This window comes from Poromitra crassiceps (genome assembly GCF_964638095.1).
Source record: "Poromitra crassiceps genome assembly, chromosome: 23".
NCBI lineage: Eukaryota > Metazoa > Chordata > Actinopteri > Beryciformes > Melamphaidae > Poromitra > Poromitra crassiceps.
This window is the reverse complement of record NC_139639.1, coordinates 8,403,747-8,463,746: the sequence shown is the minus strand read 5'-3', so window position 1 is coordinate 8,463,746 and position 60,000 is coordinate 8,403,747. Positions and strand designations below refer to the sequence as shown.

Here is a 60,000-nt window from a genome sequence, read left to right as displayed (position 1 = left end):
CCAGGAAGTGTATCAAAGCTGCTGGAGAAAATGTAAAAATAAATGACATTATAAAACTGAGACAGGTGTGTAGTGGTAAATACAGAGGTGGGTAAACTAGCCAAGGTGGGTAGGCTAGTTTATCCACCTTGTTTCCCCTCATTGAGTTATAAAGTTGATCTGAAAATAGAGTAAACTCTGCCTCATTTGAAAGAGGTGGGTAAACAGTGTGTTTAACTGTGTTTAGCCTCCACTACGCCCCTGAACTGAGACAATTTCCCTCCTAAAACACAACAAAGTGTCTTCATGTTTAGAGCAGATGTGGAATCAAAAAGTCAAATGAAGCAGCAGTTTTTTACCAAAGAAGAAACATTAGTGAAGATGGAAAGACTGAAGGACAATCCTGTTGTTAATGTAACTGTTAAATGTATGTGTAAAGAGGGCAGCGCGGGATGTTTTATTTTATTTGTGTGACTTTTACTTTGGTATCCATTACGTGCGCGCGCTCTCTCCTCCACTTCCGTTCTGCCGGTGAGCTGCGGGCAATTGCCACAGCTGTGGCAAATGAGACAATCAGTGAGCAGTCAGCGTCTTAGGCCGTGTTCACATTACAGGCAAATCTGATTTGCTGATAAAGTCATTAATCATCATTATCTTGATTGGTTTCCCAAATCTGATTTGGGAGTGTGTCCGCACTGCCACAAATCTGATTCTCAAGTCGGATCTGTGTGTCCAGACCTAAACAGCCTATCTGCATGGGTTTTTATGGTAACGACGTACATTGGTGACGTGGTTTTCCTGCGCAGAAGCATTTGATGATGAGTTGCAAGTGACGTTCAAATCAGATTTGGTGGATCTGCGCGTCCAGTCAGTCGAAAGCAGATTGGAAACTACCTCCATATGTGGTTTGGGACAAGTGACACAAATCAGACTTGGAGCATCCAGACTCACAAAACCATTCTGGATAAAGTCATTAATAGCTCACTAAAGTTCACAAATCAGATTTGGCCTCCTAGTCTGAACATGGCCTTAAAGGATGTCAGCATTTACAGTCTTCAGTGTTCCAGAGTGAGTAAGGTGGAGGCTGTGCGTCTGGTCCTGGTGGTATTGTAACTTTGAGAACAAACGTCTTTTATTGTGAGCTTATTGTCCTGGTCAGTGTTGGGCAAGTTACTTTCAAAATGTAATATACTACATATCACTAGTTACTTTCATTTGAAAGTAATAAGTTACTTTACAATATTACTTTATGTGTAGAGTAACTCATTACTTATTACACTACTTTTGCATTACTTTCAACAAAACAACAGCAGCAGCAGAATGACATTGCCGCCCCGGAACCATCCCAAAAGATAATTTCAACGGCCTCGAAATCAGTGTAAACAAATTCTAAATGTTATTCTTTTCCTTTGTTATTGTCATCTATAGTGGTTATTTGCATAAAAACACAGTTTGATTAGGAAATGATATCTTTTTGAAATATGTGGTTTGATTTAATCAAATGTAACTCAATTTGTAACTTGAGTTACTTGACAAAGTAACTGGTATAATATTATTGAAATCCTATAAGTAATAAGTTATATTACTGAGTTACTGCTAAAAGTAATATATTACATGTAATATGTTACTTTTGTAATGAGTTACCCCCAACACTAATCCTGGTGCATCAAGTTAACTCTTACATAGAAGCAGAGAGATATTCCTCCTGCTTATTTGTCCTCCTGCCTGTAGCCCCATAACATGATGCTGCTACATATTGCTATAGCTATATTGAGTTATTGTACCTGTTACTACTGCCAGTCTGCACTTAGTACAGAACGCTGCTGCCAGACTCTTGATCGGAACCCGCAAAAGAGACCACATAACTCCTGTCCTTGCCTCCCTTCACTGGCTTCCAGTACGCTACAGAATAGATTTCAAGGTTCTCCTGTTTGTATTCAAAGCACTCAACAACCAGCCCCCCTCCTACATCTCAGACCTCCTATCCCCCTACTCCAACACTAGAGCCCTCAGGTCAGCCGATCAGAGGCTCCTGTGTATCTATGTATCTACCCTATGTACAGCACTTTGGTTGACATGTGTCATGTTTAAATGTGCTCTATAAATACATCTGATTGATTGATTGACTGCTAAAAATGGCCAAGTTATCGCCAAGGTCTTAAGAATAGCAAAATGACCATGACCTTTCAAAGTCAAAATCACCCAGAATGATCATAACAATATCAGAAATGAATTCTGCACACCATAATCAGTGGGAATGGAGGTATTAGATGTGTATATACTCTCAGAAACAAAGAAGCTAGATTTTCATCATAGCCGATGGCAGCCATATTTGATTTGGCCATAGCGTCATTCGTGACGCTGTGGCGGACGAGCACCTCTGTGATTTTTCATGTCGAGGGACCCATTGACTCAGTTCAAGTGAGAAATTCTCCTAACACCAAATTGTATACGGGGTCACAGGTCAGGTACAGGATTAATGCCTACCTATAACAATACATCTTCATAAGAAAGTCAGAATCATTATTAAGGGAAATAAAAGTACAGACATCTTGAAGGCAAGAGGAGTGGGGACCAAGATGATAGAAGTCTTCTGGCACATTGCCAGGTGTTTGTCTGTCCTTCTGTCAACATCAGATCATCACCAGTCACCACTGTGTCAGATGCAGTCACACAATGAGATCACAATGAAGGCAGAGGGTTAAAAAAAAGGAGGTGTGGTCTGAGGAAGGGGGGTTGACTGCAAAGTATGCATTACATCTAAATAGTCTAAAGATACCTGTCATGTGACTAAACTAAAAAAATGTATTCGTCTATATTTAACAGGGACAGGACAGGGCCTGGTTTTTTGACCAAATAAATACCTTAATGTTGATATTGCGACAATATTGTCAGGAAATAAATAATAATCAGTAATGTGGATATTCAATTCAATTAAATTAAAAATTTTATTTCAGACCCAGGGAGATCCATATCACAGTAAAAAAAAAACAGCAGAGTACAAAATAAGAAATTAACAACAAAGGGGAAACATGTAAGGCCTTCCACAATGTTCAATGCCTAATATACAGACATGTTCACCAGTGGTTCCACAGCCTGGAAAAGAATCTGACAGAACTTGGTACAGGTTAGTCAGGACAGAGATGAGGTCATCTTCTGACACAGATGCACAGATGATAGAAGGACTAAGTGGGTAAATAACAGAACAGCTTAGAACAGTCTGATAAGTTCAGAAAATGACATGACTTTTCTGTCATGCATACAATGTCTATTGTCTAGTACACATCTGACTGGGATGGATTTCTCAGCTGGAAAGAGAGGAGACCATTTGGAAACCAGGTCAACTTTTATTTCAGGACAGAGGACAGACAAGTTCACAGCTGAAAGTGCCTGAGGTGGATCAGAGTTCACTTGGGTCAGAAAGATGTCCCACAGATACAAATAACATGGATGAAGTGTGTGAGGACAGAGGGAGCATGGGAGACACAGTGATTAATGCTGGTATGCCCGCTGTTAGGATCACATTCCTACTATTCAATTACACATCCAATGTCTCAAGACTAAAAAAAAAAAGCCTTCTCCAACATTTCTTCCTCAACTTATTATCGACATCTCAACCTCTTCTAACTGGATTTAAAGCAACAATCCATCGTATTTTCATAAGAAATATGTTGGTCGCTTAGACAAGAAGAAGAAAAGTGACAGGCAGGACATAGATAAGGGGTTGTGTGTGTGTGTGTGTGTGTGTGTGTGTGTGTGTGTGTGTGTGTGTGTGTGTGTGTGTGTGTGTGTGTGTGTGTGTGTGTGTGTGTGTGTGTGGGGGTGTGTGTGTGTGTGTGTGTGTGTGGTGGGGGTGAGCAGGGCAGTTCATAGATTGACAGAGACAGACTTTCTCAGCAGCTGAGTCTCAGCACAGATACAGTCCAGAGGTTACTGCTATTAATACACCCCCCACACCACACACACACCCCACAGACACACACCATGCTCACACAGAGACACACACACACACACACACACACACACACACACACACAGACACACACACACCACACACACACCCCACAGACACACACCACACGCACACAGACACACACACACACCCACACGCAGACACACACACCACGTGCACACACACACCACGCGCACACAGACACACACACAGACACACACACACACACACACACACACAGACACACAGACACACACCACGCGCGCACACACACACCACACCCCCCCCCCCACACACCCCCCCCCCCCACACACACACCACACACACACCACACACACCATACACACAGACACACCACGCGCACACACACACCACACACATACACACACACACCACACGCACACACACACCACACACACACACACACAGACACACACCACACACACACACACAGACACACACACACACCACGCGCGCACACACACACCACACACACACACACACCACACACACACACCACACGCACACAGACACACACACACACACACACACACACACACACATGCGTACAAGACTTCAGTGTCTCTAGTTCAGCCTTTCTGTGACCTGTGATCTTCTCAGTAGGAGCAATGTGACACCTCCCAGGCCCAAGAGATGCAGGGAAGGTGACAACATAATTTGGGGAGGGTGGATGTGAATGAGAGAGAGAAGAGGAGACAAGCTAGAGTTACTGTGGAAGGAAGGAGGTGTGAGGGAGGGGAGGGGGTGTGAGGGAGGGGAGGGGGTGTGAGGGAGGGGAGGGGGGGTGTGAGGGAGGGGAGGGGGTGTGAGGGAGGGGAGGGGGTGTGAGGGAGGGGAGGCATCATAGCTTTAGCGCTGCTGGACAGAAGTCTCTCAAGGTAATATACCAGATCTGCTAACGGCAGCCAATGCTGACTGCAATACAGAGGCGGCCATTGTGCTCCTACACAAGAAATACAGGGCTGGCCAGTGACAATCGGCCCTTGACAGGACAAGAACAGGAAGACACCACACAAGGTCAGAGAAGACTGCAGGTACGAGCTCAACTCCACATTTTTGCAGCAAAGCAACAAGTTCACGGAGTTCTGGGGGATTGCTGGCATTCTTCACTGCGTGTCAAATCCAAACGGGCTGAGCCACAGCCAAGCAACAAGAACATATTGGATCAGGACCGGTTACATTGGGAGATTAGCATTGAAGCAGACGAGACTGAGGCAACAACCTTATCTCGATATTTGACAAATGCATGGAAAAGCTAAAACTGGATCCTTAACCCAGCAACGAGCAGAAGGGATTGGATGTTTGATGAATCTTGGATATCGAGCTTGAACTAAACATACACCAAGCAGATACTAGATCTACTGGAGCTGTGCTGCACTGACACAAGCAGATACTAGATCTACTGGAGCTTGGCTCCACCGACACATTGGAAGAGGAATCTGGCTGTGGGGATTTTACAGTGTGCACATTTGTGACTCCTGAAGTCTGTGGAATGCGTGAAGCCAGCTGTCACTTCCTTCATGCCATGCACACTCTACTCTAGCAGCTAACAGCTAGCAGCTAACTGAATGACCGCAGTGGACTTCACCCATTTTCTCCACGCAGTCAGCAGATCTGGATTTCGGTCAAATAATTTCAGGACCCCATTTTTCCCCCTTACATTCCAGCAACGCAGCCCAGTCTTCAAAAGGACTGGAGTGTGTCTAGAGCGGTTGTCTTTTGCTCGGTACTGACGCCGTGTCTCTAGGATTCTAAGTGTATGCTGAATTGTCTCATGCAGGAAACATCATCCACAGCTAGAACGGCCATTTCAAGTACCTTCTACAGTGGATTACAGCTTCTTCACATGAAACACGGCACACTGCTGCATTCAGAGCCAACAGCAGTCTATTTTCATTGACTCTGTCTCAGAGAAGTTGAGTCCAGATCGCATCAGTGGTGGTTCTGGGTCCAGATGTTCCTCAACACAATGCTGGTGGTGGTGACGGACCTGGCGGCCCGGCTCCTGGGTCACACCGCGTTCCGGCGCCACTTCCACCTGTTGCTGTCGGCGTTGGTGGTGTTTGGGCCGGCACTAAGCCTCTGGGTGTCCCAGTACAGCATCTTTGCCAAGAGGACCCACTTCCTCTACAGGTGAGGCTACTTCCTGTTTACTTCCTGAGACAAAGGTTGTGTCTGTAATGCAAGGAAGCTTAATATCATCTAGTTACCTAACTAGATGATTGTTTAATTAGGTATCTCATTTTAATATAGGTGATTAAAAAATAACTTGTTTCAGACGTCCTCATTCTTGAAGGTAGCATCGCACCGACAGGTCGCACTGGTGCTGTTTCCATTGAATAGACCTTTTCTGACCAAGCTTGATGAAGTGGTTTCCCAAAGCATTTGGCAATAAATTAGTATAAAACTGCATGGCTGTTTTCTCTAACGTTATTATAATCCAAACAGGTCGAGGCTTCACAGGCAAACGTGTCATTGTTACACTTTTAATTTGAAGGTGAAGAAGGGAAATGGTACGTGTGAAATGATAGAATTGGCAGACCAGTGTGCAATGTTTTTTTTTGGATGATGGTGAAGGCTATACGAAGGCATAACCCGCCCCTCTCTGCCTCTGATTGGCCTCGCGTCAAACTTCCATCCAAACACATTCGCTTGGCTATCCTGCATTACATCTCTTACTACAGTCTGTGGTCATGTGTTTGGATGGAAGTTTGACGCTAGGCCAATCAGAGGCAGAGAGGGGCGGGTTATGCCTTCGCATAGCCTTCGCCATCATCCCAAAAAAATTATCGCGACCAGTGTCAATTCAATCTACTCAAACCATTTCCCGTTTCGGCCTTCAAATTAAAAGCGTGAAACCAAGCTAACTTGGAACGTTGCGTTTCACCAACAAATGTGTAACGTTACTTAAGATGCAGTACCCCCTCCCCTCCAGTCAAGTCACTATACTTCAGAAGTTCAAACCATGTACAAGCTGTTACACTGCCAGTGAGAGCTGCGTCTCGCACACACTCTGTTGTATTCGAGATATACACACACACTTTCTCTGTCAGCGTTTTGCACTGTAAAAAAACACGAGCAAGCCGAGGAATACGCAGTAGTACGCAGTGTTTTCTTCACACTAACCGTTGTGCCTTCATCATGTATCTGGTCATCACAGCGCTCAGAGCACAGTATTATGTTGAAGCTTGGGGGTCAATATGCCATTTTGTTTACGCCATATTGTTGTCTTGTCCAGTCCGCGCAGCATGTTCAGATGCTGCCATCGTCAGTTTGTTAGTGATATTTCAATGTGTCAGCAGTCGGCCATCTTGCCGGCAGAGGCTCTCTGGCTCACAGAGTGTCACAGCACCTCAGCTAAATCAGATGTCATAATTATGATATCGTTGTCGGAATTGTCTTCAATGTCCTCTGCAGTTTTTTATTACTTGAAGGAGCTGTGATGATGAGGTTTGTGTTTTTCTTCTGCAGTTTTTTGAAGCTCTACATTGGGTGACGTTCATAGTGTCGTTCAGCCCAGTGTGTTTTCAAAGGGAATGATCCAATCCAATGCAAAGGGAGGGTTTTTTCTTTTCTTTTCTTTTCTTTTCTTTTGTTTGTTTGTTTTTGTTTTGTTTTGTTTTGTTTCTCTTTTTGTTTCCTTGCTGCTGCTTTATGATGCAATTATTGACAAGGTCGTTTGTGCATCGATGACATCACACAGCTTCACTTTTAGTGCTTCAGCTTGCCTCCTTTCACTTTTTCATGTCTCACTCTTCTTGTCAGTATGCAGCTCATATAATCCACCTTACATTCTCTGTTGTTCCTGTCTTTCTCTTTCCTTTTGCCTCAGTATTGGTCACATCACTGCCAGGTTAAAATGCAGGGAAAACCTTCCAGATCTTTCCTTTGTTTGTTTTCTATTACTTTTGTTTGTTTGTTTACTTTTGTGTTTGTTTGTTTACTTTTGTGTTTGTGTTTTTTGTTTTTCCTTAAGTGGCAGCTTTTGGTTTCTTTTGTAAATGAGACATGAGAGAAATGTTAAGCAGTGTTGAAGAATACAACAAAACAAGAGCAAAGCAGCATTTACAGGACAGGACAGTGGCACGGAGGGGCAGAGAGGGGGCGCCTGCATCGGTTTTGTAGTTTATTTCAAACAAATTGTTAATGTCATGCCATATAAATTATTTATATTACATTTTTATTTTTGTAGTTTGTACAGATGTTAGTCACTAGACTGAAGTTCTATTTTTAAAGAGTAAATATATATTATATATAAATATATCTATTTGTTGCAGAGTTTGTTCTTTTGTTTTGTTCTGTTTGCATTTTGGAGAGGGGGGTTGTGGGACGGGCAGGGAGGGGTTTAGTTTTTGGAGTGAATGGTGCACTTGGAGGAGCATGAAGGAGAAGGTGTGTTTTGACCTTTCCTCTTGGCCCAAACTCCTTCATTGTCTTTTTGTCAAAATGTCTAAAACACTGTGACTTCTGAAAACTATGCTCAAGATGACCGTTGTGTTCCCTCACCTGCTATAGAAATTTAACTAACAAAATAAATTCAATGAAAAAAAAAAAAAACACGATTCTGTGGTCTTTGCCAATGGATTCTTTTGATTTTGGTCAGTAATGATGTCGCTGATGATGATGTCACAATGTCTATGACATCATCAGTGATGTCACTCGAGCACTCGATGATGTCATGGTCACTCGAGCAATTGTGATGTCACTGATGATGTCATGATGTCATCAGTGATGTTCCAGCGAAACCAAGCTAGGTTTGAGACTGTAATGTATTTTTTTTAAAACAAATCACATAGGCTCAGAATGGATTACAAAAATGTTTGGGGAAAATCTCAACTTCCAAATGTAAACTTCACACAGTCAGGATGTCACTTTGATTTTCCTCCACTGCTACACATACTACACTACTACACTACTACACTGCTACACATACTACACTACTACACTACTACACTGCTACACTACTACACTACTACACTGCTACACTGCTACACATACTACACTACTACACTACTACACTACTACACTACTACACTGCTACACATACTACACTACTACACTACTACACTACTACACTACTACACTACTACACTACTACACTACTACACTGCTACACTGCTACACTACTACACTACTACACATACTACACTACTACACTACTACACTACTACACTACTACACTACTACACTACTACACTACTACACATACTACACTACTACACTACTACACTACTACACTACTACACTACTACACTACGCAGATTGTGTCAAATGTGTTTTCTTAGCCAGCAGAATTTGTTGCCATTAAAAGTCATCACATGAACAATGAGTAAAAAGGGGAGCAGCATTGAACTGTCTGGAGACGCACGCACAGATACACACACACACACACACACACACACAGACACACACACGCACACACGCACACACACACACGCGCACACACACACACACACACACACACACACACACAGAGACACAGTCTCTGAACTGTGCAGTTTATCAGAACCAGTTCAGAAAGTCCCTGAAAACCTTTAATGGTAGAAAAAAATATTGAATTTCTAACATGCATAAGGCTATTCCAGCTCCAAGGACAGTGCAGATAATAATTTTTTTTATTTTTATAATAACACTAAATAATAAATTAAGTTAAATTATATTTACACTAAAGTCAGGTGCTTTCATCACATTCTTTATGTTATTTTCCTTTAACTGGTGCTTTTTTGTCTTCCATCCATAATTTATTTGTATTTGAATAAAAGTGGAAATAGGCATAACAATCTTCTTTTAGTTTTTATTACACTTCTAGTTCATTTGAGCATATTAAAGTGGGCCGCTAGGCGTAAACAGCTGGTGACGTAAAATATACGGGCGGTGCTGTAATATGTCTCCTCCATCGGGAATCAAACCAATAATCCACCTGTCAGGTAGCAACACAGACACAGGGACTCAACCTGCTGAGCTATGAGCTGTTTGGAGTTCATCTTCTGAATTCTACACACTGTGTTCAGACTGACAACAACACAGAGCATAAAGAGGGAAGTAGGTAACGGTTGAATTGAACGAGTGAGAAGCTGTTTATCTGACTGAGCTAGAGTCAGAGACTGACTAGACTCCTACATCAGCTAACAGTTTGTTTGAGGATTTGTTTACTGATTGGCTGTTGAATGAAGTAATACATTTAAAATGACACCTAACAGGGGTTCCTTGGTGGCTCAGTGAGTTGAATGTGTACCATGTCAGGCTCAGTCTTTTCTGCAGTGACCCCGGTTCAAATCCGGCCTGTGATCATTTGCTGCGTGTTCTACTCTCTCTCTTTCTCTCCCTCACCCTTCTGTGTCTCTCTCACACTTTACATCTGTCAATAAAGCATAATATACCCCAAAAAGATCTTTAAGATAAAACTAGTGTAAAATAAAGAAAGATTGCATGTCATGAAACCACCTGACTTTAGTATGATTTTAACTTAGTTTATCAATTGATGTTATTTATTATACATAAAAGATTATCTGCATGTTATTTTTTTTCTACCATTACAAGTTTTCAGGGACTTTCTGAGCTGGTTCTGAACTGTTCAACTGCACAATTCAGAGATCCCCCCCCCCCCACACACACGCACACAAACATCAGATTCATGATGTTTTACAGCAGCGATTTAACTTTTTTACCCTGGGTTTCCTGTGGGCGAGAGACCTAGGCAGAGTGATAGAGAGAGAGAGAAAAAACTGAATTTGGTTAAAAAAAAGTTGAACACGAGATCCCGCTGTAAAAAGTTCAACCTGTGTGTGACACAGGCAGAGGCAGGTTGAACTTTTTTTAACCAAATTCTGTTTTTTCTCGCTCTCTCTATCACTCTGCCTATGTCTCTCGCCCACAGGAAACCCAGGGTAAAAAAGTTAAATCTCTGCTGTAAAACATAAATCTGATGTGTGTGTGTGTGTGTGTGTGTGTGTGTGGGGGGGGGGGGGATCTGAACTGTGTAGTTTATCAGAATCAGTTCAGAAAGTCCCTGAAAACCTGTAATGGTAGAAAAAAAGTATTGAATTTTTAACATGCATACGGCTATTCCAGCTCCAAGGACAGTGCAGATAATCATATATATATTTTATAATAACACTAAATAATAAATTAAGTGAAATTATATTTACACTAAAGTCAGGTGCTTTCATCACATTCTTTGTTATTTTCCTTTAACTTGTGCTTTTTTGTCTTCCATCCATAATTTATTTGTATTTGAATAAAAGTGGAAATAGGCATAACAATCTTCTTTTAGTTTTTATTAAACTTCTAATTAATTTGAGCATATTAAAGTGGGCCGTTAGGCGTAAACAGCTGGTGACGTAAAATATACAGGCGGTGCTGTAATATGTCACCTCCATCAGGAATCAACCCAACAATCCACCTGTCAGGTAGCAACACAGACACAGGGACTCAACCTGCTGAGGTATGAGCTGTTTGGAGATCATTTTCTGAATTCTACACACTGTGTTCAGACTGACAACAACACAGAGCATAAAGAGGGAAGTAGGTTGGAATTGAACGAGTGAGAAGCTGTTTATCTGACTGAGCTAGAGTCAGAGACTGACTAGACTCCTACATCAGCTAGCAGTTTGTTTGAGGATTTGTTTACTGATTGGCTGTTGAATGAAGTAATACATTTAAAATGACACCTAGCAGGGGTTCCTCGGTGGCTCAGTGAGTTGAGTGTGTACCATGTAAGGCTCAGTCTTTTCTGCAGTGACCCGGTTCAAATCCGGCCTGTGCATTTGCTGCGTGTTCTACTCTCTCTCTTTCTCTCCCTCACCCTTCTGTCTCTCTCTCACACTTTACATCTGTCAATAAAGCATAATATACCCCAAAAAGATGTTTAAGATTAAAGTAGTGCAAAATAAACAAAGTTTGCATGTCAACCACCTGACCTTAGTATGATTTTAACTTAGTTTATCAATTGATGTTATTTATTATACATAAAAGATTAGCTGCATGTTCTTTTTTTTCTACCATTACACGTTTTCAGGGACTTTCTGAGCTGGTTCTGAACTGTTCAACTGCACAGTTCAGAGATCCTCCCCCCACACGCACACACACATCAGATTCATGATGTTTTACAGCAGCGATTTAACTTTTTTACCCTGGGTTTCCTGTGGGCGAGAGACCTAGGCAGAGTGATAGAGAGAGAGAGAAAAAACAGAATTTGGTTAAAAAAAAGTTGAACACGAGATCCCGCTAATTTGAGTTAGTGTGGACCAGTGACATCACTGGTCCACACTAACTCAAATGAATAACTCATTAACTCAAATCAACTCTCAATAACTGTCAAACTAGATGAATGACAGAATGTTTGACAGTTATTGAGAGTTGATTTGAGTTACTGAGTTATTAATTTGAGTTAGTGTGGACCAGTGATGTCACTGGTCCACAATTTAACACTCAATAACTGTCAAATTAAATGACAGACTTCAAAACTGTTTACAGTTTTCTGACTACTAATGATACAAAGCTGGTTGAAAATGGTCGGAGTGTTCCTTTAATGACTTCAGCAGCAAATCGGATTTGCCTGTAATGTGAACATGGCCTAACTGTTCTGTCATCTTTTCTCCTCTACCCTCCTCTCCTACACCTGCGCTCGGGCTGGGGCTGGACGTGCCTCTTCGTGGGCTCCTTCGTCTTCCTCCTCTCCTTCTCTATCCGTCGCTCCATCTCCCTCTCCCTGCGTCACCTCTCCCGGCTCGGGGCGGCCGGCGGGCTGTGGCTGGCTTTCCGCCGGCTCCTGGACCTGATGGAGAACGCCACGGGATGCTGCTACGAACCGTTAGCCGCCCCCCTGGAGGACGCCGGCGGCCAGTCTCTCCTGCTGCTGCGGGAAGGCGACAGCAAGTCCGAGTGCCTGAGGGCCGGGATGCTGTGGAGGGGCTACGAGGTCTCACAAGACGTCTTCCTCCTCTGTCTCTGCTGCCTGCTGCTGGCCGAGGAGACGGCCGTGTTCGGCCCGTACCTGAGTCTGGGCGGGACGGCGGACGCCCCTCTCCGCATCCTCTTCCTGTTCTGCGTCCTCTTGCTGGGCCTCTGGGTGTTTCTGCTGCTCTGTCTCTTGGCTTACTTCCCTCAGTTCCCCACACAGCTGCTAGGGGGCGCTCTGGGGTGCCTCAGCTGGAGGGGCCTGTACCAGGGCTTTTACCGGCTGGGTGCCAGCTGGTACTGCCCCGGTCGTCCCGGACTGGGGCTGCTCAACACCAAGAGCGGCACCGGAACCGAGGGGGATGGGGAGGCGAGCCGAGATCAGTGACATGAACTGAACGGATCACAGAAATCAATGGAGATGCAATATAGGAGCGTTTTACTCAGATACAATGATGGATCTAATAAAACTATTACAAAGATGAACTGAGGACATATTTTCCTTCATTGGTTAAGATGCCATCAAGAAGTCTAAGATGCCATCAAGATGTGTGAAGTTTTGCAGTTTTCAATTTGTCTTCAACTAGGCACACAGTGTGTAAGAATTGATTAAATGCTTATGTTCACAGCAGTCACCTTTTGTTGAACAAATGGACAGAGACGGGTGGACTTTCACAAATTCATCTGTGCATCATAACATTGTTTACCCATGCTCTTAGTCCTCCAAGGTTTTACTCAGTGGCAGGTGTTTCTGCTGGTTGTCCACATGACGAGACAGGTTTGAAAGATGTAGTAGACCTAGAGACTAAATATCTCAAGAAGAACCCAGGCTGGAGAATTCCAGAAACACTGTTAATCGAGGAATACTGGCATCCGACAGATTTAAAAGATACAAAGATGGACAGTTATTTAACAGATAAGGTCAATGTTTGAAAGACTGATGAAAAATGATCGCAGTCCAATACTTTGATGGGAAACATGAAGGAGAAGTAAAAGAATAAGATGGACAAACAGTATGGCTGATGCATGAACACATCCATGTCTCTCTGTCAGTGTCTTCTATGAGCCTGATCAGAGTTTGAGCGACACCACCTGGAGACATTTCAAAAGATGCTGCCCCTTTGAGAAGAACATGTGGCTAATCAACATTCTTCATAACTTGGTGGTGCCTGAAATTCTCAACACCAGTCAACACGTTATTTAAACACTAGTCAACACATTATTTAAACACTAGTCAACACGTTATTTAAACACTAGTCAACACGTTATTTAAACACTAGTCAGCACGTTATTTAAACACTAGTCAGCACGTTATTTAAACACTAGCCAACACGTTATTTAAACACTAGTCAACACGTTATTTAAACACTAGTCAGCACGTTATTTAAACACCAATCAACACGTTATTTAAACACTAGTCAACACGTTATTTAAACTGCCTGCCACTTTCCAGTAATAAGAAATGCAGACTGAAGGCCATTTTCCTCCTAAATCAGTTTTATTGAGAAAACGTCTCCAGGGCAGGATATATAATATATAGACTGGCAGCCACTTGTAGGGGTTGATCGTCACACAGAACAGCCCAGAGTAGGTCTGAGAAGCACAGAAAGCAAACCATGCAAAGTACAGCAGGGGCAATAAGATACAGGGGCAATAAGATACAGGGGCAGGTACATTTCTCATTATTTCAGTAGCAGCAATCGATAGTGTCGATGAATAGTTTAAAACGATCATTATTGTTATTTGATGGCTTGTAGAAGATAAATAATGGATCCGCACACCACTGGAGCTCCTGGTGTAGTTTATTTTCTTTTCTTTTTAAATATTGCATATTTTACTACATTGTACTCACATAGATCATCCATGCTGCGTAACGCTCTTTGAGGTTGAACAGCACAGCGGGCTCATGAAGGAAGGTCAGCATCGCCATGTCCTCAATCTTGTCAAATTTGGGAGGATTCTGTTGCAGAATCAGGGCCTCTTTGACCGTCACCGTCTAGGGACAAATTTGTTCATCACAACAACCAATAGTGTTTCCTGTTTCAACTTTCAAACAAACTGTTTGTTTTTCATACTCAACAGAGTTTACTGCGTAATGGTCCCATGTATGATTATAACGTAATTTGATTTTTACCTGCATGCGTTACCTTATTAACGCTGTCAACATTGCTTCTCCAATGTTACAAAGTGTGCCAGATATTTTTTTTTATAGCTAGATGGCGCCAATGCCTCATTTCATCACTCATCTGTTGAATGTACTGACTGGAGACTCTTTAATTGCACCCATACTCTGGTGCCCACTTAGACTCACAGTCAGACTCGCTCAAGGATACACGGTTGAAATCACACACAGAGATTTACACCTAGATTAACACTTCCATCCAGACAAGGACTCAAACACAGACACCCAAAGCCACATGCTGTGTGCTGCCACTACAACACAGACTGACCCTCCCACTACAACACAGACTGACCCTCCCACTACAACACAGACTGACCCTCCCACTACAACACAGACTGACCCTCCCACTACAACACAGACTGACCCTCCTACAACACAGACTGACCCTCCCACTACAACACAGACTGACCCTCCCACTACAACACAGACTGACCCTCCCACTACAACACAGACTGACCCTCCCACTACAACACAGACTGACCCTCCCACTACAACACAGACTGACCCTCCCACTACAACACAGACTGACCCTCCCACTACAACACAGACTGACCCTCCTACTACAACACAGACTGACCCTCCCACTACAACACAGACTGACCCTCCCACTACAACACAGACTGACCCTCCCACTACAACACAGACTGACCCTCCCACTACAACACAGACTGACCCTCCCACTACAACACAGACTGACCCTGGTAATCAAAGTCACATGCTGTGTGCTCCCACTACAAGACAGACTGACCCTGGTAATCAAAGTCACATGCTGTGTGCTGCCACTACAACACAGACTGACCCTGGTAACCCAGTTACCACAAATGACTGAATGGGTATAACATCAAACCATTGATGTTACTGTGTTGTAACTTCCGCCCTATCTCCAACCTCCCCTTTCTATCAAAAATCCTTGAACGAGTCATCGCATCACAGATCAAATCCCACCTTGACACCAACAACCTGTATGAAATATTCCAGTCCGGCTTCCGCACACAGCACAGCACCGAAACCGCCCTCCTCAAAATCACCAACGACATTCTCCTCTCCGCAGACTCCGGCTCCCTCACCATCCTCATCCTCCTTGACCTCACCGCTGCCTTCGACACCATCAATCACTCCATCCTCCTCTCCCGCCTCCAGCACTCCATTGGCATCACCGGCACCGTCCTCTCCTGGCTCACCTCATACCTCTCTGACCGTCACCAATTCATCTCCACCAACAACTGCAAATCCTCCACTGCCCCAGTCACTGACGGTGTCCCCCAAGGTTCAGTACTCGGTCCCCTACTCTTCATCCTCTACATCCTCCCCCTCGGTCAGATCCTCCGCCATCACGGCCTCCGTTTCCACTGCTATGCCGATGATACTCAACTCTACCTGTCCTCCAAAACCATCACCCCAGCCACCCACTCCACCCTCTCTGCCTGCCTCAGCGACATAAAAACCTGGATGCAAAAGAACTTTCTCAAACTAAACTGCAATAAATCCGAAATACTTATCATTGGCCCAAAGTCCCTCACCCGCTCTGCTCAGAACTTCTCTCTCACCATCGACGGCTCCATCATCACCCCCTCCGCCCATGTCCGCAATCTCGGTCTCATCCTCGATCCCACCCTCTCCCTCCTCCCCCATGCAAATCATATCACCAAAACTGCTTTCTTTCACCTCCGGAACATTGCCCGCCTCCGCCCCTCCCTATCCCTCCCCGCTGCTGAAACTCTCATCCATGCCCTCATCACATCCAGACTCGATTACTGCAATAGCATCCTCTACGGTTCCCCCCACAAAATCATCAACAAACTCCAATACGTCCAGAACTCCGCTGCCCGCCTCCTCACCTCCACCCGCCGCCGAGACCACATCACTCCCGTCCTCCATAACCTCCACTGGCTCCCAGTCAAATACAGGATTAACTACAAAATTATACTCATCACGTACAAAGCCCTCAACAACCTGGCCCCCCCCTACCTCTCTGATCTCCTCCCCCGCCACGTCCCTACCCGTAGCCTCAGGTCCGGAGACACCAACTGCTTGACGATCCCCAGGACCAAGCTCCGGACCTGGGGCGACAGGGCCTTCTCAGTTGCCGCACCCACCCTCTGGAACACTCTCCCCATCCACATCCGTCAATCTAACTCCATAACATCCTTCAAACAGGCCCTCAAGACCCACCTCTTCAACCTCGCCTTCTCCTCCTAACCTCACTCCACTCTACCTACTGTCTCCACCTTTCATGAATGTTTCTAAATTAAAGTATTTATTTCTGTGTTTTCTGTAAAGCGACTTTGAGTATTTAGAAAAGCGCTATATAAGATAAATGTATTATTATTTATTATTATTGAGCGACCTCTGCTCTCACTCACAATGTCAAACTGTAAGTGATGTGATTTTATAGCTTTTGATATATTCATCTTGTATTTGTTTGACAGTAATGTTTCACTCTAGCTCCAATTGTGCAGGGCATCTTGTTGTTTCAAATTGGTCCTCAAGATGGTGCCATAACAGTTATGTGATGTCAACACTGAAATCTATATGTCTGAATTGTAAATGGTAAATCCTGACCTTCCCATTCTGTGTCTCCACAGTGACCGTGTCTCCCTCTCGGCTGGTGACCGATGCCTTCACAAACTCTTCCACTGCGTCGGGGACGAAGCATTCCTTCTTCATGTCGAAGAAACGAGTTGAGGCCTCCATCCGCTCTTTATCGGACTTCCTCAGGTACGGGGTAGCTAGCCCGAACACAGACATCTCTGCATCGCCCATGGCTGCACTGAGGTGACATAGACACAGTACGGAGGTTTAGGGCTTCACTCTGTCTCTACGATATCGCAACTTCTCCACCCATTTTGGGTCTTGCAAACTAAAGGTCTGAGGGAAAACATCGTTTTACGACCTCTTATCATTGTTATTAACTAAATAGGAAAACATCGTTTTATGTTGTTATTTTGTGTGATTTTTATCAATCCAGCTACATCTAAAATCTATTCTAAAGCTTCTTTTGCAAGGATCCATATGACCTTAAAGAAGAATTCAGTTTTTTTTACCACCTGGATTCGGTTTGATTACCATCAGCAGAAACCATAATCAGCTTTGATTGCCAGCTAAAAACGAGGAATACGGGGCATGTGAAATGCTTATATTTACATCCTATGAATAGCTTATTTTCCAATGCAGCGGCTCATATCCTTATTCTATCATACAGACAACGAGAAAATTAACGATCTATTACCTTGGCGCAGTGTGTTCATCCTGGCTCAGCTGTCCTCTGTTTTCCCCCGCTCCTCAGATTCTAATGACGTTTATTCTAGACCGGCTCAAATAAATCGGTGCAACCATCAAATTCAAATTAATCGTCCATAATCTTGAAATCAGATAAATATCTGCTAGGCTAGGCTAGGCTAGGCTAGGCTACACAACAAACTGGCTGCAAGTCAACTATGACCTGCCCTGGATGCTGCTTCTTCTTCTTCTTCTGTTTGGTAATACAGCAGAACAGAAGAAGAAGAAGCACATCCAGGTGACTTGCTCTGTAGCCGTTATGTAGGCTAACATAGTAAAACACTGCTGATATTTATCTGTTTGACGATTCACTTGAATTCAATGGCCGCCCTTATGGAATAACGTCATAATGGATTAGAAAATGAGCAACGGTAGAACGGGAGCTGCTATCTACCAATGTGACGGACAGCAAACAGAGCAGGAGGAGCCAGCTGCACCAAGGTAATACATGGTTCATTTCCTCGTCTGTATGATATACAGTAATAAGGATATGAGCCGCTGCGTCGGAAAACAAGCAATTTATAGGACGTAAATATAAAGATTTCACATGCCCCGCCCCCGTATTCCTCATTTTTAGCTGGCAATCAAAGCTGATGATCGTTTCTGCTGATGCTGATCAAACCAAACTTCTCAGGGTGATTTAAAATCACATTTAAAACTGGAAATAAGTCCAAAAAACAAACAAACAAAATCCTCCTTTAATATGTCTTCATGTGCTAGATAAGAACACATCAGCAATATTCCCTCCAAATAATTACAGCTGAATAATATGATACTGTAAAATCTTGTTGGAACTTACCGATGGCTTCAACTCAGACTTCAGTGTGTTCAGTACAGCTGCAGTGGGCAGGGAGGGAGCACTGTAAGTAAGAGATGAAGGTTATAGTAAAACGTCTGATTTAACTCACTCATCCGTTAGAATCACTGAGTGACTGATGGAGATAGCAGGTCTCTTGTTTTACTTCCTAGTATTTCAGATTTAAGCATTCTCCTTGTCAGCTAGGTTTTAAATGAACCGTAAGTGGAAACAACTCTGTACCTCCTGTCACATTGATTTGTTACATTTTAGACAATGCAAAGATACACTGTGCAAAAAGATAAGTCAGTGAGTGCAAAACACAAGCAGACAGGTGATGGAGCCGGAGGCTAGTTTAGCAGACTTACACCAGGTGAAGAAGGAGCTCAGCTGCTAGAGCTGCTGGGCAGGCTGGCATCAAATATATAAGCATCTTCTGTCCTGCCCTACAAGGCCAGGGGGGCATACATACAGACACACCAACAGGTACATGGCATCCAGACATCCCCTCACACACACACACGCACATGCACACACACACACACACACACACACACACACACACACACACACACACACACACACACACACTGTGTGGTCATCACTGTCACTCGCGCCACTTGAGACTCAGAGGTGGCAGGGCTCTCATGGTGTCTGGCTGAACCTCTCCACTTGACTGTCTCTACCTCTCAGGTCGTTATCATGTGATTATTTTGGAACCTCCTGTCAGATAACTCCTCTGTGACTCACAGCACACAGCCTCTCTATCTCTGTTCTCCCACACGTTTGCTGTCATGTCCTGTGCTGATATCTTCTCTCTCTCAAGATAGGATGGAGACAAGAGACAGATGGGATTCCATTCACTGGAGTACAGAAGCAAGATGAATAAAAGGGTCAGAAATTAACCTTTTTTCATTGAGATTCATTGACTTTATTTTTTTTTGCTCTCATTAATTGATTGATTGATTGATTGATTGATTGATTGATTGATTAATTGATTCATTCATTCATTGATTCATTCTTTCATTCAATCTACCTCCATAGGTAAATGTGGACACCTAGCTATGACTGGACGATTTCTTTCTGGGTGAGAAAAATTGAGCCGTTTTTGCCTGAAGCCTGCCCTGAAGCAGTAGAAGGTGTTGGCACCACACAGCCAGCAGAGGGAAAAATGGCAACCACACACAGCAGAAACAAGTAAACATCATACACTCAACAATCAATCTTGACTGGAGTCTCCTCTCCAGCACCTTGGCATATAGGGAAACTCACAAGAATCATTGCAATTTAATTGCAATCAGACTCTTCAGACTTTTTAGATTTATTTATTTATTTATTCAATCTTGCTTGTTTTCCCAAATCTTCATAAATCTCCAAAAGTGGTCTCTAGTTGTAAATTCTGACCCAAATAGAGAATTCCATGTGTCCTGACACTCCTTCCCTACTGCTAGCAGAGCTAAGTGGCTGGGCGATAACTGATAACCCTAAATTAACCCCTCATTATGGTATGCTGCTTAGCACAGCGAGGCACGATGTGTGTATGAGCCAGATGACCTCCTGTCATCAACCACTACTGACACTCTGCTCACAGCTCTGTCATGGCCTGTAGCATGATGCAGCCCTATGGACCAATGAAATACAACCAACACAGACGAGACAGAGAGAGGCAGACATGTTCAAAACAAATCAGAAAGATAAAACATTAACTTGCAGGGTAAATACATTCATGAATTCACTTGAGATTTGTGTGCAGCCAAAAATCCTGTCAGCTGTTCAGGAGCAGTTGCTGCAAACTGTAACAGTGGGAGACCACGCCTGGCTACATCATCTACATTCCAGGAATGTTATCTATAGCACCTCTGAAGTGATCCCAACTTTGAAGGTTACATTCAGTACATGATACATTACTATATTATTATATTAATAATACTTACTGTCAAACACACGTATTCTCTCTGCTCTTATTTCATCGTTTTCCCCACATGTAATACATTGTTTCTACAATATGAACTGTGAAGGACAGAACACATCATTGTTGCGCAAATGTGTACCCCAGTGTGTAAGACTGTGTGTGTGTGTGTGTGTGTGTGTGTGTGTGTTTGTGTGTGTGTGTGTGTGTGTGTGTGATACAATTTGCGTTATGAGCTCAAATTAATATTTCATTTCCTTTCAAACATTTGAAGCCATTTTGAAGCAGCGTCCTTACACAGAAAACCATAAAGCTGTAGTCCTTCAATTATAAGATACACAAGGTGTGTGTGTGTGTGTGTGTGTGTGTGTGTGTGTGTGTGTGCGTGTGCGTGTGCGTGTGCGTGCGTGCGTGCGTGCATGGACACTGCCCACAAGAATGGGCATTACTTATGAACAGAGGAAGCTGGAAGCGTCAAATCACTTCTAGCACGCCACACACCAAAGACGTGTTCAATGTTCTATTTTGAGTTTTTGTTTTCGTTGTTACGCTTTTACACTGCTGTTTTCAATAAAATAAGTACAAATTCAAGTTCCCTTCTTTGTCTTTTGTTTTTGTTTGATAGGCTACAGTTATATTCCATATTATAGTGTATATAAGTCTTAAGTGAGTAGCATATCTCATTATCTGAGCTTTGTGCTGATTCTGGGGGGATGTGAAAACTTCAAACTCAAAAAAGACAACTATAAGGCAGAACACAAAGGTCAAATAGAAAAGTCTTAATGTGGGCCTGAGAGGGTTCGATACGACCATCCTGTCACACTACCATCTTTACACATTTGTATTTGGGGGAAATTAATGAATTGGTCTCAGTACTGGAGGAAGTTCACATCTCAGACTATGATGACCTGCTGTTAATGCACTTGCCTGGACCCTGGACACGCTACAGTCATCTGCAGCATGTAGCCAACAACTAAGGCCATATAAAGCAATATAAGATATGTGCTCCGATATGAGCAAACTCTAAGCTCCACCTCTACCAGTGTAAAGTTGATTTGATACCCAGACGTAGTCCTGCTTCAACCAGCTGGAGGCCACATTCAGAACAAACTCAACTCTGTTTGGACTCTTGGCTGCTTTATTATTAGGGCTGGGTTAAAAAAATCAATATATCGATATTGAATCGATATTCATGTGAAGGAACAAGTACCGATACATAAATCCCAGTATCGATCTTTTAAAATGCATTTAATCTTTTTTTTATTTTTTATAAACAGGCTATAATATTATAGGCTGTGTGTGGTAGTTACAACATAGTTTTAAGTTGACTTTTATTTATGTTTGTAGTTGAAACAAAAACATAAATACTGTAGGCTACATGTGCATTGTGCATGCACCATGAGCCAGATGTACAGACCTCAAATCTGTTTGCACTATAATGTTTGTGAACTGGAAATGTTCATGAGCTGTATTTAATTTTATTTTATTTTATTTACAAAGCATTTATACTTTATGAAACACTGTTTACAACATGCTGCTGTTCAATGATTCTGTTGTATAGTGGAAATCTAAATTTGTTTGGCTTCTCACAGAAGACTGTAAAGAAAGATAAGATGTTGAATGACTATGTTGGTCATGTTTAATTAAAAAATAATTACATGATGTAACTGCTTTATGGTCAATTCTTAATGTAAATATTAATATTTTTTAATAGTGCACCAGGTTAGAGGGTTCCTTGTACAATTTACAGCATTAGTTATTTGCGAATCTCTTCCATTATCAAAGCAAAACTGGTATCGTAACTAAAATATCTATATTGAATCGTATCGTATCGGAAATCGTATCGACTTGGGACCTTGTGTATCGGAATCGTATCGTATCGGGAAGTCAGTGGCGATACCCAGCCCTAGTTATTATCACTATCAGTGGCATGTTCACCCTGATAGCAGCCAGTAGATAAGAGTTTACTTCTGCCAATGCAGAAGCACACAGGCCCAGTGGTGATCATGAGGAGAAAATAACCACAATTCAACACTGAACTGATTCCTTTCCCTGTTAGGGTCATTTGGCTGGTAGACCAGGATGGCTGCCATGGAATGTTTTGATCATATTGTCATGATAAGTATTGGTAAAAAAAAAACATTGAGTGTTCCAGCAGCCATTGTGGTGAACAATCCAGTTCTGAGCCTCATACAATGTGAAAAAATGTGCATCAAATATTCTATGACAACTGTATTAGGTGTATACGTGATTTTAACAATTCTGAATGGGATGGAGGCAGTGTAGGAAATCTTAAAAATATTTTGCGGGCAACTTTTGCCCCCACTGTCTAAAAACTGGGGGCATTTACTACATTTTGGGGGCACTTACATTTTTTTTTTAATTAGTGCATAAAGTTGCTAAAGCGTAGTGTGAACAACACGTCTTTTTCTGGCAACCAGCTTGCAGGTGTTGAGTGTGTGTTAGAGATGGAAATGGAAATTAAAATGAAATTATCAAACTATTGGGGTCAATTTTTGCCCCTGGATGATGGTTTTTAGGGGCATTATGAGATTTATTGGGGCATTTTTGCCCTTGCCCCTGCCAAATTCCTACACTGGGTGGAGCTATGCATGCATTGCAATTAACCAAAACACCCACTTATCATCTCTATTCACTGCCTATTGAAAACTGTCCCAACCCGTCTATGGTCCCAACCTGTATGGTTACTCACCATCTGGTGGTAGAAAAGTAGATTGCACTATATCATTTCAAAGGCACATGCATTTTAAAGCAGATATATATTGATACGAGTATAAGGGTTAAATGTGCTGTTACAGTGTGACTTGCTTGGGTCCTCCAGGGGGAATGAACACGGGGCTCTCACTATGTCAGTCCACGTCTGCCCCCTGCTGGCTCTCCAGGCTGGAACACTTTCAGCTGCAGGGGAGAGCAGATCAGTCAGGTCAGCTGCTTGTGTTGCCAGTCTGAGTTTGACAGGGGTCAAATCTTACAGCTGACAGTTCCTCTGCCTGCCTGAAGAGCGCGCACAGATACCACATTTGAATAAAAAGAACTATGATGTCTGTGCCAAATTGTTCCAAATTCAGATGGATGTTGTTTTTAGGGGTCCAAGCACGAAGTGCGTGGATCCCTATTGTATCTGTTCTGATTATTTTTTTTATTTTTTTTATTATTCTTCTCTGGTAAAACTGTATGTACAGCAGAAACTGTAATGCTCAGCGTAGCCAGACTGGGCACATAGATTGTAAATGTGCCTCACTACTCAGAAACAAAAAAATACCCATATTGGCCAGATGGTGGCGCTATAACAGACCATTTCGCGTTATGGTCCATATCTTCTGAACCGTGTGTCCTATACTCAAAATTTCACTTCTCCTGGATTCCTTGGATCAATACGCATCTATCCATATAGGACCCGCCCATTTGCGTGTGCCTAGATTTTCCGCCATTTTGAATTATATCAAAAACCTACTTTTGCGAACTCCTAGACCGTTTGGCCAAATCACACGGAAATTCTTCTGGGTTATCTATGGACTACCCCGACCTAAAGTTATTAAAGGATTTTGGATACGTGAAACCGTTTTGAAATTATAAATGTCTAAACTTTTGTGTATTTGCTTTTGTTCTTTTCCTGCCCTAAAAGTGTGTGGATCTCAGAAACCATACCCCCCCCCCATCACCCAAACTTTCCACACAGGTTCACGACATCACCCACTACTCAGAGTAAAAAAATTACACCAATCCACCAGATGGTGGCGCTATAACAGCCAATTTCACGTTTTTCGGTCTATAACTTCTGAACCACGAGCCGTAGAATCAAAATTCCACGTCTACCGGTTTCCCTGGAGCATCGTGCATCTAACCTACTAGGCCACGCCCATTTCTGTCTGGTAGATTTTCCGCCATTTTGAATTTGATCAAAAACCTACTTTTGCGAGCTCCTCCTAGACCGTTTGGCCAAATCACACAAAACTTTTTCTGGGTCATCTATGGACTACCCCGACCTGAAGTTGTTAAAGGATTTTGGATACATGAAACCGTTTTGAAATGATAAATCTCGAAACTTTTAATGAAACACACGCCAACCCTAAATTGCCCACAACTCATTAACCGGTCAATTACAACTACTGCTGCTACTACTGCTACCACTCCCACTACTACCAACACTACTACTACTACTATTACTACTTCTGCTACTATTACTACTACTACTACTACTACTGGAAGTTGGAATGTAGCATTTTGGGTGGGGTTAATGTGTTTTGGGGTTCTGCATCTGCTGTAGCATAATACATAGTTGGTTTAGATGTCACACAGTAATGCCCGATCCACAAAGACTTGACACCCACGTTTTAATAAAAACAAGTTTATGCCATAATAAGGTTACATCCATGCCTTGTCATTGCTGTGGAAGGATGGTGTAGGGGTAGAGTAGCAGACACCAAAGCTGGAGGTCCTGAGTTCAAACCACGGCCAGGTAACTGTTTTATTTTTGAAAATGTAGAATAAAGGTTAATCTGGATATAATTATGTATAACGCTGCTGAATACACACTGTGTACATAGCAGAATAACTGAATATGCCTATTTATGGTAACGTCATATTTCGACGTCATCTTGACATTCCTGTGTAGATGTCTAAATGATCCCCAAATCGGCTGTGATTTGGCCTAGTCCTGGACGTCACTGAAAGATGATATCAGAACATCATCATGATGTAATTGTGTTTGCTGGGAGCCTTCTTTCAGATATATAAGAGGAAAAACATTCCAATACATTATTGTGTCTTCAGATGTGAAAGGTCCAAAAAGAGAATTAAATCTGAATTATCCTTGTCACTCATGTGCTCATTGTAACAGCACAACCCACACCAATTAGTTCAAACACCTCCATTCAGGGCAGACTTTTAATGTAAAGTGGTGCATTATGTGTGTAATACAAAAATGTCCTTAATGGTAAATGGACTGCATAACAAGCTGCCATGCAGGGTGCTGGCTATAGTCACCAAAAGCAATTTCAGGGATAAAACCCATCAACCTTCTGTAGTGGACGCCACTACGCCCTATGGTTTGATGTGTGTGTGGGAAAGACACAATGACAACTGAAAATTCTGATTTCAGAACACAAAAGCTCCATCATGAGACAAGAACTAACCTCCCCTGTTGCAAAACACGTTCTTGAACACAGCCACGCAATCTCCAGCTAACATTTCCAAAATATTGAAAAAGTTCATGAAACACCGCAAAATAAGGAGGCAACATGTGGGGTTTTAATTACTGTTACTGACTTAACGGTTTGAAGTTGAAAGTTGTTAATCCCATGTGGTGTTTGAACTTTGAGCCGCAATGGTCTTTAGTTAGCATAAGTCATGAGCTTTACCAAGTGAGCTATCCAGACTGTTGCATTTAACTTTGTAGACCATATTATATGTATCTGCAGAGCCAGAGAAGTACTTGTCGTATTGACAGTATGTTCTACCCAAATACCACTTTCTGTCCAGATACTTAAAGGGAAATTGTACACAAAAACTGCTTTCTATCCAAGTACTACTTCAAGTCACAAGTACTTATGTGACCACAACACCCTGACTGACCCCATCACCCTTAATGACCACTACACCCTTACTGACCATGCTTGGACCCCGTCATCGCCGCTTGCGGCTATATTTTTTAATTAAAATTAGACAGTAATTCTCCTTACTACAGACATGCTATGTAGTTTCAATATTTTCATCACTGAGCATCAAAACTGTAGCCTACTTTTCACTCCATGCGACTATGCCAACCTATTCACGCAGCCTGATATGGATTACAGCCATCTAAGTCATTATACATTTATCCCACCAGACAAATGACAGAGTAAGATGAGTATTTTACTCAACATTTCTTATGTTTAGAATGTATTCTAGGAGTTAGCCTACTATAGGAGGGATCAGCCGAGCAGCATTTTGGTGGCAACGGCAATGGAACCCATATGAACCTGAGCTTTGGGAGGCTTGAGTGTCTGACTCTAGCCGGCTGACTCTGTTTACATACTGTAACTGCGACAGTTCACACAACTTTAACACGACGTGCATATAGCCTTTCACTTCTCATCGGCCTTTCGGTGCAGATCAGTCGAACACCTGTATCCAATTTCTAGTAGGGTATATTTGCTTTGTTTGGGTAGGCTAGGTCTACGTTTTCTGCTTTAGATGCTATTATGGAGTGGAAAAAAGTGGGCTCATTTGAGTGTGAAGGCTCTAACAAACGATAGAAATAGCAAATCCCAAGATCATACATTTAACTTTCATTGGATGGTTGATTTGGTCTGAGTGTGCATGTGCGTGTGTGTGTGTGTGTGTGTGTGTGGGGTACGGTGGTGCAGTGGTAAGCGCTGTCGCCTCACAGCTCGAAGGTCCTGGGTTCGATTCTCACCTGGGACGCTGTGGGCGCTGGAGTTGTGCCCCCCCCCCATATCTTCAGTGCCTACTGCCCTGGTGGGCTATCTCGTCGAAAGGGCCTTTCTGTGTGGAGTTTGCATGTTCTCCCCGTACTCCCCAGGGGGTTCCTCCGTACATAACCCCCCACTAAAAACATGCAGAAGATCGTCATCCGACCAGTGACGACAACATCTGAAGTTGGTCCAATGATGGTCCCCGGGCGCTGGAAAGAAATAGCGACCACTGCTCCCGGCCTGCCCCCTGGAGGAAAGGACAAGCCTGGATGGGTCAAATGCAGAGGACATATTTTACCGGCCACCGTCAGCATGAGTGTGTGTAGTGGCCGCATGCATGTGTTGTGGTGTGTTCATGTGACAATAAAGACGGGCTGCCGTCTGAAATCGTGTTTAAATCGTGTCTGTCTGTAACAGGGTTGTTATAGTTTGTTGAAGTTCGGCAAAATTCTTTATTATTTTTTATCTGGCAAGCTAGTCTTGCAGGTTTATTACTTTCTTTGGTTTTACATTTTGTTAATCTATGCAAGGTTTCTCTTTTTATTTGTTGCACTTAGCGCCCTCTTGTGGCTTGTGGTGGATGGTGGTAAACATAGCAACCCGGAAGTCGTCAGCTCGCCCCCTTTGCTAGCTGAGTCTTCACCTATGGTACATACTGAAACAGCTCCGTGACTTTTGTCAAATGCTAAGTTATAAATCTAACTTCACTCAAATCAAAGTGTATAGGAAGTGACATGAATAGTCTGGTCACGCTATGTGACTGTCTGTAAGTTGTAGTTCCACCGTCAATGCTGTTGTTTTGATCAGTGAAGTGTGTTAGCTTGTGTAGTGGTTAGCTGCTGCTGTGTCATGCCCTATTGTTCTAACGAAGTATTGCGCAACTAATGCAACATTGCGACTGCTTCAGTGTGTTGAATGTATTCCTATTCTGGTGTGCAGGGGCATGGAGCTGTGTGTGTAAATGACAGTCATCACCATCCACAATCGTGTGTTTGTTTACAGGTATGTTTGCAATATTTTATGAACACTGTAAAAACTGCATAGAATTATTTTATTATTTATTTTTGATATAAATATAGAAAAAATTGGTTCATGGTAGTTTATGTGAGAACACAAAATACATATTTTGTATGTTTTATTTGTAGAGGTTTTATTTTATTTTGTAAAAGGAAAAAACTATACGATCACTATGTGAGAGAGTTGTACAGTACCCCTTTGCTAGCTGACGTCTTCACCTATGGGGCATGGAGCTGTGTGTGTAAATGACAGTCATCACCATCCACAATCGTGTGTTTGTTTACAGCTCGGCTGGAAAATAAATGCCGTGAACCTGAGAGAAGTTGTAGCGTGGTTCTTCAGTCTGCTGTGTGAACCAGAAGGAGGGGTTACATCTCCACCTCACTGAACTTTTTCCCTTCTCCTTCCTGCCTGTAGATGGCAGCAACACACTGCTCCTGCTTGATGGCACTATAGACAGTTTTAACTTGACAACAATAACAACCGTCACAACCCACCTGAATATCCGGTTTAATTCCTGTAGCTGAGCGCAGACGATATTCGGCTCATATTAAATGTTAACGTTAGGCCGTGTCTCCGACAGACACATTAACAAGGTAGCCTATTTCGGTCTTTATGTCTTGTAGTAGTTAGTAGTAGTTGTTGTTGTTGATAGTTGCCATAACAACCACCCCTGTCGGAAAGACGTGCACACACTGGGTAGGAAGCGTTGTTGTCCCGGAGGCGATATTTTTTGGGATGATGGCGAAGGCTATGCGAAGGCATAACCCGCCCCTCTCTGCCTCTGATTGGCCTAACGTCAAACTTCCATCCAAACATATTCGCTTGGCTATCCTGCATTACATCTCTGTTACAGTCTGTGGTCAGTCAGACCGTCAGACTCAGTGGGTCAGACTCAGACAGACAGCAGTCAGTTACGCTTGCTAGCCTGCATGAAAGACGCCAGTGTGTTTATGTTTTTAATATAGTCATATCTATGGTTTATACGCTGCCACTAATCAGAGGCAGAGAGGGCCAGGGGTGGGTTATGCCTTCGCCATCATCCGGGGAAAAAATCGCTTCCGGTAAGCTAGCTAGCTAGCTAATGTTAGCTGCTGGTTGGTTGGCTAACTAGCGAATGTTAGCCGTTAGCTAATGTTAACTAGACAAACACATACATGCAGAGCTCCAAAAACAGAGCAATTCGTGATTTTGTTACTGTAGTTTCTGCAGAGTAACGTCCATGTACCTTTATGGATTGCACGGGGTTGGTATTGCAAAGGGATAGTGCAGTAACAGTCAGCAGCTATGATAGCACGAGCCATTCGGGGGGAGGAAGTCCATATATGGTCCATCCGGTCATGGGGCACAGGACATTACGTCATCACAGGATAACGCGATTGGCTGGCTCAGATCGGTTCAAATCTGAGCTAGCCAATCGCGTTGTCCTGCGCTGTTTGGGACCGTGTATAAAAGGCGACTGCTGACCGGGGTGGGTGGGGGGGAACCAGAGGAGAGGAGGGGAGAGAGGAGAGCAGAGGGGGAGAGGAGGGAGAGAGGAGGAGAGGAGAGGGGAGGGGGAGAGAGGAGGAGAGGAGAGCAGAGGGGGAGAGGAGAGGAGGGGAGGGGGAGAGAGGAGGAGAGGAGAGCAGAGGGGGAGAGGGGAGGGGGAGAGGAGGGGAGAGAGGAGGAGAGGAGAGCAGAGGGGGAGAGGAGAGGAGAGCAGAGGGGGAAAGGAGGAGGGGAGAGGAGAGGAGAGGGGAGAGGAGGAGGGGAGAGGAGAGGAGGGAGGAGAGGGGGAGAAGAGGAGAGGAGGGGGGAGAGGGGGAGAGGAGAAGAGGAGAGGAGAGGGGAGGGAGGGGAGAAGAGGAGAGGAGGGGGAGAGGAGAGCAGAGGGGGAGAGGAGGGAGAGAGGAGGAGAGGAGAGGGGAGGGGAGAGAGGAGGAGAGGAGAGCAGAGGGGGGAGAGGAGAGGAGGGGAGGGGGAGAGAGGAGGAGAGGAGAGCAGAGGGGGAGAGGGGAGGGGGAGAGGGAGGGGAGAGAGGAGGAGGAGGAGAGCAGAGGGGGAGAGGAGAGGAGAGCAGAGGGGAAAGGAGGAGGGGAGAGGAGAGAGAGGGGGAGAGGAGGAGGGAGAGGAGAGGGGAGGAGAGGGGAGAAGAGGTGAGAGGGGGAGAGGGGGAGAGGAGAAGAGGAGAGGAGAGGGGAGAGGGGGAGAAGAGGAGAGGAGGGGGGAGAGGAGAGGAGAGCAGAGGGGGAGAGGAGAGGAGGGGAGAGGATGGGAGAGGAGAGGAGAGGGGGAGAGGAGAGGGGGAGAAAAGGAGGGGAGAGGGGGATCACATTTTCAGCTGTTTTTCTGAATTAACGAGATCTCGTTAATTCAGAAAAACAGAGCTGAAAATGTTTTTTTGTGTTAAAATGTATCATTAATTCAGAAAAACAGGGCAAATGTTTTTTTTTTAAGTGAATGCAATACGCCACCGTACTTGTGTGTTACGTTTTCATTAGCATTAATATATTACACTAAGGAAGGTGACCATAATTAATTTCAATGTCTGCTATCAAGAGCAATTCAGTTGGTTCATGAAATCGCTGGGCTGCGTGCCCTGCAGTGTTTGTGGTGTGGGAGATTCCAGCTGTCAAAAGAAGACAAAAAGACTTGCTCCTGGCCAATCCGCCGCTTGCCTGCTGCGTAGGCGGGCACAGGGCGTGGCTTTCCCAGAACCGTCCACACCCCTCTCCTCTCTTCCTCCCTCTCCTCGCTCTCTCGCTCTTCCTCCCTCACCATAACTTTCTGTCGATGTGTCTCAGCCGATCGTCTCCACTCCAGTCTACTCCAGCTAAAGGTATTGTACCATCAGTACTTTCTAGGCAGTTTCCAGTCTATTTTACTTTCTTGACTCTATCAGCAGATCTCTGTTGTGGCTGCTGTTAGCATATTTACACTAGAAAAGAACGAGTCTGTGACTCAGCTGTTAAGGGTGTGGCTGTGTGATAACTTCAAAACTCAACTCTCTTCTAAGGGTTTTCCAACATGTTGTGTGTTCATGTTCAAATGCAAATCTGCTAAAAGTAAAAGTAGTAATTAGTTGTGTTGCTTTCTGCCTCCAGGTTTGATGGGAACGTTTTCAGTTCCCTTTGACTCTCACTAGCAGCCAGTAACTGGAACAGAGATATTGTTATTTCCTGGATAAAACCAGAGTCATGTATATAGAAGAGTCGCGACATCTCCATTAACTCCAACTGACCAGTTTTTACTCTCAAGAGTTCCAGGAAGTAAGGTTCAATCTGGATTAAGCAGCACTGTCAAGTTGCAGCAAAATGGACAGTTTGTGCTGTAGCCTACTTAGATTTTTTTTATTTTTTTGAATGAAATTGTAGCCACATTATCAGCTTTATTTTAGCATTCAAAAGTAGCGTGAGACCCCTTCCTGGCTGTTCATTGGCTAATGAGTCGTGCATTCTGGTCCTCCGCTGACGCCACTCTCTCTCTAAATTGCTCTGGATAAAACCAGTCCACACACATCCTCTCTCTCTCTGTCTGTCTCTCCCTCCCTCCCTCACGCTCCCCCCCTCTCTCTCTGTCTGTCTCTCTCTCCCTCCCTCCCTCCCTCCGTCCCTCACACTCCCCCCCCCCTCTCTCTCTCTCTGTCTGTCTCTCTCTCCCTCCCTCCCTCATGCTTCCCCTCTCTCTCTCTCCCCCTCTCTCTAGGCTCTTTCACACCGGCTATGAAAGCCGAAAAATGCACGGAAATTAGGATTCGCGGCTCCGATGTGAAAGGCATGAACGCGCGTTGGTGGGTAATTCTTGTACGCCTTTTGTCCCGGCACCAAAGGTTGTCACATCGCCGTATTGGCGGACAACCCGCCTCCACTTGAAAGGTCATCGCAGCGAGCCGGAAAAGGTACGAATGGTCAGCTCATTCATAAAAAAAATTACAGGGGAAATCACCTCATGTATCAAGAAAGTGACGAGTGAAAGTAAAAAAAGTAGACTGATAGACAGACCTATCTCCACACACCACACTTTGCACTGTGCGAGGCAGCGCTTCATACGAATCGCTCATAAGATCGTGGTGTTTTTGCAATGTCAGCGTAGGTAATTATTATGTATATTAACTTTATTACAACTTTGGCATGGCAATATCTGCTGCTTTACCTTAACACAGTGTGACTGTTACAGTCACAACAGCCAACTAGTCCGCTGCTCTCGCTTCAGGCAGCCTCGCACTGTCCCCCTGTCTAGTGCAGGCTGCACTGAACAGAGAGCACTGAGGTGAGGTGTCAAGATTTCATCTCTGAGCCCTCTGATAGGCTATCGCTTGATGTGTAACCAATCAGATAGCGCTGTGGGCGGGACATTGCTCCAGACACAGAACTACTGTAGGAGAGGATTCTTCCAGGTGCAGCAGCCGCAAATTAGCGCATTTTTTTATTAAGTTATGATATCGGCAAACAGCCAATGAAAATGCCGATACAGATCTCCTCAGCGGACTAGGAGAAGGAGGAAAGTCTGTTGTTGAATTGAATTCGTTCATCATACAGTAGCCTAGGCTACACTAACCTATGAAAATATTAATTTGGGCTAGGAGGAGCTGGAAATCCCTCTGCTCGCCTTTCAATCCGGGAGCAGGGGATTTCGCCTGAAAGTACACCACAGCACGGGAAAGTGGCCGTGCTGCTTGGCTCTGTGTGAAAGCAATTTCTGTGGCGAGGCTGCCAAGCTTTACCGTCTTCCCGAACTACAATTTTGCGCGATCTGTGTATGAAAGAGCCTATACAGTAGTCTCTCCCTCCCTCCCTCAACGCTTCCTCTCTCTCTCTGTCTCTCCCTCCCTCCCTCTTCCCCCCTCTCTCTCTCTCTAGGCTCTTTCACACACAGATCGCGGCAAAAAAGCAGTTTAGGAGTCCCTCGCCACAGAAATTGCTTTCACACAGAGCCAAGCAGCACAGCCACATTCCCGTGCTGCAGTGTACTTTCAGGTGAAATCCCCTGCTCCCAGATTGAAAGGCGAGCACCACTCGCATGGTGGGCGGACTCGCCTTAATATCAAAACGCATGCATCTGCTCCTCAGACCAACTCGCCACAGACAGCTATAGCCCTCTGAAGCTTATTATTATATCCGTTAATTTTACCTACTAATGTCAACATCGTTTGAGCATAAAGCCTAACCGCACGGAGCATTCCTCCTGGCGTCCCTGCAGTCATGATTGTATAGGCTACTTTTTTTTGATACATGAGGTGATTTCCCCTGTAATTTTTTTATGAATGAGCTGACCATTCGCACCTTTTCCGGCTTGCTGCGAGACGCTTTCAAATGGAGGCAGGTTTCCAGGTAACCCGGCGCTGTTACTACCTACCGTCGCGGGATAAAAGGCGTAAAACAATTATCCACCAACGCGCGTTCACGACTTTCACATCGGAGGCGCGAATCCTATTTTCCGTGCATTTTTCGGCTTTCAAGGCCGGTGTGAAAGAGCCTCCTGTCTGTCTCTCTCTCCCTCCCTCCCTCATGCTCCCCCTCTCTCTCTCTCTCTCTCTCTCTCTCTCTCTGTCTGTCTCTCCCTCCCTCTCTCCCTCACCTTCCCCCTCTCTCTCTCTCTCTCTCTCTGTCTGTCTGTCTGTCTCTCCCTCCCTCCCTCCCTCATGCTTCCCCTCTCTCTCTCTCCCCCTCTCTCTGTCTCTCCCTCCCTCACGCTTCCTCTTTCTCTCTCGTCTCTCCCTCCCTCCCTTCCTCTTCCCTCCTCTCTCTCCCCCTCTCTCTGTCTCTCCCTCCCTCACACTCCCCCCTCTCTCCCTCCCTCCCTCATGCTTCCCCTCTCTCTCTCTCCCCCTCTCTCTGTCTCTCCCTCCCTCATGCTTGAATCATACACAATAAATAAAACCAAAAGTAAAGGGTTAGCCTTCCCAATGGCCAGCAGCATCTGTTATTCTGGCCTCATAAGCACTGAGGCGGGTGGTCAGAAAGTCAAATAACATTAAAATACATTGTATGCTTTGGTGCAATGTAGGATTTTGTCTTTCAATATCCTCATTGCAGCCTCGCTTGGTGTTGTTGCTTCTCACAGGAATGTGTCCCTGTAACAGAGAGCCCAACATGAGCATGAGCGCCTGGCCAATCCCGGCGCTTGACTGCTGCGTAGGCGGGCACAGGGCGTGGTTTTTGCATAACCTATGTGGGATTCGAAATAACGCCCCTCCCTCCCTCTTCCCCTCTCTCTCTCTCTCTCTCTCTCTCTCTCTCTCTCTCTCTCTCTCTCTCTCTCTCTCTCTCTCTCTCTCTCTCTCTGTCTGTCTGTCTCTCCCTCCCTCCCTCAGGCTGCCCCCCTCTCTCTGTAGTCTGTATTAGGTTCAGCTTAACGTTTCGTCGTGTGTGTTAATGACCGTCTCCACCTACAGCAGGCTAAAGGAATTCTACCATCAGGGAAATACCTTCAGTTCCCTTTGACTCTTACTAGGGATGGGCATTTCTAGCAAAAACACTATTCGAAATTCGCTGGCCAAATTCGAATTTAATTCGAAATTCGAAAAAAAAAATAAAAATGCAAAAAAAAAAAAACTTTTTTTTTTTTTTTTTTTTTTTTTGTGAGTGAAATGTTGCATTGTCTCCCCTGATTCTAAGTCTACGGCTTTATTAATTAATATAAAAAGCTTCTGTTGTGGATTTTTAGCTCAAACAAGCATTGCACCACTGAAGTAAAGAACATGTTACATGACATTGACATTTTCGAAAATAAAAAACAGTTTTGACAATCATGAGTGGTTCATTAAATATTTAGTAGGCTCAGGTCTGAGTGCCAAAGGGGTGCCAAAGTCACCCCCTCTCCCTCTTCATGGGATTTCATCCGCCATTCATTTTTCCATAAACCTTGCTTAAAATGTTTATAAAAATTGTTTTACTTGCTCAAACCAAGCGATTTGACTATACTTAGAATCAGGGGAGACAATGCAACATTTCACTCAAAAAAAAAAAAAAAAAAAAATTCCGAATTTCGAATTTCAATAATAAAAGTCGACCTTGATAATAACAACGATTATTCGAAAATTCGAAATTCGATGCCCATCCCTAACTCCCAGTGATGCTAACAGGAGGCTAGCGATGCTAACAGGAGGCTTTGTGACCTTTGTGACCAACACAAACAGCACACTGTAAAATAAGCTTGTTCACACTAGTTGAACATGAATGATGTTGTTTTCATGTGTCTGTGGTTTCTCTGCCTCAGAGCTGGTTTCTGTTAGACCGGTTTGGTGACAGACTAGATTAGACTTGTTTAATGTCAGATGAAGGCAGAATGTCTCTGTGACTTGATCACAACAGATCTACAAGATTCAGATTTGAATCCTGATGACACCTTTTGTGTCTCAAGCTCATCTTTGTCCAAGATCATTTACTGCTGCTGAATGACAAATCACTCCATATTTATAATGGGCCTGTTCCTATTCACCTTATTCGCTAACCCCGGACAGCGCCATATTGTTGACATACCGTCCTGCAGCTGACAACTATAGTAACGGCCTTATTGTCGTTTCTGTTCCATTACAAAATAGCGATAGTGATGACAGCAATAAAAACCCCAGAGTTGTTGTTTGTATGCTGCCGTTAATGCCTGTAATAATAAACAAAAGAAAAAACGAGGTGAACAGACTTTGTTGTGAGGAGCTGTCAGAAAGTTTCACCTGTCTCTCCTAACTATCCACACATCTCCTGTGCTGCTGACGTATCCTCCGTCTCGCTCCCTTCACGTCTGTGGATGGTAGAGATAGAAACAAACCACGGGGACTTTATTGCTGTCATTACTACAGCCGTGTGTAACGCAGGTCACCATCCGAACACAATTGGAACGATACAGGTAACGCTAACGGCGGCTAGCTTCCTATAAACGCTGCTTCAGTGCTTCTGTGCTCCTAACAGTGAGTTTATACTGAGCTGATTCAACTTGATGCATTTTTCACTATGGGGTGGAGACACACCCGTACACGTTCAGTTTTGTCCAGCCTGTTTCTCTCTATTGTTTCACTTTAAGATTCACTTTAATAGCCACAGTAAGTAATCAGATTACTTAGTGCAAGTATGCATTGCAGCGGTCACATCAATAGGAGAAGACAAAGCTATATAGAAAACAATCACACACATTTAAAGTGCAGTATTTTAAAGTAACATATGAAGAAGCTGTCCTTGTGACGAGAGGTTCTGGCCTACCGCCAGACCTCTCCTGCCAAGGGGGAGGGCCTCAAACAGTTTATGTCCCGGGTGGGAGGAGTCAGCCATGATTTTCCAAGACCGCTTCAGCATAATGGTAGTGTGCAGGTCCTGAAGAGATGGCTTCTAATCCTTCTAATCCTTCAACTTTTAAATACTTCACATGTTTCCTCCATTTCTGTAATATAATATACTTAAGCAATATAGCATGAGAGCCAGTGTGTTGTGGCAAATATATCCCGCTGATCAGCTGTTATCCCACGAGGCCGCAGGCCGAGTGGGATAACTGCTGAGCAGCGGGATATATGCCACAACACCACGCAGCTCAAGTGCTATATTGCTTTTATAAAACGGTTTCCAAGTATGATAATATAATAATAATAATAATACTATAAGTCCGACTGGCATGGTATTCTGATAGAGTCAGTTGAAACACTACTGTAAGGCGGGACCGCAAGAACGTGCGGGTGATTTGATTGGATCGTTCTGGAGACTGAAGTTGACATTGGCCAATCCTGGCGCTTGCTGAGAAGCTGAGAGCTTTCTGGAAAGCCCGACACGCAGCTCGAGCGCAGCGCTGCATTCTCAGCGCTTGCTGAGAAGCTGAGAGCTTTCTGCAAAGCCCGACACCAACTAACGTTACGGGGTTAAATGCGGGGTTAAATGCGGGGTTAACAGCCTTTTTTTTGCAAAGAAGATTAGCCCGCGTCTATCCTTGTACAAAACATAATTTTCTGCGAAGTATTAGTAAAGTTATAAGCGAAGATCGATTCACAAGGATCTGACAGCTGTCTCCGCCATTTGTTTTTTTTGAGGTAACCAAAGGATTTTAGTAAGAGAGTTGCCATGGCAACCAATAACCCATGGCCATGGGTTATTGGAGTGGGTTATTGGATTTATACAATGGCTGTGAACCAATCAGATTGCTTGATTTGAGAGAGCCGTTTTATAATTAAGCAATATATCACGAGAGCAAGTGTGTTGTGGTGAATATATCCCCCTGATCAGTTGTTATCCCACGAGGCCGCAGGCCGAGTGGGATAACAACTGAGCAGGGGGATATATTCCACAACACACGCTGCTCGAGTGCTATATTGCTTTTATAAAAGGGTTCCAAGTATAATAATATAATAATAATAACACTATAAGTCCGACTGGCATGGTATTCTGAGAGTCAGTTGAAACACTACTGTAAGGTGGGACCTCTAGCAAGAAGATAGACCTGCGGGTGATTTGATTGGATCGTTCTGGAGACTGAAGTTGACATTGGCCAATCCTGGCGCTTGGCTGAGAGCAAAGCCCGACCAGGGGCCGGTTGCACCAATGGCGGCGATTGAGCCAGAAAGACAGTCTGAATGAAATTGAATGTAACGTTCCCAATTCTATGTATTAACTTCTAAAAAACTAACGGCAACATTTTGGAAGGCTAAGCCACACAACTAGTTAGTTATAATCTAACGTCGTGCTTTCAAAGACAGCGAACTGGCGGTGTTACGACGAACACGGCTCAGTTGACCGCAGTTACGACGATGACGGTCAAAAAGGTCTCCGCGGAGATCTCTGCACTCTGCAGTGACCAGTTGGTGCAACCGGCCCCAGAGCCGTATGCCGACAGCAAGTAACGTACTTTTAGTAAGAGAGTTGCGCCATCATGCGTCCATAATGACTCATTGTACAAAGACTTGAAGGACTAGTGACCCTCCATACAGCAGATCAGGAGAAAGCTGTTTGGCTCGAGCGCAGTGCTGCCATTTAGTAAGAGAGTTGCCATGGTAACCAATAACCCATGGCCATGGGTTATTGAACTCGGTTACTGGAATTATACAATGGCTGTGAACCAATCAGATTGCTTGATTTGAGGTACCCATTTTATAATGTAATATATACTGTGATGTACTGTAATTTATAAAACGGCTCTCTCAAATCAAGCAATCTGATTGGTACACAGCCATTGTATAAATCCCGTAACCCACTCCAATAACCCATGGCCATGGGTTATGAGTTGCCATGGCAACTCTCTTACTAAAAGGCTTTGGTTACCTCAAATGACAATGTAGAAAAAACAAATGGCGGAGACAGCTGTCAGATCCTTGTGAATCGATCTTCGCTTATAACTTTACTAATACTTCGCAGAAAATTATGTTTTGTACAAGAATAGACGCGGGCTAATGTCTTCTTTGCAAAAAAAAGGCTGTTAACCCCGCATTTAACCCCGTAACGTTAGTTGGTGTCGGGCTTTGCAGAAAGCTCTCAGCTTATCAGCAAGCGCTGAGAATGCAGCGCTGCGCTCGAGCTGCGTGTCGGGCTTTCCAGAAAGCTCTCAGCTTCTCAGCAAGCGCCAGGATTGGCCAATGTCAACTTCAGTCTCCAGAACGATCCAATCAAATCACCCGCACGTTCTTGCGGTCCCGCCTTACAGTAGTGTTTCAACTGACTCTACCAGAATGCCATGCCAGTCGGACTTATAGTATTATTATTATTATTATATTATCATACTTGGAAACCGTTTTATAAAAGCAATATAGCACTCGACCTGCGTGTGTTGTGGCATATATCCCGCTGCTCAGCAGTTATCCCACTCGGCCTGCGGCCTCGTGGGATAACAGCTGATCAGCGGGATATATTTGCCACAACACACTGGCTCTCATGCTATATTGCTTAAATATACTGTGATATACTGTAATATATACTGTGATATACTGCAATTTATAAAATGGGTACCTCAAATCAAGCAATCTGATTGGTTCACAGCCATTGTATAATTCCAGTAACCGAGTTCAATAACCCATGGCCATGGGTTATTGGTTACCATAGCAACTCTCTTACTAAATGGCAGCGCTGCGCTCGAGCCAAACAGCTTTCTCCTGATCTGCTGTATGGAGGGTCACTAGTCCTTCAAGTCTTTGTACAATGAGTCATTATGGACGCATGATGGCGCAACTCTCTTACTAAAAGTACGTTACTTGGTGTCGGCATACGGCTCTGGGGCCGGTTGCACCAACTGGTCTTACACTGGTCTTAACTGCCTGTAACAGAGATCTCCGCGGAGACCTTTTTGACCGTCATCGTCGTAACTGCGGTCAACTGAGCCGTGTTCGTCGTAACACCGCCAGTTCGCTGTCTTTGAAAGCACGACGTTAGATTATAACTAACTAGTTGTGTGGCTTAGCCTTCCAAAATGTTGCCGTTAGTTTTTTAGAAGTTAATACATAGAATTGGGAACGTTACATTCAATTTCATTCAGACTGTCTTTCTGGCTCAATCGCCGCCATTGGTGCAACCGGCCCCTGGTCGGGCTTTGCTCTCAGCAAGCGCCAGGATTGGCCAATGTCGACTTCAGTCTCCAGAACGATCCAATCAAATCACCCGCACGTCTATCTTCTTGCTAGAGGTCCCGCCTTACAGTAGTGTTTCAACTGACTCTTAAAGAAAAACCATGCCAGTCGGACTTATAGTATTATTATTATTATATTATTATACTTGGAAACCGTTTTATAAAAGCAATATAGCACTCGAGCAGCGTGTGTTGTGAAATATATCCCGCTGATAAGCTGTTATCCCACGAGGCCGTGACATATTCATCACAACACACTTGCTCTCATGCTATATTGCTTAAATATACTGTGATATACTGTAATATATACTGTGATATACTGTAATATATACTGTGATATACTGTAATATATACTGTGATATACTGTAATATATACTGTGATATACTGTCTGCAATTTAGGTTCCAGAGAAGAGGATGTCGCCTCCTGTCATTCTGACTTGGTTGATGTGGGCCTGCCTGCTGGCTGCAGAGAGCGCAAAGTCCCGTGAGTTTGGATTGATTTTACATAAAGGTTATAAACTGTATGGAAGCGTATTGAATTCACCTGGGAAATAAATCCACCGTTTTCAAGCTTCTTCTTTTTTTTTTTTTTTTTTTTTACAAATTTCAGAACATAGGGAACAAACAGGCTCAGACAAAAAACAAAAACACACATTCCAATGTTACCACTAAGCAGCCGCATCAAGTGCTTGTGTGCTTGTAAGAGTGTGTGGGATCCCACGGAAGGGCTCCATAAAAAGTCAGCCGGGCAAATCACCTGCCGCTCCTAACCTCGTCTAAGTAGACCAGAAACTGGTCCCAAATGATTGAGAATTTTCTAAGCGAATTGGTCCTCAGGAACCGGAGTCTCTCCACACGTATAACCAAGACCATGTCCATCAACCACAGCTGAAAAGAAGGTGGAGAGGGGGACTTCCACTCCTTCAGAATGAGTCTCTTGGCGACAGTCATCCCCTGCATCAGAGACTGTTGCACAGCATTAGGAAGGAGCAGAGAGGATTCTGAGCAGCCGAAGATGGCGAGTTCTGCCTCCGACTGACAAGTTATTTTATAGGCCTTACAGTATCAAATACCTTGGCCCAGAATCCAGATAGCGAAGGGCAAAACCAAAAAGCATGGGATAGTATACCCTCAACACCTGACACCTATCACATAGTGGTGAGACAGAGGGGTAGATCTTGTGCAACCTAGACTTGGAGTCAGATGCAACCTGCCATCCCTCCAGGACCTGCATGCAGCCAGGACACTGAAGCGGTCTCGCAAGCTCATGGCCGAGGCCTCCCACCACCCTGGCCACAAACTCTTTAAGACACTCCCCCACGGCAAGAGACTGAGGTCATACTGAACTCATACTGTATCTAATTTAATGCCTGTCTAACTGGGACTGTAAATTCATGTAAATTCCCTGCACATTAATGCCTATTTAACTTAGCCTGGAGGGGTGGGAGAAGTTAGGTTTTAGGGTTAGGCGTGGGGGAGGGGTCCTCGACCCCCCCTGACCCGACCACCTCAGACCCTCTAACCCTAACCCTAATCCAGACCCTAACCTTAAACCTAACCAAAAATCCACACAAAAACCCTTTTCCATTTAACAATTTTAGAGTCGAAATTGTGAAATAGAAATGTTTTTATGCTGTGGACAAATGTTTCTACTTTAAAAATAAATGGAGACTGGGCTGTGGGAACATAGACATGCTCCCGTTTTTGGAGGGGTGGGAGTTTTGAGAGGGGTGGGAGAGGTTAGGTTTAGGGTTAGGCGTGGGGCGTGGGGGAGGGGTCCTCGACTCCCCCTGACCCGACCACCTCAGACCCTCTAAACTTAACCAAGAATCCACACAAAAACCATATTCCATTTAACAATTTTAGAGCCGAAATTGTGAAATAGAAATGTTTTTAGGCTGTGGACAAATGTTTCTACTTAAAAAAAAATGGAGACTGGGTTGCATTTTGTGGTCAAATGCATGAATTACTGACTCAAGCTGTTGCTGTAACACAGTCTCAGTATAAACAAGCAGCACCACCCAGTGACCTAATCTGTTACTGCAACCAAACAATGTTCCAAAAGCATTGATACCATATTTGAGACTGTTCCAGGTTCTGCATCTGAAATGTGTTCAAGCTGGTCCATGTGACTCAAGACACAGTCAGGCACTTCTCACAACTAAAAATCATGCACGTTGTTAAATTGCCCCTCACACACTCATAGGTCACCAGTGTGCACGTGAAATGTGCCTCTACATGTACACATCCTCATCATTTAGTATGAATTATGAGAAAAGTAATACATTAAAAAAGGCTATTTCCCTCCAGGTGAATGCAATATGAAGTGTGGCAGTTTAGCCTAATAATTGTCCATTTTCCTGTTGCTGCCACAGCTGGTCTGAAGTCCTACAGACAATAAACCAGCAGGTAGCCTCCTATAGGAGGCTCAGACCAGAGATGAAGTGGTCTACAGGCAGTAAACCAGCAGGTAGTCTACTGTAGGAGGTTCAGACCAGAGATGAAGTGGTCTACAGACAGTAAACCAGCAGGTAGCCTCCTATAGGAGGCTCAGACCAGAGATGAAGTGGTCTACAGACAGTAAACCAGCAGGTAGCCTCCTATAGGAGGCTCAGACCAGAGATGAAGTGGTCTACAGACAGTAAACCAGCAGGTAGCTAGGAGGCTAAGACCAGAGATGAAGTGGTCTACAGGCAGTAAACCAGCAGATAGCCTACTGTAGGAGGCTCAGACCAGAGATGAAGTGTTCTACAGACAGTAAACCAGCAGGTAGCCTCCTGTAGGAGGCTCAGACCAGAGATGAAGTGTTCTACAGACAGTAAACCAGCAGGTAGCCTCCTGTAGGAGGCTCAAACCAGAGATGAAGTGTCCTACAGGCAGTAAACCAGCAGGTAGCCTACTGTAGGAGGCTCAGACCAGAGATGAAGTGGTCTACAGACAGTAAACCAGCAGGTAGCTTCCTATAGGAGGCTCAGACCAGAGATGAAGTGATCTACAGGCAGTAAACCAGCAGGTAGCTAGGAGGCTCAGACCAGAGATGAAGTGGTCTACAGACAGTAAACCAGCAGGTAGCCTACTATAGGAGGCTCAGACCAGAGATGACATGGTCTACAGGCAGTAAACCAGCAGGTAGACTAGAAGGCTCAGACCAGAGATGAAGTGGTCTACAGGCAGTAAACCAGCAGGTAGACTAGGAGGCTCAGACCAGAGATGAAGTGGTCTACAGGCAGTAAACCAGCAGGTAGCCTCCTATATGAGGCTCAGACCAGAGATGAAGTGGTCTACAGGCAGTACACCAGCAGGTAGTCTACTGTAGGAGGCTCACACCAGAGATGAAGTGGTACAGCACAACTTCATTCAATAGTCAAGTACTGGAAAGGACAATAACTCACAGGAAAATAGAAAACAGTAGAACATAACAGAAAAGAGTAGACAGCACAAAACATTTAAGAAATACTGATGTATTATGTATCAAAATAGCATTATGTATTAGTAGTATTAAATCATTTTTTAAATACCTTGAAATATCTACAATGTGTTGAGATGACTTCACTTTTCCAATGCAAGTGAACCTGTTTTAACGTCACTAGTTCTGCTCCGCCCCCCTGACAAAACACACGCTCACATTTAAAATCTCACAGCTTCCATTTGTTTTGTCTTTGCAGAAACACTCTACGGGAAACTAGGGGGCAGTGTTGTCCTCAAGCCAGACTGGTCCTCTGGGATTGGCTCCATTACTGCCGTAGAGTGGTACCATGGATCTGACATCGCCATGCAGTGGAATGGGCCGAATCAGCCGATAGATTCCTACCGTCAATTCAAAGGTAAACTGAGACACAGGGTGATTTAAGCTCAGATTTAACAGGGGGAGGGAGGGACAAGTTGTTCTCTCAGATGTATGCTGAATGATGCTGTGGTTTTTATGCCTGCGCCGGTGATGGCCATGGCCGGATGCATGATGTTTTCAGGTTGTACGTACGTCTGTCTGTATGTACATCCGTTCCTTGCTCGTTAATGCAATATCTCAGGAACGCCTTGACGGAATTTCTTCAAACATCCTCTTGGAATCAAGGAGGAACTGAGTGGATTTTGGTGGTCAAAGTTCAAGGTCACTGTGACCTCACGTCCATCCGTTCCATCAAGGAAGGGGGGGGGGGGTAGGTAAAAGGAGCCATAGCTAGGGATAGGAAAGTTGTAGAGAGCCTTGATTCGAGGGGTGGGTAGGAGAAGTGGCTAGGGCCTACTCACTCCTCCTCCCACCACCCACACCCCACCCACAGTGATGCGGGCTAGGGAAAAGGGACCATAGAGTACTGCAGGGATGATGTATTTTTGTAGACTTACCCAGAAGTCACGGCACTTCCTGGTTCGTAGGTGTAAAAGGCAATGAGATTTTTGCGTGGGGATTTCGGTTGAATGCATGAAATAAGTTCAATCATGAGAGACTAGTAAGAAGGTTCAAATACACTTTAACACGTTGAGTGCCATGGACGAGATATCTCGGCTTACATGATCCAACCGTTAAGTGCCAAGGACGAGATATCTCGGCTTACATAAACATTTTTTTTTTTTGACGGTGGGACATCGATCAACCCCTTTTACGTCTCCTATAGCAGAATTGGAGGAAGAGAATGTGTATAATCTATTTTACCGACCAGCTAGGTGGCGACGGTGCCCTCCCGACAGAGAGAAAGTCAACCAAAAGCAGCCGCCTCCCGCGGCTGCTTCCTCCATTCTCAAGGTATTGGCTTGCCGATTTTACAGTCATCAGTCACCAGACTCGCCGCTCTCGGGCCGCGCCAGCAGCAGCACACGGGGGATTGCAAATTTACTCAACGGCTAATATCTACATAACTACTAACTCTACAAACTAACTCTTTTAGACAGAGAAAGCACACATTCTATTAGTACTTTTGTGAACTTTGTGTTCACAAACTCCAAGCAGAAAAGAATCCTCGGCTCTTTTAAAATGAGCCAGAATCCTCAAAAAACGGCCTGGCAGAAGCTACCTACAGCATTGAAAAAAGGGCTGGCAGTCAATGTGTTAATGATACAATAAACATTTTAAGGTTTGGCATATGACTCCCTGACTCCGCCCCTCCTGAGATGGCGAGAGGAGGGCATCAGCAGTGCATAATTTAGAAAATTCCCCCATAGGGAATTCTTCAGGAGTCATGACGGTGGTGGGAGGGGAGGAGGTGGGGTAAAACAAGTGCTTCAAGGCAATCACGGCCAACTGTGGCGACAACACAAATGTGGTTAGCCTAACAACAGAGTAAAAACAATAACTTCAAATACACTCAACTGTGATTGGCTCAGCAGAAAAGCAAGGGAAAGGGATTGGCTTCAGCTGATTGGCTATTACTAAAGGGGGGGTGCCTGTGAATGGATGGGAAAAGTAGGCTATAAATGAAAGGGGGCATGAATAACAAAGTATGGTGTGATGTGGATAAGCAGGGCATTGGCTGCAGAGGTAACCTTCATGATTGACATTAGTCTAAACCTTTGTTGATGCTTGACTCACGCTGAACGTGAGCTCACGCCTCCGTTCACACCAGACACTCTCCTTTCCTCAGTGCCGGGCTCGGAGCTGCTCCACCGGCCTCCTCCATTTACTTCATGCATGGCAGCTTCAAGCTTCACGCATTAGTGTCCGTTCACACTATATGCTGAAGCAACGCTCAACCTGCTCAACCTAAGCTCAACCTACGCTGAACCTAAGCTCAACCTACGCTGAACCTACAAGTTTCATTTAGGCGTCCTTGTTAACACATTCACTGCCAGCCATTTTTTTTTACTGTAGGTAGCTTCTGCCAGAGGGTTTTTTTGAGGATTCTGGCTCATTTTACAAGAGCCGAGGATTCTTTTCTGCTTTGACTTTGTGAACACAAAGTTCACAAAAGTACTAATAGAATGTGTGCTTTCTCTGTCTAAAAGAGTTAGTTTGTAGAGTTAGTAGTTATGTAGATATTAGCCGTTGAGTACAGCATGGTTTCAGAGATTTTCAGAGAGTTTTGAGATAAATGGATTTTTAGAACCACCTCACGTGCCTGTGATTATGGGTGCCCTTGGGCAAGTGTGTATACTGTATTGTGTGTGTGTGTGTGTGTGTGTGTGTGTGTGTGTGTGTGTGTGTGTGTGTGTGTGTGTGTGTGTGTGTCCTTCAAACTCCTCCCTCCGTAGGTGTGGCTTTGCAGTGTTTTGTCACAGGCGAGTTTCTGTTGCCTCACAGATCCCAAAAAAAGAGAGGGGAATCGCAGGAGCGGGGAAGAGGAGAGGAGAGGCGAGGGGGGGGGACACGGGAGAGAAATTCCTTTGCGATCCCCTTCTTCCAATCTTGAGGCGTACTCCGCTCTGCTGCTGCTGCTGCTGCTCGTCTGTGCTGCTGCTGCTGCTGGCGGCGCGGCCGCTCTCGGGCGAGTCTGGATGACTGTAAAACGGGCTCGTTCGTTTCTTGGGGTGTCGGTTGAGAGCTTTGATGAAGCTTTTGCGATTCTGGTCTTATTTATGCTCAAAGGTACTCGAGTGTGTGTGTGTGTGTGTGTGTGTGTGTGTGTGCGCGCGTGTGTGTGTGTGTGTGTGTGTGTGTGTGTGTGTGTGTGAAATCGAAAGCGTTTTCGCCAAGCCATTTCCTTGAGAATGGCTTCCTCCCGCGGCTGTTTTTGCTCGGCTTTCTCGTCTGGAGAGCACTGTCGCCACTTAGTTGGTCGGTAAAATAGATTATACACATTCAATACCTCCAATATTGGTATAGGAGACGTAAAAGGGTTTGATCGATGTCCCACCGTCAAATTTTTTTTTTTTTTTTTTTTAAACGAGATATCTCGTCTTTGGCAGTCAACCGTTGGATTTTGTAAGACGAGATATCTCGTCATTGGCAGTGAACGTGTTAACAGGCGAAGCCGTTCCCACCAGCCACACGCATGTCACACTCATAGCATGCTCAAGTCTTGCTCACGCGATCGTTCAGGATTCAGTCCTATTTTCCAAGCGTGGCGCGTGCGTGTGTGGTGTGAACAGCTTCGCCTGTTAACAAGGACGCCTAAATGTGGGTTCAGCGTAGGTTGACCTTAGGTTGAGTGTTGCTCCGGCGTATAGTGTGAACAGCCAATTACGCTTGGAAAATAGGACTGAATTCTAAACAATTGTATGAGCAAGGCTTGAGCAAGGCACGCGCGCGGCTGATGTGAACGGCTTGTGGGTTCAGTGTAGGTTGAGCGTTGATTCGGCGTATGGTGTGAACTTCACATCTGTGGTTAAGAAAAGTGTATGAAACAGTGAAGTTTGTGTTCAGCAAGATAATCTTTACAAATAAGGACCACTTTTATGACCTTTGATGCATAAATGCATTTTTTAAGAAAATACGTCAAAAGTCATGAAAGTACTACTCATCTTTTGTGAACATTATCTTGTGGGAAAAGCGATCTAGGTCAATTACTGCACCAATTTCAAAGATTTCTGCTCACATGACTTAGTTATACATAAACAAATATGAAAAAAGGGATGTATGATGCAGGTTGAAAAATACAGAAATAGCTAGCTACCCCTAACTATGTTATTGCATATTTGAAGATCGTGGTGACCTGAACACTTCAACTGGAGAGATGAGGATCAGAGGATTGACCAGAGGAGACAGTGGATTGTACAAAGCACAGATCAACAACTTCGACGTGGACAGACACATTCAACTCAAAGTCATCTGTAAGTGTTTTATTTTTTTAAGTGGGTGATGTGGACGTGTGTCTTGTTTTCCCCTGAATTCACCACTTTGTTTTAACCAAGAGCAATGGTGGAAATTTCACCATTGCATAGGGACAACAATTTTAACAGCAAAAATCGTGGATGTCAGCCGACATTACTGTTTTTCAGAGGGTGTAGCAGGTTCACTTTTAAAGATAGTGTAAGAAAACTGGTATCATATGAAACTAAAAGACCTAAGGCAGGGATTCTCAAAGTTAAGAATGCCATGGCCCACTTTCAAATCTGAAAATCTTCCGGGGCCCACCCAACCCTTTAATCACAACTCTGATCAGCACACACGACTAAGATGATGTATTTCCCTATATATTTTTATTTCATTAACAGAGCATGTGAACTTGGTCATAAGGGAAATTAATAATCCATCCAAATACAAAAATTGAGGCAAAATACCCAAAAGCAGATTGCCAAACATTTTATCTCCCTTACTCATCAAAAATATTTGCATGTATAAACACATTTGTTGAAACAAAATGTGATGAGCAACAACAGAATAAATCAATCCACAAGCTATTAATTTAGGCTGTGCTCCTTATCTGTAAAGGGCAGACGTGTGGGTAGCCATTGAACCAATTTTCATTCAGATAAACTGAGCTGAGAGGTCAAGTTTAACCTACCATTGGTACCAAGCATGTTATGGACCAATGGATGCCTTAGGTCTTCTAGTTTCTTCTGATAACAGGATCTTCACTGCTTTAAAAATGACCCTGCTACAGCCATTTGATGGCCCGCAAAAATCAGGAGCGTTGGCAGACCACTTGCGGCCCACCTGCAGTACCTCCACAGCCCACTAGTTTGGGAATCACTGACATAAGGCATCCATTGGTACCCTGTCATGCTAGCTTGTCGGGAAGGGGGCTAAATCGTGCTCCAAAGTTAGTCAAGATTTTGGCAAGGAAAACCTTGCTTTGACCTCTCACCTCAAGATATCTGAATGAGAATGGTTCCATGGGTACCCACGAGTCTCCCATTTACAGATATCCCCACTTTATCCTAATCACATGCAGCTTTTGGCAAAAAGCATGCAGTTTTTTTGCATGCGGTATAAATTATATTTTTTCGCCTATTCTATTTTAATATTTCTGCATACTGGGGTCTCTAAACCGTCTTGGAATTGCATAATTTAGGTATGACTGGAAAGCGGAGACTCTTGTGTATTCAATTGTATTCATGTGTGATGATGTTAGTCTCCATAGACCTATTGTGACTTCTAGGAGGAGAATCACAGCCTCATGAAACTATAACTACAAACTCTCAGGCATTCATGGGATGTATGGCCTTCCTAGGTATATTGACAATAAGGAGGGTTTTTAACCATTTCCAGAACCTAATTGCTTGCCAATCAACGAAAAATGCATGAATTCTGAGCATTTTCATCAATCCCTGAGTGGTCAAAAACTAGGGGTGGGAGAGAAAAAATCGATTCAGGTAAGTATCGCGATTTTTAACGTCACGATTTTTTGAATCGATCTTGTATTCCAGAATCGATAATCGCAATTTTTTTTTTTTTTTTTTGGGTGCCCGCGGTCAGGCCACTCACTGAACAGCAGGCCAGGTGCCGCCAACTGGTTTACTAGTGGTTTTATTACTTTATTAGTTGGTCTGAAGTAATAATTACACTTCAGGGTTAAAGTGGGTGCATCTCATTGTAAAATTGGACTTGGCCCAAATTGGGCTTCAAACGACCCAAATTGGGCTTCAAACGGCCCAAATTGGGCTTCAAACGACCCAAATTGGGCTTCAAACAACCCAAATTGAGCTTCAAACGGCCCAAATTGGGCTTCAAACGGACAAATTTCACGCGCGTCGGCCCATATCGGCCTGGCCTGCTTGGTATCTAATGCCCGGCCTGAATTATGATCCCAGTCCGCCCCTGTTTTTAACTATATCGGCCAGCCCTATTCATGATATAATATACAGTCTCTAGTGTATGATTCAACTTTTCCCATGTTCTAATCTAGTGTAAAAAAGCAAACAAACTGAAAAAAGAAAAGAAAAAACAAAACAAAAATCGCAATAAATCGTAATATCGAATCGCAATAATCGTAGAATCGCAATACTTAAGAATCGCAATATATATCGAAACGGCACCCAAGTATCGTGATAGTATAGAGTATAAGTGAATCGGCACAGCCCTATCAAAAACTGTAAAAATTGACCCCCCCCTTCCCCACACACACACACACACACACACACACTTACTTTTAGGGGGGGGGGGCTTTGTTGTCCACATGCCCTGCTTCTCAAACCAAAGTTACGCCCCTGTCCAAGGGGGCATCGTCGATCAGAGAAAAATTGTGCAATTGTGGAAGTGCTAATAACGCAGTTCCTTGAATGGCCACTTGAGGCTGGCTCCAAAAGCAAGTAGGCTAATGCTGCATTCCAGTTGATCTAGGAATTTCTCAGTTGAATGACGTTGCACCCAAAAAGCAGCCAGGGTCAGCTCTAGCCAGGCTTGTTGGCAATAACAGTTGATAACAACACATGCAATATTTTATTAATACAAACACTGTAGCAACATATGATTTCCCCAATAAAAATTCACAAAATTATGCAAAATCATATTTTTCCAAACTTAGTGGTGTAGTATAACCAGCAGGAGGGAATTGACGTTTGACATGATTTTGGTGACCCTACACTGTATGAGAGCGAAGTTATTGAATGATTTCCCCCCCAAAAAATCACCAAAATTATGCAAAATCGTATTTTTCCAAATTTACTGGTGTAGTATAACCAGCAGGTGGCCATTGATGTGTGACATGATTTTGGAGACACTACATTGTATGAGAGTGACGTTATTGAATGATCTCTCCAATAAAAATTCACCAAAATTATGCAAAATCATATTTTTCCAAACTTAGTGGTGTAGTATAACCAGCAGGAAGTCATTGCTGTGTGACATGATTTTGGTGAAGCTACACTGACTGTACAACAGTGAATTTATTGAATATTTTTGTAATCTGTGTTGTACTTTGTATACGGTCCCTAAGCACTCGCCTCACCGCCCGCAGAAGAGACCAACGTTATTTGTCCAGCTCGGAGGATTCCTCGTTTAGGTGAAAATGAGGTTGTAGCTCGTTGTCTACCTTACTAAGATGGGAAAGAGGCATCGTGTGTGCAGTACAAACGCTTTGTTTATGAGCTACTGATCCGGGAAGTGCGAATCCGTAAATATATTTCCAACTTTACCGAAGTAAATGAGGCTTGTAGACTGTACCCCCCTCCTCTAATGCCCGGATGTAAACAAACCAGGCATGTGTTAGTGAGAGTGGACCATTGGCTGTAACGTTAGTTGTCAAAGGAGCGGAAAGGGAGATGGCAATTAAAACCAGCGCATTTCGGCATTATTTTGATCCAGTAAATGAAAATATGGTTGTATGTAGGCTGTGTCAGATATAACGCATATAACGTTAACAACTCGACAGGCGTCATGGCGTCCACAGGCATGTGGATGTCAGGATAGCAGGACCTGGTGCTATAGCATTGCAAATGTGTTTTAGCCAGACAAGCTAACGTGTTAGCCACACAAGGTAACGCAGCTCATATATGACAATGTATGACTGCGCAAGAGGCTTCTACTCAAACTTTGTTGAACGCAAAGGCTTCCTCCAGTTAAATGGACTATATTTAGCCTGAACACATGCCACTGCGCTAGGGTGAGTTGTATAGTTTTCCTGATGTGCAATGTTCATAAGCAGTGCAAGATGTTGTGAATATTGACGATTATGAAGAATGTAATTAACGGTTTCAAGTGGCTCTTAAATACACGCAATATATCCTTTGGTTAACTTAGTAGAACTTCAATCTGGAGGTGGTTTTCCGTCAGTCCTCTTGTCATTTTTTTATGAATGAGCTGAGATCCCCGTCTTCCCGTGGCGTACCCTTTTAAACAGCCATCGATTCGGGGCTGATACTACCTCCATTGGAGGAACGAAAGACATAACAAAATGACTATTCACTATTCCGTCCCTGTGACTTTTACACAGGAGGCGAGGCGTAATAATCCCACAATGATCTCGGCTTTCACAGGCTGTGTAAAAGGGACTAAAGATGCATCGCGTTGGTTTGTGATCCGACAATAAACGCAAAGAAGAAGATTTAAGGTGTGGCCAAACTGATCAGTCAGAAAATGGCCAGAATTATAAAATGGATAGATCTATGTCCATTGCATGTACAAGTAACCTACTTGTACAGCAGGTGGCGGTAAGCGCCTTGAAGGTGTCAGTGACCCGCCAATAAACCGTCAGAAGAATAAATCTGGCGTTAGCTACCCAGCAAACATCGTCTTGACCTCGACGTCACCAGACGATAGAATTGTGGTTTGGCATCTACCATCTAAGTCTGACGTTCTCTCCACGTTCCTCCAAAGTAACGTTTAGACTGTCACTTCAAAACAAAAAATATTGATCTCATATTGCTTTGAAAACACCACATGTAGGTGTCTTTTGTGTTTTTGTTGAATAAAATGACATTTGATTGACAATTTACCTGTTGTGTGATCAGATAGTCACAATGTGACATATGCACTCCATGTGCAATGACAACTTTTATTGAACGCCATTTTCTTTTTTAATATGAAAACACGTTTATGTCATATAAGTGCAAGTGTCTCTTGCTATGGGCTTGTATTTATCACAAACTTCCTGAATCCTGTGGTGTATTGTCCCATTTATCTTGCCGTAGGCCTAACTCAGTGTTGTGGGTTTTGGATGTTATGCTGTCTGCTAAAATGGTCAAGTCACGTTGGTTACATTATCGTAAATTATATAAATATACCTGTCTCATCGCTGGTTGAAATCAGCGCGGCAGCTAGCCTAGCAATGCAACTTCCATTAGGGACCGTCATGTCAAAATGCCAAGTTCTCAATGTTAAGTATCTCTATATATGACCAAATCCGTATTATTTGTAATTAAATCTGTAGCCTAATGGATAAGACACAGGACTGCGAAGCGGGCGCCGTCATATATTTTTTCTTTTGATGTAGCAAAAATGGTTGAATCTGGACATACAGTAGGCTATGCAACGCTGCTACATGCACACTGTGCAGTTTTGTATCTGAATATCTGAATATAGCCGTTGTGGGAGCGGCATATTTCAAGGTTGTGGGGAAGTAGACGAATTACGTCGCTACGATTTCCATTCGGGATATACTTTTAGACCCTGACTAGATGTAGTGGTTTAACGTGCAGCAGACGGTCGTTATACGTGAAAATGTTTGCTGGGTAGCTGTTAGCTCTGTGCGCTACGTTACTTATGTGGCAATAAAACACCACTGAATGACCAGATTGATGTAATGGTTGGCCAGTTCGAGTCATGCTGTTTCCATGAAGCCCACCGGCTTTGATATCTGTTGGCTAGTTGTTGATATTTATAACAGTAAAATAACATTAAGTTATAGAGCTGCCCCGCTCAGCCATTTCCACTCTGAGAACGCCTCCTCGACTCTGATTGGTTAAAGGAACGGCGACTATCCGTCCATCCGATACATCCATGCAGAAAAAGTTCAGCCCTCTTGAACTTTTCTGTCCATCAAAACGTATGCAAATTTGCTGGATACATATAAGCTTCATCAGTGCTGGACAGACAGACAGACATCTGTCTTTAAAATGAATGGAAGTGAACAGAGAAATGAATGCAGACGGACAGACACCACGGATCAGTGTGGCCACCCCCTTAGGTACACTTGCCAAGTGGACGAGCTGTATACTATTAAACTATGGTTGGACTTTTGTGATGTACAAGAGGTAAATATGGGTTTGTGTAGTGTTTTCTATTCTGTGACTAACTTAACCTATAATAAGAATGCAAAGTGTGTGTGTGTGTGTGTGTGTGTGTGTGTGTGTGTGTGTGAGTGTATGAGTGAGAGAGTGTGAGCAGAATTGTGTTTACCCACAGCTCTGCCATTTTACATTGCCCAAATCCCCCCTTCATGTCACATAATGTTACAAGTCTGTTCATGTCAAGTGCACATTAGGCTTATGTGGAAAAACAGTCTGTGAGTCTCACTGTCTGTCTCGCTTTCTAGATGTCTGCATTGAGACAGAGAAATAAAGAAAAAAAAGTGCATGTGATTGATCCTGACTGCAACAGCCTTTTTCTCCTCTTCTCTCCATCAACAACAGCTCCTGTCTCTAAACCCACCATCTCTACAAGCTGTCAACCTGATTTGTCCTCCTGTGTTCTCTGGTGTAACACAATCATCACAGATGCTGAACTAGTCAGTTACACCTGGTGGAAAGACGACACGAAGAAGATTGAGTCACCCAGAGAGCAAATAATTACAAAGGTACAGTAGTGACGAAGTGTTGGTCCAACTCTCTTCCTGTCCATGTGTGAGTTAGTTAATGTCCACTTGTAATATCAGGGGACTAAACTAAGTAATGCATTACTTTACAGGAATAAACTAGAATGATTTGTTCAGCTTGCTTCACATATTAATTTTCGTGGTGATCCTAGTATGTTAGTGAGAATGGAAGTGAAAAAAGTCTGGTTGACTTTAACCACCTGTACGGTATTTGTGAGAAATGAGTGGTACCAATTAATCAAATGTGGATTAAAACAAACCAAAAATCCAAGGCTTTCATAACAATACGAGTTAAAGCCACAGGACGATAATCACCAGGTTCCCTTAGGACACGTTTTCTTCTTTGGAAGAGGTGTTATATGTCAAGTCTTCCACTTTGTAGGAATTATATGAGTGTCCATGGAACACTGAAGAATAGGCTGCCACACAGGTGCAAGCTCAACTGCAAACGTTTTCAGAATAAAGGCACTGAGATGATCTGGTCCTGTGGCTTTCCTCTGATTCAAATGTCTAAAAGTGTTCCTCACCTGCTCAACTGAAACATCAATTGTATCAGACTGCACAGGTAGGACTGAGCTGATGATGTTCTCAGCATGATCTGAATTGTTCCCTTCATCAAACCTAGCAAAGAAACTGTTCAACTGATTTGCAAAATCGGCCTCAGTATCTGCCACCAGCTTTCCGGGTGGTTGACAGTCCAGTCATGCTTTTCATGGTGTCCCATAACTGTTTGGTATTTTTGCTTTTAAAAACCTTTAGTAGTTGTAGCTTATGTGCCCTCTTTGCATCTCGCAGTTTCCCCTTTAAATCTTTATCTATACACTTTAATTGTCCTATGTCCTTGTTCCTGAAGGCGCTTTTCCTCAAATGTATAATGTTTTACATCATTAGTTATGTACATGTTGTTATTTGGATATATTTGTATCTTCTTGGTTGGTATCACTGACTGTACACAAAAGTCTATGTAGTCTGTTGTTACTGTAGATGTCTCATTCAAGGAGTCATGATGAAACTCCTCCCACATAGTACAGTCAAAGCATGCCTTTAGTTCTTCTATATACTGTCAGGTGACCAGACTCTGATTATTTTTCTCTCTGGTTTGTTGCTCTTCAGTTTAGAAGTTAGTACAAGATGGACCACATTCTGAGTTAGCTATTGGTGGTCTTATCGTTGACACATATGCTCCCTCCATGTTTACAAAGCATTTATCCAAAAGTGTATTCTTCCTTGTTTCACCCTTCACATACTGCTTAAATCCTGGCATTGTTATGTCCAGTTTGCATTGCTTCATGTCTCCAACCACAATTGCTGGAGCTCTGGATGTTGTTGCTGCAGCATGTTCAACAGTAGCTGCTGCTCGCGTCGCGTTGCCACTGGGAGGTGTGTAGACAACAAACAGCTGCACGCATCCAAATTCCCTCTGCAAATAGAAGAGTCTCAAAGTCAGGTACAAGATCTCAACGTCTTTATCACAAAACCTGCTGTTCATGGTGTACTGACGGCACCACCGATCATTAATATATATATACACAGATCCTGCCACCCCTGCTTTTCAGGAGCTGATTTCTCTGTCTGCTTTCTGCTGTCGCCTCACAGTCAGAAGGTCCTGAGTTCGATTCTCGCCTGGGACACTGTGGGCGCTGTGGTTGTGTTCCCCCCATATCTGCCTACTGCCCAGGTGGGGTATCTCGTCGTAAGGGCCTTTCTCTCTGTGTGGAGTTTGCATGTTCTCCCCGTGCTCCCCCAGGGGGTTCCTCCGTATATAACCCCCCCACCAAAAACATGCAGAAGATCAGATCGTCATCGTCATCTGACCAGTGACGACAACATCCGAAGTTGGTCCCCGGGCGCTGTACGAGAAATCGACCACTGCTCCTGGCCTGCCCCCCGGAGGAAAGGACATGCCTGGATGGGTTAAATGCAGAGGACACTTTTCACCGGCCACCGTCAGCATGAGTGTGTTGTGGCCGCATGCATGTGTTGATGTGTTCGTGTGACAATAAAAGACGGGCTTGTCCCGTTACGAGAGTTTTTCTTTTTTTTTTTTCACCAAAGTGAAGCCGTCTATTTTACAGGCAGAGTCCGGTATTGCAGAGTGTAAGTATCCGTGTAGCATAGCAATGATGCCTCCCGGAAGTCTGAACAGTACCTGGTATGAGCGCAGATCTCGTCCATTTTGTTGTTTATTGACCGCAGGTTTGTGAGGATCACAGATGGAAGTGGTGGCCTTGTGTGCCTTGCTCACAGTCGTCTCCACCTCTCCTTCCTTGTTTCTTTCACTGGCCTGGTCTTATCGACTCTGGTGGGATGTGGATAGGAGCCCTGGTGTCAGCATGGACCACAGTCCTGTGCAGGCAGTCCCCTGAGTTGCAGAATATCTTGATTCAAGCAAGGTTTCTCTGCTGTATACGAGCGCATGCAGGGCGAATATCCCCCACTCGTCTGTGTCCACACACCAATCCATATTCCAGCGTGTCTGTTGCACTTGCAACCACAGTCCCCATACCAGAAGATAAATAATCCACCACTTGTACATAAACATATTAGACGACATTGAACATAAAACAAAGAGAGAAACAGAACGCCTGTACACAGTTCACAGCCGTGCAGCACACCGGAAGTCAAACCTTTAAGTTTCTTGATGTTTTAAGCTGCTGGAGTGTCCTTGAGCAAGACACTGAACTCCTTCCAGCTTCAGGGAACTGCTCTGCAGCTGAGCCTCACATCTCCTTTAACCAAAGGGTGAAGACATCAAGTGAGCAGTATTCAAATTAAACTGTGATTGGTTTGTGAACTTTGAGCTAATTCTATTTCACGGATTTATAGGTGGATTTGAACTATACGGAGTTCAGCTGTAAGGTGGAGAACCCAGTCAGTGAGGAGGTCAGCCAACCCATCAGCAACCCGCTCATCCCGAGTGAGTTACCTCACTTTGTGTGTGTGTGTGTGTGTGTGTGTGTGTGTGTGTGTGTGTGTGTGTGTGTGTGTGTGTGTGCGCGCACGCACGTGTGTGTGTGTGTGTGTGTGTGTGTGTGTGTGTCTTGTGTGTGTGTATGTGTGCATCACTGATGATGCCTCTGACATCAATGATGTCACAATTTATGACATCATCACTGGCCGACTTTGTGTGTGTGTGAGTGAATTTATGACATCACTGATGTCATCAGTAGACAGACAGAGAAACAAACAGAGAGACAGAGCCCCAGCTCCCTTATTAGGGAGATCGCAGGGATGACGTATTTTTGTAGGTTTTATCCAGAAATCGCAGTTGGTTCAGTGGAAACGTCTATGGGGTTTTAGAATGGGGATTTCACTGAAATGCATAAAATACTGTAAGGTCTGCCTGTGGTTAACAAAACTTTATGGGAACGTGAGTTTGTGTTCAGCATGATCATCTTCACAAACGTGAATAACTTGTATGCCTTTTGAAGCGTTTTCTAAAAATCACATAAAAAAACCACATTTACGTTCCAAAAGTCATAAAAGTTATTCACGTTTGTGAAGATTATCATGCTGAACCCAAATTCACGTTCCCATAAACTTTTGTTCACCACATACCTTATTTTATGCATTTAAGTGAAATCCTCATTCTAAACCCCATTCACTTTTTTGCTGACGAACCCGGAAGTATACTTCCAGACTCATTCCTGTGGTTCTCTATAGAGAGACAGGCAGAGCGCAGGCGCTGTCTTTTCAGCACCGCAGCACACGGGCAGCTGAGGAACAGAGAGAGGGAGAGATGTGTCATTATATCATAATATTGTCTTCGGGCCCTCGCAGCGGGCTGGGGCCTGAATGTCACGGGCCGGGCCGGGCTGGGGCCCGTAATTTCAGGCGCTCGCAGGGCTCTACAGTGATGGTCACTCGAGCAATTGTGATGTCATCAGTGAGTGATGTCATCAGTGATGCGAAGTTGAGCAATTGTGTGCTTGGCATGCGCAGCACACAATTGCTCAACTTCGCATCACTGATGATGAATTTTGTGTACACACACACAGACAATCAAATCCCAAAAAGGTTGGAATTGGGTCAAGCTTTCAATTACATAGATATAATACTTTGTCCATGTAAACAGACTTGTTGCTGTTATTTTCCTGTAGAGTCTGATGGTGAATGGAAACGGAGACCAGAGAGAATAGTCATCGTCTTCATGATCCTGACCATGTTGCTGCTCGTCATAACGGCCATTGCTAAATGCATACGCAGAACAGGTAGGAAGCCATCAGATACTACATTTATTTACAAAATGATTTACTGTGTAAATGGTGTTATTAATATGATTATGACATCAAACTGATAGTTGCCTGTAATTGACAGTATTCACATTTGTGTCTGTTTATTTAGGGTTAGGGTTATAGTTGCCTTATGGCGCCATAGAGCTCAACAGTCACATGACTGTTCTGTGACATCACGGTTCTGGCGGAGTATTTCCCCATTCTTATTCTGCATTGAGATTTTGATTATTAGTCATATTCTCAATTTCTCATAACCACCCAAGGTAGACTTACCACGGCCATCTAGTGGTGAAACAATGTTATATCTTCCTGTAGAAGCCACAAATCTGTATATCATCGTTTTTTACTTTAAAACATTTTTTATTCGATTTCATGGAGAAGTACTACACTACCCACAATTCTACAATGTAATATCGACGACTTTGATTGGTGGAACTCACAGTATGGTCATCTGTGATTGGTGGCCTGCACTAATTCCTCTCTCTGGCTGTTATCTTTCTGGCTAGGCTACTACGAACGTAGGTCACAGCTTGCTAAATAAAAGGGCTAAAACCGCCACTGAGTGACTGAAAGTATATTATGTTAACCAGTTCAAGTCACGCTCTTTCCAAGCCGGCACCCGTTTTTAAATCTGTTATCCGGTTCGTTCACTAATATGCACAAAATGTGTCTCTACGATAACGTTATCCACTCTAATACTCTAATAGAGTACCGCAGGGATGACGTATGTTTGTAGGCTTAAAGTCGAACTTAACCCGTTCGGAGCCCAAGTGGCGCGTGGGTTGGAGTCAGTTTCAGACTGAAAACATAACTTGTCTGAGATGACATGTTGAGAGGCGGGTCATAGTAGCATGTTATTTGACAATTCTGTGGACTGGATTGGGCTTTGGCCAATCCTGGCGTGTTCCGCCCCCAAATCGAGTGGGATTCAGCGTGTTGTGGCCATGTGGTACTCTCTTTGGGAAGAGCCTGGTGAGGCGAGCTACGTGAGTAGAGCCGCAGCAGGCAGCCAGCTGCCTTTTTTGTGTGGTGCGGAGCGAAGAGTGCAGCCCGTCAGCCTGGAATCTCCGAGGGGCCGGGGTCTGAATTCGGCCTTAACAACGTTAACTCACGTTATCCTGGAATACGAGTTTAAGAGCCAGTTATATTTCTTTGCATTCTTAGACATTACCGTTTGCTTTTTTTCCGTATGTTACCTACACATGGCCAAGTTAGTAGTTAGTTTATGGGCTAGAAAGTCTGCCAGATTACAGGCACTAGTTGCCATTTTCTCCTTCATTTGGAAGAGAAAATTATCCTGAAATGAAGATTTGATTGACAGCTGCCATGTCTGATATGATTGGTTGAAATGGGGTCAAAATTTGATAGTACTAGGTGACGTCAGCAAACTGTAGATTACTGTTATTAATGAAATATTGAAAAATGAACTTTTGATGTGAAAAAGTAAAGAAATTAGATTTGTGTCAATTTTTGGGCATACATTATTAAATAGGTGCACTGAATACCCAGGTATTTGAACTAAAATAAAGGAAAAGTCATTTTTGGGTTCAGCTCGACTTTAACCAGAAATCGCCACCATGTTGGTTCTTATAGGGGGAAAGGCTAATAGGAGGATAATATTCACAAATGAGGACCACATTTTTTTAAAGTTTTCTGAAAATCGGATTTAAAAACACATTTAAACTTGCTCCACGTTTGTGGAGATTATCCTGCTGAACAC

General features: G+C 43.9%; 1 protein-coding gene, 1 long non-coding RNA gene and 1 pseudogene across 3 annotated transcripts; 2 read left to right on the top strand and 1 right to left on the bottom strand.

The window, feature by feature from the left end:
- Positions 1 to 5,906: 5,906 nt before the first annotated feature.
- On the top strand, positions 5,907 to 13,238 carry LOC310797418 (fat storage-inducing transmembrane protein 1 pseudogene; annotated as a pseudogene). Its single transcript has 2 exons — positions 5,907 to 6,085; positions 12,566 to 13,238. The product of its transcript is annotated as a fat storage-inducing transmembrane protein 1 pseudogene (transcript).
- Positions 13,239 to 13,921: 683 nt separating this feature from the next.
- Positions 13,922 to 17,795, bottom strand: LOC310797417 (myosin-7-like; the record flags this gene model as incomplete). The annotated part of the gene is made up of 4 exons (XM_083659785.1): positions 13,922 to 13,942; positions 14,393 to 14,443; positions 14,703 to 14,846; positions 17,595 to 17,795. The coding sequence occupies 4 exons, from the start codon at positions 17,793 to 17,795 to the stop codon at positions 13,922 to 13,924; spliced, it is 417 nt and encodes a 138-aa protein (XP_083515911.1).
- Positions 17,796 to 40,379: 22,584 nt separating this feature from the next.
- LOC310797151 lies at positions 40,380 to 47,647 on the top strand. Its single transcript, XR_014553711.1, has 3 exons — positions 40,380 to 40,466; positions 43,648 to 43,806; positions 47,555 to 47,647. It is a non-coding gene; the product is annotated as an uncharacterized lncRNA (long non-coding RNA).
- Positions 47,648 to 60,000: the final 12,353 nt, after the last annotated feature.